Genomic DNA, 72089 nt, shown 5'->3' on the forward strand with positions numbered 1-72089 from the left:
AGCGTATTCCAGACCCACGCCACATTCTTGGTAAAAAGGTTTTTCCTCGCATCCCCCCTAAACCTCTTGCCCCTCACCTTGAACCTATGTCCACTCGTGACTGACCCTTCAACCAACGGGAACAACTGATCATTATCCACTCTGTCCGTGTCCCTCATAATCTTGTACACCTCGATCAGGTCGCCCCTCAGTCTTCTCTGCTCCAACGAAAACAACCCAAGCCTATCCGACCTCTCTTCATAACTTAAATATTCCATCCCAGGCAGCATTCTGGTGAATCTCCTCTGCACCCCCTCCAGTGTGTGCAAGTCCTCCCTATAACGTGGCGACCAGAACTGCACACAGTTCTCCAGCTGTGGCCTCACCAAAGTTCTATGCGACTCCAGCATGACTTCCCTGCTTTTGTAATCTTTGCCTCGACTGATAAAGGCAAGTGTCCCAAGTGTCGCAGATGACACTAAGATGGGTGGCAGAGCAAAGTGTGCAGAGGACGCTGAAAGTCTGCAAAGGGATATAGATAGTCTAAGTGAGTGGGCGAGGGTCTGGCAGATGGAGTACAATGTTGGTAAATATGAGGTCATCCATTTTGGGAGGAATAACAGCAAAATAGACTATTATTTAAATGGTAAAGAATTGCAGCATGCTGCTGTGTAGAGGGACCTGGGTGTCCTTGTGCAGGAATCTCAAGGAGTTGGTTTGCAGGTGCAACTGGTAATAAGAAGGCAAATGGAATTTTGTCCATCATCGCTAGAGGAATGGAGTTTAAAAACAGCGAGGTTATGTTGCAGCTGTATAAGGTGCTGGTGAGGCCACACTTGGAGTACTGTGGACAGTTTTGGTCTCCTTACTTGAGAAAGGATATACTGGCACTGGAGGTGGTGTAGAGGAGATTCACGAGGTTGATTCCAGAGTTGAGAGGGTTGGCTTATGAGGAGAGACTGAGTAGACTGGGGTTATATTCATTGAAATTCAGAAGAATGAGGGGAGATCTTATAGAAACATTTAAGATTATGAAGGGAATAGATAAGATAGAAGCAGGGAAGTTGTTTCCACTGGCGGATGAAACGAGAACTAGGGGGCATGGCCTCAAAATAAGGGGGAGCAGATTTAGGACTGAGTTGAGGAGGAACTTCTTCACACAAAGGGTTGTGAATCTGTGGAATCCCCTGCCCAGTGAAGCAGTTGAGGCTACCTCACTGAGTGTTTTTAAGACAAGGATAGATAAATGTTTGAACAGTAAAGGAATTAAGGGTTATGGTGAGCGGGTGGGTAAGTGGAGCTGAGTCCACAAAAAGATCAGCCATGATCTTATTGAATGGCGGAGCAGGCTCGAGGGGCCAGATGGCCTATTCCTGCTCCTGGTTCTTATGTTCTTATATGCATTTTTCATCACCCGACTAACCTGCCCTTCCACTTTCAGAGATCTGGGGACAAACACGCCAAGGTCCCTTTATTCCGCAGAACTTCCTAGTATCATGCTGCTCATTGAATACTTCCTTGTCAAATTACTCCTTCCAAAGTGTATCACCTCCCTCTTTTCAGGTTTAAATTCCATCTGCCACTTAGCTGCCCATTTGACCATTCCGCCTATATCTTCCTGTAGCCCAAGACACTCCGCCTCACTGTTAACCACCCGGCCAATCTTAGTGTCATCCACAAGCTTACTAATCCTAACCCCCCCTATAGTCATCAATGTCATTTATATAAATGACGAATAATAGGGGGCCCAACACAGATCCCTGTGGTACGTCACTGGACACTGGCTTCCAGTCACTAAAGAAGCCTTCTGAAATCACCCTCTATCTCCTACAACTGAGCCAGTTTTGAATCCACTTCATCAAATTACCCTGTATCCCATTTGCATTTACCTTCTTTATAAGTTTCCCTTGTTGCCTGGTATGGTGGGAAGGTCTTATGAGGAAAGGCTGAGGGACTTGAGGTTGTTTTCGTTAGAGAGAAGAAGGTTAAAAGGTGACTTAATAGAGGCATACAAGATGATCAGAGGATTAGATAGGGTGGACAGTGAGAGCCTTTTTCCTCGGATGGTGATAGCTAGCACGAGGGGACATAGCTTTAAATTGAGGGGTGATAGATATAGGACAGCTGTCAGAGGTAGGTTCTTCACTCAGAGAGTGGTAAGGGTGTGGAATGCCCTACCTGCAGCAGTAGTGGATTCGCCAACATTAAAGGCATTTAAATGGTCATTGGATAAACATATGGATGATATTGGAACAGTGTAGGTTAGATGGGCTTTAGATTGGTTTCACTGGTCGGCGCAACATCGAGGGCCGAAGGGCCTGTACTGCGCTGTAATGTTCTATGTTCTATGTTCTAAAGGCTTTGCTGAAATCCATAGACTACATCGACTGCACTCCCCTCATCTACACTGCTGGTCACCTCCTCAAAAAGCTCAATCAGATTTGTTGGACGTGACCTCCCTCTGACGAAGCCATGCTGACTATCTCCGATCAAACCTTAACTCTCCAAGTGGAGATTAATTCTCTGCTACCGCATCTTGCAAGATGTCAGTGAGATGGGGTGCCTTCTGCACCGGTGATTCGGTCATCCCTCGACACCGCTGTGAATGAGGTACTGGGGTTCGGTGAGATGAAACGCATTTGCTCATTTTTAAATGTGGAAACTGCCTAGTTAGAAATCAGAGCGCGTTCCATCTGATCCATGTCGCCAACTTGGCTGCCTGCAACCTTCAAAGCAAAACACTCATAAACGTGCGCTCTCCTGATGCACCTAATCAATAGAAACAACATCAAAAATCATAGAAATCATAGAAACCCTACAGTGCAGAAGGAGGCCATTCGGCCCATCGAGTCTGCACCGACCACAATCCCACCCAGGTCCTACCCCCACATATTTACCCGCTAATCCCTCTAACCTACGCATCGCAGGACTCCAAGGGGCAATTTTTAACCTGGCCAATCAACCTAACCCACACATCTTTGGACTGTGGGAGGAAACCGGAGCACCCGGAGGAAACCCACGCAAACACGAGGAGAATGTGCAAACTCCACACAGACAGTGACCCGAGCCGGGAATCGAACCCGGGACCCTGGAGCTGTGAAGCAGCAGTGCTAACCACTGTGCTACCGTGGGAGTGAGACTACTCTCCCTTGTTAAAAAGATTAAAGCGCAGACACTTTTAATGGATAGCGCAATCAGTGTTTCACACTGAGAAAGCAATGGATTATCCATACAATAATTGCCAAGGTTCCTGTGTCAAAAGTGGGCGATTCAACAATTCACCGCACAGGTTCCACTGCAGCACTTGTAAAAAAAAAATATAGGATTAGAAGTAGGCCATTCGGCCCATCAAGTCTTCTCTGCTATTTGGGTAGGTGGGAAGAAGTTTCAGTTGGACATCTTTCACCTGGAAACATTTAATCATCAGTGTTATTCAGCAAAAAAAAAGGTTCCTCCTGTAATATCACACACACTGAATGGCGTAAGAACATGAAACATCTCTGTATCCATTTGCATTGGGGTCTGCTCCACTTAGAATCATAGAATTCCTACAATACAGAAGGAGGCCATTCGGCCCATCGAGTCCGTACCGACCACAATCCCACCCAGGCCCTATTTGCATAATCCCACGCATTTACTCTAGCTCATCCCCCTGACACTAAGGGGCAATTTAGCCAATCCACCTAACCCGCACATCTTTGGAGTGTGGGAGGAAACCGGAGCACCCGGAAGAAACCCACGCAGACACGGGGAGAACGTGCAAACTCCACGCAGGCAGTGACCCGAGGCCAGAATTGAACCTGGGACCCTGGCGCTGTGAGGCAGCAGTGCTAACCCACTGTGCCACCGTGCCACCACTTGTGAATTGTATTTTCCTCCAGATTCCCCCCCTCCTCCGTCACGCTCTGTCAGCCCACAATCTATCCGAGACTGTTGATGTAATGCATCGTGCAACCATGACTATTTCCACTTTACTGCATCATACTCTCACGTCCCACTCTCACGTTCATCCTTGTGTTCAACTTTATACCCAGATGAAAGCAATATACTCTCAAAAGTGGTAAGTTTCATTACAAAGTCTACTAACATGCAATTTCTCATGTCAGCCCGGTGTGATTGATGGAAGCTTTATTTTGCATATTTTGCCTTCTGTTTCTCAGTAATGACTCTCTGAGGTAATGATGAAAGATAGCGAGAGTTCAGACAGCCTATTATCCAACATTTTATTGACTTTTTCCAAGTGCAATCTGTGCTATGCATGAACAGATATAATTAGGCATTTTACTGCAGTCTCTCTATCTTTGTAATCTCCTCCAGCCCTACAACTCTCCAAGATCAATCTGCTCCTCCAATTCAAGATTTTTGCACCTCTTCAGTTGCCTTCCCTCCACTATTTGGCGACCGTGTCTCCAGCTACCAAGCCCCGAGCTCAGGAATTCCCTCCCTAAACCTCTCCACCTCCTTTTCCTCCTTTAGAATGCTTCTCAAAACCCACCCCAACGGTCCAAAAGCTCCTCATGTGTCACGCTGAGGTTTGATTTGTGGCATGAACAGCGGCCTTTCATTTATATAGTGCCTTTGATGTCACATTTTAAAATAAAATCTCACCAGGCCATCCAGGAAAGTAGTTTGGAACTGGTTTGGAGTAAACAGGCCAATAATCTATCACAAGGTCTCGAAAATATAAAGATTTATGAAGTAATTTAGAAATCGATTGTGCTTGTGTAGGCAACGTGTCACAACTAAATGGTCAAATAGTGCAGGGAGAGTGAGGGTGTGTGGTGGGATGGAGGTGGGGTGTCAGTGATATATTTTAAATTATAGGTCATAGAATCCTTCACAAATCCAGGCCAACCCTGCCGATATTCTGTTCCGTCGATATAGATCATAGAATCCCTATAATGCAGGAGGAGGCCATTCGGCCCATCGAGTCTGCACCGACCACAATCCCACCCTATCCCCGTAACCCCACACATTTACTCCTCTAATCCCTCTGACACTAGGGTGTGGGGTTACGGGGATAGGGCCTAGGTGGGATTGTTATCAGTGCAATCTTGATGGGCCGAATGTCCTTCTTCTGCACTGTAGGGATTCTATGATAATACGAAAATTCAGAGACCTGGCAGTCCATTCTTGCTGCATTCCCGCAAGGAAAAGGTCACAAACACAAACACTTTGCTTAGCACTAACCTTGGATTGATATCAGCGCCTGGAGGGGACTGAATTTACTCGTCCATCTTTCAGCTCCTGGACAAAAAAAAAAGCTAAATTATTAAATGGTGGGAAAGTGTGCACGTTCTCCCCGTGTCTGCGTGGGTTTCCTCCGGGTGCTCCAGTTTCCTCCCACACTCCAAAGATGTGCAGGTTAGGGGGATTGTCCATGATAAATTGCCCCTTAGTGTCCCGAGATGTGTAGGTTAGGGGGATTAGTGGGGTAAACATGTGGGGTTACGGGGATAGGATGGGGGGAGAGGGCCCGGGTCAGAGAGTCGGTGCAGATTCGATGGGCCGAATGACCTCCTTCGGCATTGTAGGGATTCTACAGTTTTAGATGGGGAATTTACATACTGTGAAACACCAGGCATTTCAATCGTGTGGGACAGACCTGATAGAGGAAAGAATCCATCGTTGTCAGACACTACTTATACGTTTAGATTTTGCCTTGAAGAATCCAATCAATTTCTAAAATGTCGGGCACAGAGACAGGGAGAGTTAACAGAGAAAATGATTGAAATGAATTACTGCTTGTGGCTATTGTATTAAATTAAAATGATTCTAACTCAACGGTAGAGTTTAATCCAGTTCCCCTGCAGCAGTTTTGTTTGAACAGGGATGTGGTAATGAGTCCCATCTTTCCAAAACAGCCTCAAAAATAAATGAGTAAATTCTGATGTGAAATTCTGAAAACATCTGAGATTTCTAATGGAACAACTTTGGAAGAGGGTGTGCAAAATAACAATCAGCGCTGAGGTGAACTGCCGCTGCACAGAGCAATCACCGTCTGGCTGTTCCTTCAGCTGAGGCATTGCCTCATTTATTTTAAGCTGCCCTGCCAATCCAATGTTTTGGAAGCTCCGTCAGCCCTGGCACCGGCCACTTTTGGTGCTGCCAGCATTGCGGGCAGGAGGCAGGGATGGCCGTGGGCTCCCTGAAGCCAGTAAGTCTGGGGTCTTAGCCAGAGAGGGTTTCATCTGGTCAGGGACGAAGTGGCGCGATCAATGTTTTTAAAATTCATTTGTAGGACATGGGTGTCACTGGCTGGCCAGCATTTATTGCCCATCCCTAATTACCCTTGTTCAGAGGGTAGTTGAGAGTCCATAAGACCATAAGACATAGGAGCGGAAGTAAGGCCATTCGGCCCATCGACTCTACTCCACCATTCAATCATGGTTGATTTCAACTCCATTTACCCGCTCTCTCCCCATAGCCCTTAATTCCTCGAGAAATCAAGAATTTATCAATTTCTGTCTTGAAGACGCTCAACGTCTCGGCCTCCACAGCCCTCTGTGGCAATGAATTCCACAGACCTACCACTCTCTGGCTGAAGAAATTTCTCCTCATCTCTGTTCTAAAGTGACTCCCTTTTATTCTAAGGCTGTGCCCCCGCGTCCTAGTCTCCCCTGCTAATGGAAACAACTTCCCTACGTCCATCCTATCTAAGCCGTTCATTATCTTGTAAGTTTCTATCAGATCTCCCCTCAACCTCCTAAACTCCAATGAATATAATCCCACGATCCTCAGACGTTCATCGTATGTCAGGCCTACCATTCCTGGGATCATCCGTGTGAATCTCCGCTGGACCCGCTCCAGTGCCAGTATGTCCTTCCTGAGGTGTGGGGCCCAAAATTGCTCACAGTACTCCAAATGGGGCCTAACCACATTGGCTGTGGAGTTACATGTAGTCATGATGTGGAGATGCCGGTGTTGGACTCTTACTGGAGCTAAATGTGGGCCAGACCGGGTAAGGACGGCAGATTTCCCTCCCTAAGGGACATGAGTGAACTAGGTGGGTTTTCCCAACAATCGACAATGCTTTCATGGTCATGAGTAGATTCTTAATTCCAGGTTTTTTTTATTGAATTCAAATTCCACCATCTGCCGTGGCGGGATTCGAACCCGGGTCCCCAGAACATTAGCTGAGTTTCTGGATTAATAATCCAGCGATAATAGCACTAGGTCATCGCTGCCCCTTGGGGGGGTGGGAACACTCTGCTCTGAGAAAGGACAGCCTCTTCCTTACTGCCCTTTGAAACATCACGCTGCCTCCTCCCACCTGGCTGCCCATGCCACAGCATCACAGAATTGATACAGTGCAGAAGGAGGCCATTTGGCCCATCATGTCTGCACCATCTCTCCAAAGGAGCATCATGACGCAGTGCCATTCCCATCCCGTGCCCTGCACATTGTTTCTATTCAAATACTTATCTCATGCCCTCTTGAACGTGCCTCCACCACAATCCCACCAGGCAGTGCATTCCAGACCCCGGCCACTCACTGTGTGAAAAAGCTTATTCTCACGTTAAATTTGCTTCTTTTGCAAATCACTTTAAATCCGTGCCCTCTCGTTCTTGATCCTTTTACGAGCGGGAACCGTTTCTCCCTGTCTACTTTGATCCTTCATGATTTTGAACACCTCTATCAAATCTTCTCTTAGCCTCCTTCTCTCCAAGGAGAACAGTCCCAACCTCTCCAATCTATCCTCATAGCTGACGTTTCTCATCCCTGGAACCATTTTTGTAAACCTCTTCCGCACTCTCTCCAATGCGTTCACATCCCTCTGATCGTGTGGCACCCACGTCTGTGCACAATATTCCAGCTGAGGTCTAACTAGTGTCTTGTACAAGTTCAGCACAACGTTTTATGATGTGGGCAATGTCTTACAAGGATTAATTACCTTGGAAACAAGTCCAATTGCCTCTTGATTACCTATTTGAATCTGGTGCGTGGGTTGCCAATCTGACAGAGCCAGTCGGTGCCAACCTGTGTCACGTGGCAGTGTGGAGCGGCCCCTCTGGGAATCAGAATTAAAGGGGAGGTTTCCACTATGTGTGTGTGGTGGGAGGGTGTGACAGGAGAACTTGGAGGCCTTTGAAGGGGGGAGCCTGACAGTGAGAGTGGGAGTGGGCAGTGAGGGGGAGTGGGCAGTGAGGGGGAGTGGGCAGTGAGGGGGAGCGGGGCAGTGAGGGGGAGCGGGCAATGAGGGGGAGTGGGCAGTGAGGGGGAGTGGGCAGTGAGGGGGAGCGGGGCAGTGAGGGGGGAGGGGGCAGTGAGGGGGAGTGGGTGGTGAGGGGGGAGGGGGCAGTGAGGGGGAGTGGACGGTGAGGGGGGAGGGGGCAGTGAGGGGTAGTGGGCAGTGAGGGGCAGTGGACAGCGAGGGAGGAGTGGGCAGTGAGGGGGAGCGGGCAGTAAGGGGGAGTGGGCAGTGAGGGCCAGCGGGAGCGAGGGGAAGCGGGCAGTGAAGGGGAAGTGGGCAGTGAGGGGGGGGGCAGGCAGTGATGTGCAGTGGGCAGCGAGGGGGGAGTGGGCAGTGAGGGGGAGTGGGCAATGAGGGGGAGTGGGCAGTGAGGGGTGAAGAATAATGGCAATGCTGCCACATTTGTTGTGTGTGGTGGGGGAAGGAGGGGTGGGGCGCGGAGAGCTCAGGCTGAGGGAGTTTCATGTCAGTTCTGTCCTGGGTTTCCTTTGAAGGTGCCGCCCCATTCTCTGTGGAATCGGCCTTGTCCGCTCAATCAGGCCCCGCCCTCCCTGAGTTACTGCGAAAACCCTGGTGTGCAAGGGAAGCCAGTGGGCTTACACCTGGTAAAAGTGACCAACACATAATCTGGATCATTTACATGAAACGGACATTAATACGTCGCTTCACTGTGCAAGGTAGCTGGTCACTTGCCTTTGGAACCTTGCTGTACGTGAATTGTCTGCCATATTCCCTATCTGATGGACCTATCGGCACGGTGGCACAGTGGTTAGCACTGCTGCCTCACAGTGCCAGGGACCCAGGTTCGATTCCTTGCTTGGGTCACTGCCTGTGCCGAGTTTGCACATTCTGTGCATAAAATCACTGATACTGAGCAGGATGGATAAAGGTCAACCAGGCGATGTAACATACTTCCCTTTCCAAAATATGTTTGAAAAGGTACCGCGGAAAAAGCTACTGACTGTGCGGAGTCTGCACGTTCTCCCCGTGTCTGCGTGGGTTTCCTCCGGGTGCTCCGGTTTCATCCCACAGTCCGAAAAACATGCTGGTTAGGTGCATTGGCCATGCTAATTTCTCCCTCAGTGTACCCGAACAGGTGCCGGAGTGTGGCAACTAGGGGATTTTCACAGTAACTTCATTGCAGGTGTTAATGTAAGCTGACTTGTGTAACTGATAAATAAACTTTAAACTTCAGCACTCATCAGGTCTTGCCCAATACTCTGAGAATCTGGCACTGACTCTTCCTCTCCCTCTGCCGAGGAACCTGACCTCTACTTTGAACTTCCCAACACAGGCTCCCTGCAAATATGAACACGGGAAATGTGGATTGTGGTTTCGAGATAGATAGGTGAAACCTGAGATTACTCTGCGTTCCTCCAATTCTGGCCCCTTGCGTATCTCCCGATTTCCTTTGTCCATTACTCCTGAGCGTGCTTTCAAACTTAAGCCTAGAATTTCCCCCCGAAACATCTTCACCTCCTCACTGTCCAACTCCTCCCTTGAGATGCTCCTCAAGATCTATCTCTTTGATCACTTCTTTGGTATCACTGGGCTAATAATGCAGAGACCTAGGATAAAGCTCTGGGGACCTGCGTTCGAATCCCACCAAGGCAGATGTTGAAATTTGAATTCAATAAAAATCTGGAATTGAAATCTAGTTATGTCCACGAAACCATTGTTGATTGTCTTTATGTGACTCCAGACACATAGCGGTGTAGTTGACTCTTAAATGCCCACAGTTGAAGGGCAATTAAGGATGGGCAGTAAATGCTGGACCACCGAGCGATGTCCACATCCCATAGAATCCTAGAGTCCCTACAGTGCAGAAGGAGGCCATTCGGCCCATCGACTCTGCACCGATTCTCCAACACAGCATCTTACCCAAGCCTTATCCCCTTAACCCCACTTATTTATCCCGCCAATCCCCCGAACCGATACATCTTTGGACACGAAAGGGCAACTAACCATGGACAATCCACCTAATCTACACATCTTCGGACTGTGGGAGGAAACCCACGCAGACACGGGGAGAACATGCAAACTCTGCACAGACAGACACCCAAGTACGGAGTTGAACCCGGGTCCCTGGCGCTGTGAGGCAGCAGTGCTAACCCACCGTGCCACCGTGTCGCCCTTGAAAGAATAAAAAAAAGCTGTTTTGATGCCTCCACCTTCGGTTCAGTGTGAATTTTCCAGCGAAATGTTTCAGGACATTAAATTGGCTGAAGAAGAGTCATCCGGACTCAGATGTTAACTCTATTTTCTCTCTCCACAGATGCTGCCAGACCTGCTGAGTTTTTCCGTTTTTGTTTCAGATTTCCAGCATCCGCAGCGTTTTAGCTTTCATTCTGCAAGTTATTATAATTGTTGTCAGCAGCAGCAGATGACATTTATGTTGGCTTTAGCATAGTAAATATGAATGAAGAGTGCAGGAGCAACACCAGGTTTATCCAAAAATGAGGTGTAAGCTTGCTGAAGCTACAACTATTTGCGTGCCAAACAGCAAAAGCAGCAAGTAATAGACAGGGCTAAGCAATTTCATAACCAACGGATCAGATCTAAGCTCTGCAGTCCTGCCACATCCAGTCGTGAATGGTGGTGGACAATTAAACAACTCACTTGGAGGTGGAGGCTCCACAAACATCACCATCCTCAATGATGGAGGAGCCCAGCACATCAGCGCAAGAGATAAGGCTGAAGCATTCGCAGCAATCTTCAGCCGGAAGTGCCGAGTGGATGGTCCATCTCGGCCTCTTCCAGAGATCTCCAGCATTACAATCTTCAGCCAATTCGATTCGCTCCAGGTGATAACAAGAAATGGCTGAAGGCACTGGATCCTGCAAAGTCTATGGGCCTTGACAGTATTCCAGCAATAGTACTGTATACTTGCGTTCCAGAACTTGCCGAGCCCCTTGAAGAGTCATCCAGACTTGAAACGTTGGCTCTATTCTCTCTCTCCACAGATGCTGTCAGGCCTGCTGAGATTTTGCAGTATTTTCAATTTTTGTTTCAGATTCCAGCATCTGCGGTATTTTATCTTTATCATAATGTTTTAAATTATTTATTTGTGGGATGTGAGTGTCACTGGCAATGTCAGCACTCAGAGCTGATCTCGAATTGTTCTTGAACGGTTGATGGGAGTGGAATGGTTTGCTTGGCCATTTCAGACGGCAGTTAACAATCAGCCACGTTGCTGTGGCTCTGGAATCACATGTAGGCCAGACCGGGTAAGGACAGCAGATTTCCTTCTCTAAAGGACATTAGTGAACCAGATGGGTTTTTATGATAATCCAATAGTTTCTTTGTCAGTGATCTTTGGTTTTTATTCCAGATTTATTAATTAATTGAATTTAATTTCCCCCAAAAGCCACGATGGGATTTGAGCTAGAGTCATAGAGGTTTCCAGCATGGAAACAGGCCCTTCGGCCCAACTTGTCCATGCCGCCCTTTTTTTTAAAACCCCTAAGCTAGTCCCAATTGCCCACATTTGGCCCATATCCCTCCATACACATCGTACCCATGTAACTGTCTAAATGCTTTTTAAAAGACAACATTGTACCCGCCTCTACTACTACCCCTGGCAGCTTGTTCCAGACACTCATCACCTTCTGTGTGAAAAAATTGCCCCTCTGGACCCTTTTGTATCTCTCCCCTCTCACCTTAAACCTATGCCCTCTAGCTTTAGACTCCCCTACCTTTGGGAAAATATATTGACTATCTAGCTGATCTGTGCTTTTCATTATTTTATAGACTTCTATAAGATCACCCCTCAGCCTCATGGGCTCCAGAGAAAAAAGTCCCAGTCTATCCAGCCTCTCCTTATAACTCAAACCATCAAGTGCAGGTAGCATCCTAGTAAATCTTTTCTGCACTCTTTCTAGTTTAATAATATCCTTTCTATAATATGGTGACCAGAACTGTACACAGTATTCCAAGTGTGGCTTTACCAATGTCTTGTACTCTGGAACACTGTCCATGCCTCTGGATTACTAGTCCATTAACATTACCACTGCGCTACCTCCCCGACCTCACCGACTTGCCCCAGCACCTCCCTCTCCTGCTGCATTTGCCGAGGCTTCAGATCTGCCATTCCCCTGACTGGGTAGTGGCATCAGGAGTTTGCCTCCTGTCCTTTTTTGGACTGCGAGGTTGGTGGTGAAAATCATGAGCTGGTCCCACTGCCAACGAGTCCCGGCTTGGCACCCCCAATGGGGTCCTGAGGCCCGTGGGAAAACCCAGCCCTTGGCACCTGCCCCGTCAAAAACATTATCATTTTGAAGCACTCCTCAAACCTCTAAACTCAAACCTTTAAATCTCCTCAAACCTCTGAACTCAAAGGGAATCTAAGTAAAGTTGACGCTGGGGGAGGCGGTGACGTAGTGGTATTGTTGCTGGACTAGTAATCCAGAAACCCAGGGTAACGCTCTGGGGACCCGGGTTCGTATCCTGCCACGGCAGGTAGTGAAATTTGAATTCAATAAAAACCTGGAATTAAAAGTCTGATAGTGATGACCACGAACCCATTGTCGATTGTCGTAAAAACCCATCTGGGTCACTAACGTCCTTTCGGGAAGGAAATCTGCTGCCTTTACCTGGTCTGGCCTACATGTGACTTCGGACCCACAACAATGTGGTTGACTCTTAAAATGTCCACAGGGATGGGCAATAAATGCCGGCCAAACCAGTCACGCTCACATGAATGACTAAAAAAAAACACAACCTGCCCTCAAGCTGTCCAGTAATTAAACTCAACATTATCCCAACGCAACAACCGTGACTACATTTCATAGGTGCTTCATTGGCTGTGAAGTACGGAACATTTTGAGGACATGAAAGGGCGTTGTACAAATTCAAGTCCTTTCCTTCTTTAGAAATGTAGGAACATGAGGAGGCTATTCAGCCCATCTATTCGGCCCACTATTCAATTAGATGATGGCTGATCTGCATTCTAACTCCGCTGACCCACCTTGGGTACTTTAATCCCTTCAGTTTGTCAGTCACCATTTTGAAATTTTCAATGGACCCCATCCTCAATGGCTTTATTGGGAGAGAGAGTTCCAGATTTCCATTCTCCCCCACCCCACCCCCTTACTGTAAAGGAGTGTTTCCTGACATCTGCCCTGTTTTAAAGTTTATAGGCAACAATATTAAACAACTCACTGGAGGAGGGGGCTCCACAAGTATCCCCATCCTCAATGATGGAGGAGCCCAGCACATCAGTGTTAAAGATAAGGCTGAAGCATTCACAGCAATCTTCAGCCAGAAGTGCCGAGTGGAATATCCATCTCGGCCTCCCCCAGTGGTCCCCAGCATCTCAGATGTCAGTCTCCAGCCAATTCGATTCACACCACGTGATATCAAGAAATGGTTGGAGGGACTGGATACTGCAAAGGCAATGGGCCCTGATAACATTCCGGCAATAGTACTGAAGACTTGTGCTGTAGCACAGTGGTTAGCACTGCTGCTTCACAGTGCCAGGGACACGGGTTCGATTCCCAGCTTGGGGCACTGTCTGTGTGGAGTTTGCACATTCTCCCCGTGTCTGCGTGGGTTTCCTCTTATGCTCTGGTTTCCTCCCACATTCTGAAAGACGTGCTGGTTAGGTGCATTGACCTGAACAGGCGCCGGACTGTGACGACTAGGGGAATTTTCCAGTAACTTCATTGCAGTGTTAATGTAAGCCTTACTTGTACTAATATATAAATAAACTTTACTTTTTAGAACTTGCTGCTCCCCTGGCCAAGCTCTTCCAGTACAGTTACAACGCTGGCATCTACCCAGCAATGTGAAAAATTGCCAGGTATGTCCTGTACACAAAAAGCAGGACAAATCCAACCCAGCCAATTACCGCCCAATCGGTCTACCCTCGATCATCAGTAAAGTGATGGAAGGTGTTATCAACAGTGCTATCAAGCAGCACCTGCTCAACAATAACCTGCTCAGTGACGCCCAGTTTGGGTTTCCACCAAGGTCACTCAGATCCTGACCTCATTACAGCTTTGGTTCAAACATGGACAAGAGAGCTGAATTCTCGAGGTGAGGTGAGAGTGACAGCCCTTGACATCAAGGCCACATTTGACCAAGTGTGGCATCAAGGAGCCCTAGCAAAACTGGAATCAATGGGTATCGGAGGCAAACTCTCCACAGGTTGAAGTCATACCTCATACATAGGAAGATGGTTGTGGTTGTGGAGGGTCAGTCATCTCAGCTCCAGGACATCTCTGCAGGAGTCCCTCAGGGTAGTGTCCTGGGCCCAACAATCTTCAACTGCTCCATCAATGATCTTCCCTCCGTCATAAGGTCAGAAGTGGAGATGTTCGCTGATGATTGCACAATGTTCAGCACCATTCGCCACTCCTCAGATACTGAAGCAGTCCATGTTCAAATGCAACAAGATCTGGACAATATCCAGGCTTGGGCTGGCAAGTGGCAAGTAACATTCACGCCACACAAACGCCAGGCAATGACCATCACCAATAAGAGACCAGCTGCCCCATTGAAGTCTTCAATTGTCTGACAGTCTTACATGAGATCACCCTTTACTCTCCTGTACTGGACGAATAGCATGTTCTTTCAGCCCATACTTCCACACTTTATGGGCAGCGCGGTGGCACAGTGGTTAGCACTGTTAACTCACAGCGCCAGGGAACTGGGTTCAATTCCGGCCTCAGGTCACTGTCTGTGCGGAGTCTGCACATTCTCCCCGTGTCTGCATGGGTTTCCTCCGGGTGCTCCGGTTTCCTCCCACAGTCCAAAAATGTGCGGGTTAGGTGGATTGGCCATGCTAAATTGCCCCTTAGTGTCAGGGGACTAGTTAGAGTAAATGCATGGGGTTATGGGGATTGTGTTGGTGCAGACTCGATGGGCCGAATGGCCTCCTTCTGCACTGCAGGGATTCTATGATTCTATGATTCCCAGCAACAGTGGAAGCAAGTCCTTGCTTCATGGACACAGGTCAATAAGTTTGGATTAAGAATCGAGCATATGTCTCTTGTGATTGTTGCAGACTGTTTATACAGGGAGACACCGTCTTTTCACTGGGATTCGATGAAGGGACACGGGTCGGAGATGAAGTGCTTCGGTGCAGAGCTCTGTCACACACCAGCAGCCAGCCCTTGTCGCACCATTAAAACTGCGTCAGCACGTCCTTCAGCAAGCTGTGTGTCCAAGGAGCCGAGATATTTAATGTTAGTGATTTACATTCTGGAAACATGCATTCCTTGAAAACACGCAGATTGAATAAATCTATTTGGAAGCAAATTTAAAAGCAATGGGCTGGCAGGATCGTCAGATGCTGCTCGACAGAAATAGTTATTTTCCTTGGAAATTACTTTCCATTGTTTGCAAAGCAGTGAGTGCTTTGCCAGTTCAATTACGGCGAATATTACCAATTCAAAGCCCCAGCGTCTTCAGGAATTTTGGGCTTGCGAGCCAGAGATTTCAGTTGACAAATATTGCACATAGAAGGTCCCTATTTCTGACCTGAGACCACGCTGCTTAATATAAGCAAAGTACAGTGTGATTCACTTTATTCTCTGAATAACTTAAATATTAAGATGATTCATGTTAATATGAAGATTATTCACACTGATATTTTATTTCCTGCAGATTTGTTGCATCCAAATGCAGAATCTAAAGTTTAAAGTTTATTTATTAGTGTCACATGTAGGTTTACATTAACACTCCAATGAAGTTACTGTGAAAATCTCCCAGTTGCCACACTCCGGCGCCTGTTCGGGTACACTGAGGGAAAATTTTGCATGGCCAATGCATCTAACCTACACGTCTTTTGGACTGTGGGAGGAAACCAGAGCATCCTGAGGAAACCCACGCAGACACGGGGAGAACGTGCAGACTCCACACAGACAGTGACCCAAGCCGGGGACCGAATCCGGGTCCCTGGCGCTGTGAGGCAGCTGTGTTAATCACTGTGCCATCGTGCCGCCCAATCTCTGCTTTAATCTCTGCTTTAGGTGGGCTTCTGAAGTGTGAACTCTGAATCAATGCTGCTCAAAAATAGGAAGATGCCGGTGTTGGACTGGGGTAGGCACAGTAAGAAGTCTCACAACATCAGTTTAAAGTCCAACAGGTTCATTTGGTAGCACAAGCTTTCGGAGCGCTGCCCCAAGGGGAGACTTCTCACTGCACAAATAGGAAAATCTCACTTGCTCGATATAAAACTCCAAGAGCCAGCTGTAAAGGAACAGTGCTTTATTGCACAAAATAAAGTAGAGCAAAACCACATGCCTGTGGTGAACACAAACTGGTCCCAACCAGGACAATGGAATAGTGGACCCACTCAGGGTCCTGCTTTATACAGGGCTCAGGATACGAGCTGGTGAGTTAATTACTAATCCCCAGGGAGCTTGTATTCAATGAGTTCTACAGGGAGGTCAATCAGTGATTCCACATGCAAGTCCTGGGGGTTACCACACGAGGTTAATTGATCGATGATTGTGAACCTTTAACAGGAGATAAAAATCAATAAGTGGAAAACACAAATCGCACCCCCCCCCCCCCGCCCCCCGCCCCCCCAAACCATCCCTCCCGTTTTACACTACATCCAATTTTACAGAGAAACATTAGATTTACTCGATGGAAGTAAGTTCGTAGGAAGGGACGCAAGGAACAATGGACCCACTCAGGGGCCTTCTTTATACAGAGTGGGCTATTCAGCTTCTCAAACTTGTCCTGCCACCCAATTAAATCATGGCTGTTCTCTATCTCAATTCCATCACGGCCGGATGTCTGGGACTGAGATGAGAAGAAATGTCTGCATTCGGAGGGTTGCATATCTTTGGAATTCTCCACCTCAGAGGAATCTGCATGCTTAGTTGTTGAATATATTCAGATCTATGGTCAATAAATTTTGAATAGCAGGGGCATTGAAGGAGATAGGGATAGGATGGGACCATGGAGTAGAAGTAGAAGATTGGCCGTAGTCTTATTGAGTGATAGAGCAGGCTAAAGGGGCTGAATGGCCTACGCTGATTCCTATTTTGCGTTGTGACAATACAGAAATATTTTTGTGACATTACCAGTATGCTACCGGTACTTGATAGTTTGAGTTTTAAGGAGAGCTGGGTAGACTGGGACTTTTTTCTCTGGAGCATAGGAGGCTTAGGGGTGATCTTATGGAGGTCTATAAAATAATGAGGGGCATAGATCAGCTAGATAGTCAATATCCTTTCCCAAAGGTAGGGGAGTCTAAAACTAGAGGGCATAGGTTTAAGGAGAGAGGGGAGAGATACAAAAGGGTCCAGAGGGGCAATTGTTTCACACAGAGAGTGGTGAGTGTCTGGAATAAGCTGCCAGAGGTAGTAGTAGAGGCGGGTAGGATTTTGTCTTTTAAACAGTGTTTAGACAGTTACATGGGTAAGATGGGTAGAGAGGGATATGGGCCAAATGCGGGCAATTGGGATGAGCTTAGTGGTTAAAAAAAATAGGCGGCATGGACAAGTTGGGCCGAAGGGCCTGTTTCCATGCTGTAAACCTCTATGACTCTCTTAGCAATGGTTAGAGTTTCAGCTTCACAGGGTGAAGGTACTCTGACCAGACAAGGCTATAAAGTTCAGTTCTTCCAACATTGACGATGATGAGGTGCAGAGTTCCCAAACCCAGCTGAAAGAGCGACCTTCCACAAACGGCCATCGGCAACGTCCCGACAAGCCATCAGTCTTTTTCATTGCTGTACACAGATTGTACCAATGCACATACCTTGATGCCTCCTGCTGGCATTGATCCCATGGAGGGTCAGGAAGCTGGGTTTTATCTGCTTTAACTAGCTGCTGTTACTAACCTTCAAAGTCAATCATTACTGGCGCTCTTGGAGGAGTTGTGGTTGGGAAACCCAGAGGTCCCAGCTTCCCCAGACACAGGTAGAGTATTGACTCCACAACGTGAGTCTCTGAGCCCTGCAGGTTTTGGCTTGCCTCTCTGAGTCTCTGTTCTCTGATCCCAAACCCTGCTCGCTCTATTTCAAACTGACTGACACTGCGAGCAATAGTGTTTCAGTCTCCTTAGGAACTTTGATTTAGGCAACAGGAGATACAGACCCTTCCTGAGATTGTGGATGGACATCAGCAGTTTCTCTGAGAAGCTCATGGGGAAGAACTGTTATATATTCAGCCACAAGCATTTAGAATTAGAAACACATGAGTTGTCAATCATGGATCCTTCTGTATTTTTATTCTGAGCAGAATGAGAGGGAGACAGTGGTAAAGTGCTGATGTCTCTGGACCAGTATCCCAGAGGACCAGGTTAACACTTGGGGGACATGGAGTTACAGCGTCATAGAGGTTTACAGCAAGGAAACAAGCCCTTTGGCCAAACTTGTCTATGCTGGCCAGTTTTTTTTACCACTAAGCTAGTCCCAATTGCCTGCGTTTGGCCCATATCCCTCTATACCCATTTTACCCATGTAACTGTCTAAATGCATTTTAAAAGAAAAATTGTACTCGCCTCTACTACTACCTCTGGCAGTTTGTTCCAGACACAGCAGCTGGTGGAATTTAAACTCCATTACACTTAGGGCAGCACGGTGGCACAGTGATGAGCACTGCTGCCTCACCGTGCCAGAGACCCAGGTTCAATTCCGGCCTTGGGTCACTGTCTGTGTGGAGTTTGCACATTCCCCTCGTGTCTGCGTGGGTTTCCTCCGGGTGCTCCGGTTTCCTCCCACACTCCAAAGATGTGCAGGTTAGACTCATTGGCCATGTTAAATTAACCCTCGTATCGGGGGATTAGCAGGGTAAATGCGTGGGGTTATGGGAATAGGTGGAATTGTGGTCGGTGCAGACTCGATGGGACGAATGGCCTCCTTCCGCACTGTAGGGATGCTATGATCTATGGTTCTATGATCTATTAATAAATCAGGAATATTAAGCTAGTCTCAGTGGCGGTGACTGTGAAACTATTGTCGATTGTCGTAAAAATCCATCTGGTTCACTAATGTCCTTTAGGGAAGGAAATCTGCTGTCCTTACCTGGTCTGGCCTACATGTGACTCCAGAGCCACAGCAATGTGGTTGACTCTCAACTGCCCTCTGAAATGGCACTAATTCAGGGGCACATAGGGATGGGCAACAAATGCTGACTTTGACAGTGATTACATCCCATGAACAAATAAAGGAGACTCCTTCTGCTGGTATACGGCAGCCTCAAGTGGATAAAAGCACAATGCAATTCTCAGGGTCCAGTGGGGAAAATTGGTTTCACTGGTTAGGACAGGATTGGTTGAATAGTTCAGCTGGATTTGCCCTCAGGGATGAGAATTGTCTTCTGCTCATGCGGCTATATGGTATTTGTTTTCAGTCATTCATTGAAAATCTCCCTCTAAATTATGATGAATGGCACCAGGTTGCTGCATTTTGTTTTACTGACGCGTCACTTCTGTTCCTGGAAACCAGCTGTCAACGGCCTCCTTGCAATGAAGTCGCCCGTTTACATTTCCAGTCGCTGATTGCCTCAAGTCCTGGAGGTCTCTGGGTGGCGTCAGTATTCGGATTGCTTCCTGGGAATGGTCAATATTTTGGCTGGTTCACTGGGCAACACGCTCACCTCTGCGGCAGATGATCTGGGGGTTCAGGCCCCACTTCGGAGTCCTGAGCACCTGATCTACACTAACATCCAATGACACGCTGTGCAAATGCTGCAGCCTGAGATACGCTGGGCCGAATCTTAATTTAGCAAAGTGTCAGTTCTGGAGAAGAAACAGGCGTGGAACTCTCGAGCTCCACTGGCCAGTTTTCGCTCCACATCTTTGCATCGTCACCCTGGCGAGGCGCGGACTCTTAAAGCCGGGAACTGGCTCCCCTTTAAAAAGCCGCCCCGATAACTGAAGCAAAAATTAATCTTTCCCCCTTCCGTGCCCCTCCCTCCACCCCGATCATCCCTGGCATCACCCTCAACCCCCCCGCCCCCAACCATTACCGCCATTTATCCCCCTTCCCTCCCCCTCCCCGCATCCCTATCGCTCTGTGTCTGCTCCCCCCGCCATTCCGAACACGGGTAGATGAGTCCCACATGTGAAGCTCCACCTAGCGTCCGCCCTGGCACTGCCTCCTGGCTAAGGTTGACACTGCCAGGTTGGTAGTTGGTACTGCCAGGGAGCATTGCCAGGGCACTGCACATGTCACTCCACCCCAGGGGCTATAGTGACCTTTGCACCCCTCCCCCCCACCCCGGGGGACCCCATGACAGGTTCACATCTGGGTGAACCTGTTGTAAACCTTGTCAAAATGACATCTCAGTGGCGTGTATTGGAAATTCTATTGGGGGGTGGGGGGGAGGGGGGGGGCGTGTGGTGGGGGGGAGGGTTGATCTGGCGATTCAAATGGATTTAATTGAATGGAAATTGGGTTCTTGCCCATTATGGGCATGAGCCTGGTTACGTTTCTGAAGTTTAGGAACATAGGAATTAGGAGCAGAAGTCGGCGAATTCGGCCCTTCGAGCCTGCTCCGCCATTCAATCAGATCATGGCTGATCTCTCCCTGGTCTCAAATCCACCTCCCCACCTGTTCCCCACGTCCCCTTATCCCTTTTTTTAATTAGAAATATATCGATCTCCCTCTCGAAACCATTCAATGATTCAGACTCCACCGCGCTATGGGGGCAGCGAGTTCCACAAATTCACCACCCTCTGCGAGAAGTAGTTCCTCCTCATCTCAGTTTTAAATCTACCGCCTCTCAACCTATACCTCTGGCCTCCTGTTCCAGATTGCCCCACAAGAGGAAACATTTGGTCTACATTTACTTGATCAATCCCTTTAAAAATTTTATATACCTCGATCAGATTCCCTCTCATCCTCCTAAACTCCAGCAAGTACAAGCCCAAACTGTTTAATCTCTCCTCATACGTCAACCCTTTCATGCCCGGAATCATTCTGGTGAACCTCTTATAGATCTTGTAGAGGTCTATAAAATAATGAGGGGCATAGATCAGCGAGATAGTCAATATCTTTTCCTAAAGGGAGGGGAGTCTAAAACTAGAGGGCATAGGTTTAAGGTGAGGGGGGAGAGATACAAAAGGGTCCAGAGGGGCAATTTTTTCACACAAAGGATGGTGAGTGTTTGGAACAAGCTGCCAGAGGTAGTAGTCGATACGGGTGCAATTTTGTCTTTTGTAAAGCGTTTAGATAGTTACATGGGTACAATGGGTATAGAGGGATATGGGCCAAATGCGGGCAACTGGGACTAGCTTAGTGGTTAAAAAAAAGGGTGGCATGGACAAGTTGGGCCGAAGGGCCTGTTTCCATGCTGTAAACCTCGATGACTCTATGACTCTAACTTCCTCTGAACTGCCTCCAATGCCACCACATCCTCCCTCAAATAAGGAGACCAAAACTGGACACAATACTGGTGTGGTCTCGCCACCACCCTGTACAAATGCAACAACCCTCCTCTAGTCTTATAATCCAACAAGTTCACTCTTTCTAAAAGTTGACTGATGGGCAGAATGGCCCCCTGCTGTGCTGTCGAGTTCTATGTGGTGGCTGCTGTAATGTACGACAAAGTGGAAACTGATCAGAGCAATCTCTACCTATTTCAAAAGGATTGGCTGCCAAAGAATTACCAAGTGGCAGTGACAATGACTGCAATAAACCAGGGAGTGAAGGATAAGATCAAAGCTCTATATCAGAATCTTGCTGTGGCTTTAGCAACATTGATTTATTTGCTGTCACCGTAATCTCCATTACACACTCGCAACAGCTATACGCAGATGTCAACCAACTTGTATTTCCAATTCATTTCAACTGGAAGAAGACAAAGTAGAAATTAACTGCAGGCTTTGGAGTGTTTTTTTGATTGTTTCATTGTTTACTGTTCCATAAATGCCTCAACCGTCAATACCCGGACAATGAACTCTGATGGATGAAAGCAAAAGAATTTTAGATTTTCTTGGCTTCTAAACCATGCCTGGGAGACAATAAGCACACTCGAAATAGGAGCAGGAGTAAACCATTCGGCTCGTCAAGCCTGCCCAACCATTCAAATTGACTTGGAATATTGTATGCAGCTTTGGTGTCCTTATCTGAGGAAGGATGCCCTTGCTATAGAGGGAGTACAGCGAAGGTTTACCAGGCTGATTCCTGGGATGGCAGGTCTGTCATATGAGGAGAGACTAAATCGGTTAGGATTATATTCACTGGAGTTTAGAAGAGTGAGAGGGGATCTCACAGAAACTTATAAAATTCTAACAGGGTTAGACAGGGTAGATTCAGAAAGAATGTTCTCAATGGTGGGGGAGTTCAGAACTAGGGGTCATAGCTTGAGGATAAGGGGGTAAACCTTTTAGAACTGAGGTGAGGAGAAATTTCTTCATCCAGGGGGTGGTGAATGTGTGGAATTCGCTACCACAGAAAGTAGTTGAGGCCAAAACGTCTAATTTCAAGAAGAAATTAGATATAGCTCTTGGGGCTAAAGGGATCAAGGGATATGGGGGGAAGAGGGGAATCAGGATTCGATGATCAGCCATGATCAAGATGAACGGAGGAGCAGGCTCGAAGGGCTGAATGGCCTCCTCCTGCTTCTATTTTTTACGTTTCTATGATCAAGGTTAATCATTGGCTTTAACTCCACTTTCTTGCCCGTTCCCCAAATCCCTTAATTCCCCGAGAGAAAAATCTGTCTATCCCCTGGCCTTAAATTTATTCAACAATGGAGCATCCGAGGTTAAGGATCCCAAAGATTCACAACCCTTTGAGTGAAGAGGTTTCTGCTCATTTTAGCCCGAAACGATTGGTTCCTTAACCTGAAATTCTGCTCCTGTGTCCTAGAATCTCCAGCCATGGATAAACAATCTCAGTCGTCATCCTGTCAAACCCCTTCAGAATCTTGGATGTCTCAGTGAGATAATCGCTCATTCTATTAAACTCTGGACAGTATTGGTCCACTTTACTGAGCCTCTCACCTCGGGACAATCTATGGATATGCAGATGGTAGCGCTTATGTCATTATAGTCCAGAGGCCTCAGCTGATAACCAATTTAGAACAAAATTTCAAATTGTATCTCTCAGATTTAAAAAAAACTTGAAACTAAGGAACTGGCATCTAAACAGACGCTTGGTAGGATAGGACTAATGTCAGTTCTGGGGAAGTTGCTCGAGTTCATTATCAAGGATTTCATAGCTCAGCGTTTGAAAGGCAGTGAGAAAATCAGACAAAGTCAGCATGGATTTACGAAAGGGAAATCATGCTTGACGAATCTATTGGAATTCTTTGAGGATGTAACTAGCAGAGTTGACTGAGGAGGACTGGTGGATGTGGCTTATTTGGACTTTCAGAAGGCTTTCACCAAGGTCTCACATCACAGATTACTATGCAAAGTTAAAGCACATGGGATTGTAGATAATGTCTTGAGATGGATAGAAAGCTGGTTAGCAGATAGGAAGCAAAGAGTTGGCATTAATGGGTCTTTTTCTGATTGGCAGGGCAGTGACAAGTGGGGTAGTGCAGGGATCTGTGCTAGGACCCCAACTGTTCACATTATATATTAATGAATTGGAAGAGGCAACTAAATGTATTATCTCCAAATTTGCCATTGACACAAAGTTGGGTGGGAGGGTGAGCTGTGAGGAGGATTCAGAGATGCTTCAGTGTGATTTGGACAGACTGAGTGTGTGAGCATGTGTGTGGCAGATACAGTATAATATGGATAAATGTGAGGTTATCCACTTTGGCAGCAATAATAGGGAGGCAGATTATTATTTGAATGGGTGCAAATTGAAAGAGGTGGACACTCAATGAGACCTTTTTATCCTGGTGCATCAGTCGCTGAAAGTAAGCGCGCAGGTACAGCAGGCAGTAGAGAAGGCAAATGGTATATTGGCCTTCACTGCAAGAGGATTTGAGTATAGGGATAGAGGTGTTTTGCTGTAATCGTATAGGGCGTTGGTGAGGCCACAGCTGGAGTATTGTGTGCAGTTTTGTTGTCCTTATCTGAGGAAGGATGTCCTTGCTGTAGAGGGAGTACAGCGAAGGTTTACCAGGCTGATTCCTGGGATGGCAGGTCTGCCATATGAGGTGAGACTAAATCGGTTCGGTAAATTGCCCCTTAATGTCAGGGCGATTAGCAGGGTAAATATGTGGGATTACAGAGATAGGGCCTGCGGGGGATTGTTGTCGGGGCAGGCTCGATGGGCTGAATTTCTGCACTGTAGGGATTCTATGATTCTATGATGACTGAGATGACATTATTCTTCAATCTCAATAATCTGATATTCCGCATTACTTTCACTGTTGCCTTATTATACCGAAATGAGGCAAGCTTCACTTCTTTGATTTGATATGTCCATAGCAATATTGTTAAATTGCATCTCTCAGCCAAATGGTTTCTCTAGATTAACATCCGAATCCCCTGTGCAGAATGCTTTTCTATTTATGAATAATAAACCAAATATATACATCAATATAATAATTACAATTCAGCTTAGTCACAGTCTGATCCCTATCTCTCTACCTATTTTCTATTTCTACCCTTTTCTCTCTTTTTCCTTTCTTGTTCCTATCTATATTTCAAAACTAGCTTTCTCTTTTATATCACTATCTCTATCTCTCTTTCGCGTAGAATTATAGAATCCCGATGGTGCAGAAGGAGGCCATTCAGCCCATTGAGTCTGCACCGACTCGCCAACAGAACATCTTGCCCAGGCCCATCTCCAGCCCTAACCCCGTAACCCCACATTGTTATCCCGTAAATCCCGCTAACATACACATTTTGGGATACCATTTGGGGCAATTTAGCATGGCCAATCCACCTAACCTGCACATTTTTGGACTGTGGGAGGAAACCAGAGCACCCAGAGGAAACCCATGCAGACACGGGGAGAATGTGCAAACTCCACACAGATAGTCACTTGAGGCTTGAATCAAACCCGGGCCCCTGGATTATTATACCCACTTAAAGATGCCAATCATGCAAACACAGCAATTAACAACTTATCAAATCAGAATCTCTGTTGATCTCAAGCCTTACTGGTCAGGATTCTCAGCAAAGTATGTATAAGTAAATCCACCTGATGGTTAAAGAGTTCACAGAATACCTTGACTGCATAGGGAAGCTTAGGTAGACAACTTAGATATAAAAGATCCTGTGACACCATGCAAGGAAAAGCAGGTTGGTTTGGGGTGGCACTGTGGCACAGTGGTTAATGCTACTGCCTCACAGCGCCAGGGACCCGGGTTCGATTCCAGCCTTGGGTCACTGTCTGTGTGGAGTTTGCACATTCTCCCTGTGTCTGCGTGGGTTTCCTCCGGGTGCTCTGGTTTCCTTCCACAGTCCAAAGGTGTGAGGGTTAGGTTGATTGGTACTGATAAATTGACCCTAGAGTCAGGGGGATTAGCAGGGTAAAAGTGTGGGGTTATGGGGATAGGGCCTGGGCGGGATTGTGGTTGGTGCAGGCTTGATGGGCTGAATGGTCTCCTTCTGCACTGTAGAGATTCTATGATTTCCTTGGTCTCCTGGTAAATATTCCGCCCTCAACCAATATCACTAAATTCTGTTTATTCATCTTTGTTCCACACCCACTGACACTCAACGTCTCACCCCCACCAAAAATCTCAATGTGGAGATGTCGGTGTTGGACTGGGGTGGGCACAGTAAGAAGTCTCACAACACCAGGTTAAAGTCCAACAGGTTTATTTGGTAGCACGAGCTTTCGGAGCGCTGCCCTTTCATCAGGTGAGTGCAGGATTTGTTTCACAAACAGGGCATATATAGACACAAACTCAATTACAAGATAATGGTTGGAATGCGAGTCTTAACAGGTAATCAAGTCTTTACAGGTACAGACAATACGAGTGGAGAGAGGGTTAAGCACAGGTTAAAGAGATGTGAATTGTCTCCAGCCAGGACAGTTAGTGAGATTTTGCAAGCCCAGGCAAGTCGTGGGGGTTACAGGTAGTGTGACATGAACCCAAGATCCTGGTTGAGGCCGTCCTCATGTGTGTGGAACTTGGCTATCAGTTTCTGCTCGGCGATTCTGTGTTATTGTGTGCCTTGAAGGCCACCTTGGAGAACGCTTACCCAAAGATCAGAGGCTGAATGCCCTTGACTGCTGAAGTGTTCCCCGACAGGAAGGGAACACTCCTGCCTGGTGATTGTCGAGCGGTGTCCATTCATCCGTTGTCGTAGCATCTTCATGGTCTTCCCCAATGTACCATGCCTCGGGACATCCTTTCCTGCAGTGTATCAGGTAGACAATGTTGGCCAAGTTGCAAGTATATGTACCGTGTACCTGGTGTCCTCACGTGAGATGATGGCATCCATGTCGATGATCCGGCATGTCTTGCAGAGGTTGCTGTGGCAGGGTTGTGTGGTGTCGTGGGCACTGTTCTCCTGAAGGCTGGGTAGTTTGCTGCGTACAACGGTCTGTTTGAGGTTGCGTGGTTGTTTGAAGGCAAGTAGTGGGAGTGTGGGGATGGCCTTGGCGAGATGTTCATCTCCATTGATGACATGTTGAAGGCTCTGGAGAAGATGTTGTAGCTTCTCCGCTCCGGGGAAGTACTGGACGACGAAGATACTCTGTCCACTGTGTCTCATGTTTGTCTTCTGAGGAGGTCTGTGCGGTTTTTCGTTGTGGCGCATCAGAACTGTCGATCGATGAGTCGAGCGCCATATCCTCTTCTTATGAGGGCATCTTTCAGCGTCTGTAGGTGTCTATTGCGATCCTCCTCATCTGAGCCAATCCTGTGTATACGGAGGGCTTGTCCGTAGGGGATGGCTTCTTTAATGTGTTTAGGGTGGAAGCTGGAGAAGTGGAGCATTGTGAGGCTATCTGTGGGCTTGCAGTCCAGTGAGGTGCTGAGGTGACCATCCCTGATGGAGATGCGTGTGTCCAAGAATGCAACCGATTCCGGAGAGTAGTCCATGGTGAGTCTGATGGTGGGATGGAACTTGTTGATGTCATCATATAGTTGTTTCAGTGATTGTTCACCATGAGTCCAAAGGAAGAAAATGTCATCAATGTATCTAGTGTAGACCAGTTGGGCCGAATGGCCTGATTCTGTGTTGTAAACATTTTGAGACCTCTCATATCTGAAATGAGAGTGAATTTCATGAGACAACATTGCTGAAATCTGTTTGCACTTTATGGACGGGGTATCGAAGTGATCCGAGAGTTTTCAAATAGAATAGCAGCCAGTACATCACAATCCTTAAAGCCTTACCTCATCATATGGTGCAAAGCTTTATGCACAGGTCAGAATCTTTATCCTTCAAACCAGTATAATCCCCTCTTCTTTCACCTCATCTGCCCCTGTGTGTTTCACTTCTGTTTCTGATCTTTCATTACCACAAAGAGGGAGATACAGTCATTTCAGAATCACAAGCGATCAAAGAGAAATATAAATCACCACAAACAGCACTAACCTGTGTGATTCTGAATCATTTCCTTCAACAAGTCATGATAAACAAGCCTTGGCTACACACGTGTTACACATGTGTCCTACAGTGTTACATTATATATTGCTGGTGGATACCCCATGGCATTGCTCAGCCATGGTCATTGCTCTGGCTGTTTCTAAAAGAAAGACTTGCACTCCAATAGGGCGAAACCAAAGAATCCCTGCAGCACAGAAGGAGGCCATTCAGCCCATCGAGTTTGCGCCAACAACAATCCCACCCAGGCCCTATCCCCATAACCCTTCATATTCACCTTGCTAATCCCTCTAAACTAAGCATCCCAGGACATTAAGGAGCAATTTAACACGGCCAATCCACCTAACCCGCACATCTTTGGGCTGTGGGAGAAAACTGGAGCACCCGGAGGAAACCCATGCAGACACGGGGAGAACGTGCAAACTCCACACAGAGAGTGACTCAAGTCAGGAGTCGAAACCAGGTCCCTGGAGCTACGAGACAGCAATGCTAACCACTGTGCCACCGTGCTCTTCCCACTGTTCGGATCTTTTGTTCCCGCACCCTTGCCGTAGGTTTCCCGGTGACGTGGGGTGGAATCAATGAGAAATCCCATGGATAGTTCTGGGATCAGAAGATCCCACCGAGAACCATGCCACAAGGAGGCCAGAGAGTCGCGCCCATAGGGGCGAATTTTACCGTCTTGCCCGCCACGGGAAACGGAGTGGGCGAGAGGGCGGACCATGGAAAAGTCCGTTGACCTTGGGTGGGATTTTCCAGTTTTGGGGCGTGGGCGGCCGGAAAATCCCACCCATAGTGTTTTTCACAGCATTAGGATATTCCAAAGCACTTTACAACCAATGAGGTACTTTTACAAAGTGCAGTCACTGGTGTAATATCAGCAGTGCAGCAGCATATTTACACACAGCAAGATCCCACAAGCAATAACACATTAAGGAGCAGGCAATCTGGTTTTTTGTGATGTTAGTTGAGGGATGAATTTTGGCTCTGGACTCCTTTGCATTTCGTGCCAAGTGATCTTTGATATCCACCCAACAGGGCAGATAGGTCCAATTAAAACACAACGCCTCCAACACGATAGCACTCCCTCAATACTGCACTGCAGAGTCAGCCTAGATTTTATGCTGAAATCTCATGGAGTGGGATCTGAACTTACAACTCTCTGACAGACAGGCAAGACTGACTGAACCAATTTATTTCAAATGAGCTATTAGCGTGTTTCCATCTCACTCAAGAAGTCTCACAGTCTCTGAGGGAATAAGGTGAATTACATCTCGGGACAACTTTTTGCTTTAGATTTTCAGGAAGCAGGTGAGAAGGATTCAGGATGGATTACTTTGCTATCTTTTGGATTGTGTCAATTCTCTGCTACAAAATGTGACACCTGGAATTTTTGCGCCTGGGGCGGGATTCTCCGATCTCGATCGTGCCGGCCCCAGACGCCGCCAGTGAGATTGGGGAATGTGGTGTTCTAGCCAAAACCCCATTCGCTTCCAGTGGCACTGGAGAATCTCAGCCGCGAACAAGGACGGAGATTTTCGGCACTGGAGCGGTGCCTCTGGCATGTGATAGACCTAGGCTACACACGCGATTCTCATCAAGTTGCATGTGTATTGGGAACACAAATGTGGGCGGCAAGGTGGCGCAGTGGTTAGCACTGTTAGCACAGTGGTCAGCACTGCTGCCTCACAGTGCCAGAGACTTGGGTTCAATTCCTGGCTTAGGTGACTGTCTGTGTGGAGTCTGCACGTTCTCCCTGTGTCTGCGTGGGTTTCCTCCGGGTGCTCTGGTTTCCTCCCACACTCCAAAGATGTGCAGGTTAGGTGGATTGGCCATGCTAAATTGCTCCTTAGTGTCAGGGGGACTAGCAGGGTAAATATATGGGGTTATGGGGATAGGGTTGGGTGGGATTGTTGTCGGTGCAGACTCGATGGGCCAAAAGGCCTCTTTGTACACCATAGGAAGTCTATGAAATGTCATCCAATTGTAATGGCCCTAAGAAGCTGGTGGGTCTCTCTCCCTGATTGGCTGCAGTCTGTGTACTAATTCTGGTGGTGTTAGGTTGGAAATTCTAGAATGCTGACCTGCCAACCAAGGAGAAGCAGAGAAAAATGCTGCATTGTCAAAAGGCAGCTGGTCTATCACCATTCCCGATGGCTGGAGCATTGCGACTGGACACTCCCAGTCTTGCATATCCCACCTCCCCTCACAGTAAATCTGAAAAAATAATAACCTAGTCTGGAATGTGTAGGGAAAGAAAATAAGGAATGAGACGTCGGCTGTGCAGAAGGATATTAATCAGAGATGCCAATGATTCAAATATTAATTCCCTCAAAGCACAAGGAGTGATGAACCTGCTAAACATAATGGATATTTCACTGGGCTCACAATTCTGAGGCCTGGACCAATGATTTGGGTTCAATCCCACAATGACAGCGGGGGCGGGAGAGGGGAATTTAAATTAAATGAATTGGACAAATCTGGAAGGAAAAGATAGTCTCAATAATGATGACCATGAAACTATCATCGATTGTCATAAAAGCCCACCTGGTTCACTAATGTCCATTAGGGAAGGAAATCTACCATCCTTACCTGGTCTGGCCTACATGTAACTCTGGCCCACAGCAATGTGGTTGATTCTTAATTGTCCTCTGAAGTGACACATTTACATAGAAACCATAGAATCCCTTCAGTGCAGAAGGAGGCAATTCGGCCCATCGAGTCTGCATGACAACGATCCCACCCAGCCCCCATCCCTGTAATCCCACATATTTATTCCACTAATCCCTCTAACCTATGCCTCCCAGGACACTAAGGGGCAATTTTAGCGTGGCCAATGCTCCTAACGAGCACGTCTTTGGAGTGTGGAGGAAACCGGGGCAACCAGAGGAAACCCACGCAGACACGGGGAGAATGTGCAAACTCCGTACAGACAGTGGCCCAAGCCAGGAATCGAACCCAGATCCCTGGTGCTGTGAGGCTGCAGTGCTAACCACTGTGCCACCGTGCCATCCCTCAGTAGTGACTAAGCCACTCAGTAGCATTCAAGAACGTGGCTCTCCACCACCTTTTCTAAGGCAATTAGAGATGGGAAATAAACACTGAACTTTCTGCTGAAACCCACATCCTGTTTATGAATGAGTGAAACAAAAACTCGATAAAAACACTTTAAAAATTGTTATTTTGGGTAGGTTTTAAGAAGTGTCTTTAATGAGGAGAGTGAGGTAAAGAAGTGGAGAGGCTTAGGGAGGGAATTCCCTGAGGGTTGAAGTATTTAGGATGGTGGGACTTGCCTTCTGCCATCCTGAGTCGGGGGAAACACATTCCCACCAACCCCGACAGCTCCACTGACATTTTACACTCTAATGAGCTTTGATTGGCAACGGGTGGGAATTAAACCCCTTACTCGAGAGGATATCTCATCTTCGAGAACTGCGGCCAATCCGATTGGCTAGCAGATCTCCAGTCCCTCCAGCACTGAGCTGCATTGCACAAGTCCCGGGAACCAGACACCCAGGTAAGTGTAAGGGGAGGGGGTCCCATTGCGGGGAGGCCTGGGGGTCACAGAGGGTCTTGGGGGATAGGTTGGGGTGGGGGGAAGGAGATCTGGATGTCCATTGGGCCGTAAGGAGCAGTTGCCCACAGTGAGAAGGAGATTGTTGATGGAGGTGTCTCTCCCCACCCCAACTCCCACCCGAGATCCAACTTTATTTTTGGGTTTCCCCCACATAAGGAACCACATTCCGCCTACCAGCCTAACAATTGAGGCTGGATGGGGAACAGCCCCTAATTGGCCATTAATTAATTGGATATTAATGGGAGGAGCATAAAATTCAGGTCTAGGGCTTAGGGCACAGTCGGTGAAAAGTTAAAGTTTATTTATTAGTCACAAGTAGGCTTACATTAACACTGCAATGAAGTTACTGTGAAAATCCCTAGTCACCACACTCCAGTGCCTGTTCGGGTACACTGAGGGAGAATTTAACATGGTCAATGTATCTAACCTCCACATCTTTGGGAGGAAACCGGAGCACCTGGAGGAAACCCATGCAGACATGGGGAGAACATGCATAGACAGTGACCCAAGCCGGGAATCGAACCCGAGTCCCTGGCGCTGTGAGACAGCAGTGCTAACCACTGTGCCACCGTGCCACCCAATGGTGAAGTGATTGAAACTGAGGTTGCGCAAGAGGCCAGAATTGGATGAAAATGTACAAGGCATGATCAGTAAGTTTGCAGATGACACTAAAATAGGTGGTATCGTAGACAGTGTGGAAGCTTATCAAAAATTGCAGCAGGATCTTGATCAGCTGGGGAAGTGGGCTGAGAACTGGCAAATGGAGTTCAATACAGATAAGTGCGAGGTGATGCATTTTAGAAAGTCAAACCATGGTAGGACTTTCATGGTGAATGGTAGGATCTTAGGAAGTATCGTGGAACAGAAGGACTTTGGAGTTCAGGTGCACGGTTCTCAAAAGGTGGAGTCACAGGTAGATAGGGCAGTGAAGAAGGCTTTTGGCATGTTGGCCTTCATCAGTCAGGGCTTTGAGTATAGAAGTTGGGAATTTATGTTCCAGTTGTACAGGACGTTGGTGAGGCCGCACCTGGAGTATTGTGTTCAGTTTTGGTCGCCTTGCTATAGGAAAGATGTTATTAAGAGAGTGCAGAAGAGATTTGCAAGGATGTTGCCAGGACTCGAGGGACTGAGTTATAGGGAGAGATTGGACAGACAAAGATTTTTTTCTTTGCATAGGAGACTGAGGGGTGATCTTATAGAGGTGTATAAGATCATGAGAGGCATGGATAGGGTGAATGCATTCAGTCTTTTTCCCAGGGTTGGGGAATCAAGAATTTGAGGGCATAGGTTTAAGTTAAGAGGGGAAAGAATTAATGGGAACCTGAGGAGCAGCTTTTTTACACAGAAGGTGGTACGTGTGTGGAATGAGCTGCCGGAGGAAGTGGTTGAGGCAGGGACATTGACAACATTTAAAAGGCATTTGGACAGATACATGGATAGGAAAGGTTTAGAGGGATATGGGCCAAATGCAGGCAAATGGGGTTAGCTTAGATGGGCTTTTTGGTTGGTGTGGACCAGTTTGGGCTGAAGGGTCTGTCTCTGTGCTGCAGACTCGATGATTCTGTGTCCACCAGCACTGGGAAGACCTTTCTCCCAGGGTGGATCCAGAAGGTTCACCAACATGACCTTGCCAGCCTGGGGGATGGTCACTGAGAGGTCAGCTCCATAGGCAACACCAGAGATACCCAGTGCAGAAAGAGGATAAATGGTCTTATCCACACTGCCAACATCTTCAGCTCACTCCAAGCTCACACTCCCAGAATGGTATTGTGCGCTCAAAGGGTAACACAGCTCCGGAACCTCACACAATATAGTGGGGGATCTATCAGCATTGAGAGTCTATTCACCAACATCTCAACTCTCATCCTGCACAAACACCACGCTCAAGCCTTACTGGAGAGGGTTCAGCACTCACGGCGGCTACCCAAGCTTCCCAACCTTTGCTCCATCCACCTATCTTCATGCAGGCCAAACTTTCCTGCAACAAGAGGGAGCGTTCCCAGATTGGAGGAGGGATGGCCAACATCCAGGAGCTCTGCAAATTTGAGGAGGATGGCACCGAGTGGGCAGGCACTCCTGTGGAGAAGGTGAGATTGGCTTCTCCCGGCAAGCCATTATGGAACAGCCCTCCGTGAGTTGTTCACACCCTGACATTGATAGTGGGCAGCGTCTGTGCGACTCACCTGTCCCTAATCCAGCATTCCCGCTGAGGTACAGCCTCACAAATCGAGTTGCCCACGATGCCAGCCCAGCGACTCGACATTCTAATCCCAGAGAGGTTGGAAGAGGTTTGAGTGGATCCAGGATGTGTTAGCCATGACCTGATTTACAGCTGCTATGTCTGATCTGATATACTGATAATGCCGAACCTACACTGGATGTCCCTTTGGCCCATTCGCCATTGCCAGTTGGAGAAGGAACCATATCTCGCAGCCACCCAGCAGCTGTCTGGTTGCAGCTTCCATTCTCACCTTCCTCTGTGTTAATTTTTTATTTTATTTTATATTTTTATTAGTGTCACAAGTCGGCTTACATTAACACTGCAATGAAGTTACTGTGAAAATCCCCTAGTCACCACACTCCGGCGCCTGCTCGGGTACACTGAGGGAGAATTTAGCGCGGTCAATGCATTGGCAGCGGCAGCGGGATGGGAATGACTGGAGAATTCTGGCCGTGGGCTTTGTTTTTTGCTTTCCCTCTGTCCCTGCTCCGAAAGACCGTTTCATCTGGAACTTCACCCAGTTCAGATGAAAGGTCATCAAGCTGATTTGTTAAAATGATTTGGTTTGATTTGATTTATTATTGTCACATGTATTAGTATGCAGTGAAAAGTATTGTTTCTTGCGCGCTATACAGACAAAGCATACCGTTCATAGAGAAGGAAAGGAGAGAGTGCAGAATGTAGTGTTACAGTCATAGCTAGGGTGTAGAGAAAGATCAACTTAATGCGAGGTAGGTCCATTCAAAGGTCTGACAGCAGCAGGGAAGAAGCTGTTCTTGAGTCGGTTGGTACGTGACCTCAGACTTTTGTATCTTTTTCCCAGTGGAAGAAGGTGAAAGAGAGAATGTTCGAGGTGCGTGGGGTCCTTAATTATTCTGGCTGCTTTGCCGAGGCAGCGGGAAGTGTAGACAGAGTCAATGGATGGAAGGCTGGTTTGCGAGATGGATTGGGCTACATTCACAACCTTTTGTAGTTCCTTGCGGTCTTGGGCAGAGCAGGAGCCATACCAAGCTGTGATACAATCAGAAAGAATGCTTTCTATGATGCACCTGTAAAAGTTGGTGAGAGTCGTAGTCGTTGTCGTTTTGGAGACTGCAGCGTCCATTGCTTGTTCTGCCCCATGTGCTGTGTGCCGTCTGATCCCACAGTCTGCTCACCCCCGCCCCCCTTCCGCCCTCTCCTCCCCACTCCCACAGAGCAGGATTCTCCGGTCTCATCTGTGGTGGGACCCGTTGCAAGCGGGAATGGAGAATTTGGCATTCCACTCAAAACTCCGTTCACTCTCGGCGGCACTGGAGAATCCCAGCCTCAAATGCGGCTGGAAGATCTCGGCCATAGTGTGAACAGGAGCCCACTCCCACAATCTGGACACCTCCCACCCCTCCAGTCTACATCCTTTTGTCCGAGAATCTGGTGACTTTCCTCAAAACTGCTATTAAAAAGTGCAAAACTCTTCAATGGGTCAGAGTTTCTGGATTAATAGCTGAGTGACAATACCACTAGGCCAGAGTTCCAAAGAAAAGTCATTTTGAACAGGAAATGTTGACTCTGTTACTCTCTCCACAGACGCTACCAGACCTGCCGAGTTTTACCAGTGTTTGCTGTTTTTGTTTCAGATCTCCAGAATCTGCGGTAGTTTGCTTTCATATTAATCTGTTTGCATTTCTATAGTGCCTTTTTTCACAATCTCAGGATATCCCAAAGTGCTTTACAGACAGCAAAATGCTTTTGAAATTTTGTAATGTAATGTCGGAAACACAGCAGCCAATTTTCGCACAGTAAGATCCCACAGGCAGCAGTGAGATAATGACCTGATGATCTGTTTTTGAGATGTTGGTTGAGGGATGAATCTTGGCCAGGACACCGGGAAGAGCTCCCCTGCTCTTCTTCAAAGAGCATCATGGGATCTTTCACATCCACTTGAGAGAGAAAATGCGTCTCAACTTAATATGTCTTCCAGAAAGACAAGGCAGTGCAGCTCGCCTTCAGTATTCGTAGAACTTCATAGAATCCCTACAGTACAGAAGGAGGCCATTCATCCCATCGAGTCTGTACCAACCATAATCCCACCCAGGCCCTATTCCCGTAATCCCACACATTTAGCCTGCTAATCCCCCTGACATTAGGGTCAATTTGGCATGGCCAATCAACCTAACCCGCACATATTTGGAGTGCGGGAGGAAACCGGAGCACCCGGAGGAAACCCACACAGACACGGGGAGAACGTGAAAATGCCACACAGACAGTGACGCAAGGCCAGAATTGAACCCGGGTCCCTGGCAGCAGTGCTAACCATTGTGCCAGAGCTCCAGCCCGTATCAGTATGACCAACTGATTTTCTTTGCTCTTAGCTCTGACAAAGGGTCATCGAGATTTGAAACGTTGGCTCTATTCTCTCTCCACAGATGCTGTCAGACCTGCTGAGATTTTCCAGCATTTTCTGTTTTTGTCTCAGATACCAGCATTCGCAGTATTTTGCTTTTATCAGTATGACCAACCATCCCTTATTTTCGGGACCCCTGTAATTTGACCTCTTGTCCCGGTCCCAGGCGTTCCCGGGACACATTTTCTCCTGGGGTTTTTTTCTGTCTCGTATTTCTTCCGCAAACATTGGGTGGGATTTTCTGGCCGGGCTCACCCCGAAACTGGAAAATCCTGCCCGAGGTCAGCGGACCTTTCCGTGGTCTGCCCCTCACTCGCTACGTTTCCTGTGGCGGGAAAAAAGAGTAAAAGTAAAGTTTATTTATTAGTGTCACAAGTAGGCTTGCATTAACACTGCAATGAAGTTACTGTGAAAATCCCCTAGTCGCCACACTGTTCGGGTACACTGAGGGAGAATTTAGCATGGCCAATGCACTTAACCACCACGTCTTTCAGACTGTGGGAGGAAACTCGAGCACCCGAAGGAAACCCATGCAGACACGGGGAGAATGTGCAAACTCCACACAGACAGTGGCCCTAGGCCGGAATTGAACCTGGATCCCTGGCGCTGTGAGGCCAGAATCGAACCCAGATCCCTGGCAGCGTGAGGCAGCAGTTCTAACCACCGTGCCACCATATTTCCCATTATATTATTGGCAGATAATACGACACACAACAAATTTTCAACGAAAGCAACTTGCATTTAGATACAATTAAACTGAGCTATCATCAACAAATGTGAACCGTAAAGCGTACTCGCATTGAGGGAAGACCATAATGGGTTAATTATCCCTTGCCAGATAAAACTAAGCACTGATTCCATTGATTTGTCAGCTGTTAATTCACTCCAGGTTCAATCCCCTTTCAGAAGCTCCTGTGTTTTTTCTTGCAGTGCAGTTGAAGACTGGAATCAAGAGGAACATGATAAGATTCTGTTTGTCTCACACAAAAGCCTCGTATCGCAATTTGAATATTTTTCAATGTGCAATCCTTGGAGTGGGCAAAACAAAATCACATCACAATATCACATCTCCATCTCGAAAGGATTCCAACATATCATGAATTTTCCAGATAGTCACAACAAATGCCGGTTTGTTATTCAGGTCCAACTGGAGCTCCCTCAGCTCGGAATATGAGGTGAATTAGTGACTTGCTACAAAGGCGAAAAAACAATGAAGAGAATCCCTTTCTCTCCGCGGCCCCTGTGCTATTAAATCAGACAGAGCTGAGGGAGGCTATTCAACCCATTCCACCTGTGTTATCCCTTTGAAAGAAAGAGTTGTCCAATTTGACCCGCTCCCACTGCTCTCTCCTCCTGGCTCGCTAACATTTTCCTTCCCGTCTATTTCTCCAATGCCCTTTTTGAAAGCTATTATTGAATATGCTTCCACCACCCTTTCAGGCAGCACCTTCCAGACCACAACAACTCTCTGCAGAAGAAGAATGTCTCATTTCCCTTCTGCCTCTTTTCTTTGTCATCTTAACTCTGTCTCTTGTCGCTTGGCCGTTTGGCTAAGATCAAGTGTAGTTTTGGCATCCGGCACTTGGTTGAAGTCATGAGGTTACACCAAGGCGTCATTTGAAGCAGTTTTTTAAAGCGGCATCTCAGCCTTTTTGGCTAAGATGCATATGAGGTCAAGACTTGGAGGAGGTGCAATGCCTGCTCCAATCAGCTTGGATCATGTAGATCTAGCCCAAGACAGGAAGCGGCCAGCCTGTCTTGTCAGCTTGGATCGGGAATGTCTCACTTGTTGAGATTTTAATGGGACTTTGATTGGATTGAATAGGATATAAACAAAAAAAACTCTGTCTCTTCTGGCTATCAAGCATGCCACCACCGGGAAGTTTTTCCTCATTTATTGTATCAAATTCCTTCTCAGTTGTGAGCGCATTGATTAAATTTCCCTTTAACCTTTCCTGCTGTAAAATTTGTACTTTGTTTTAAACTGACACAAGCAAAATTCACACATTTCCTGGTTTTTTTCAACCTGGGAAGTGTTCTAGGCTAAAGGTAAGGTTCTAGGCCGAAGATTAAAGGTTAATTTCTAACTCATAGAATCGTGCTCATAAAATCATAGAATCTCCGGCATGGAGACGGACCCTTCGGCCCAAGCTGGTCCATGCCGACCAAAAAGCCCAACTGAGCTAACCCCATTCTTCACTGCCCTATCTACCTGTGACTCCACCTTTAGAGAACCGTGCACCTGAACTCCAAGGTCATGGTCCTACCATTCACTGTAAAAGTCCTACCTTGATTTGACTTTCCAAAATGCAAAACCTCACACTTATCTGTATTGAAATCCATTTTCATTTCTCGGTCCACTTCCCCAGCTTATCACGATCCTGCTGCTATTTTTGATAACCTTCTTCACTGTCTACAATACCACTTATTCTAGCGTCATCTGCAAAGTTACTGATTATCCAAATCATTGATAAAGACCACAGCTAAGCCTCGGTGAATTCTTCTTGTTCCTTGGGGTCATCTCCAGGACTTCCGACCACACAACTGGGCTGCAGAGAGAAACGTCTGTGTTTGGGTAACATTTAAATAATGCGCCTGGAACGTCAGACCCACGAGATGATGAGGGGTGGATGTATCTGTGCCCGAACCCACCCTGTGATTCAGTGAGCCGCTCGCCTACGCATAATTAATGAGGTTTCAAACAGACAATCCTGATCCAACAATCAATTGCGTAGCTAATCCTGCCCGCCACCACTCTGAGTGTCCAGAGAGGAAAATTCCACCCTATATTAACAACTGCGGCCCAGAGTGAGATTATGAATGGGTTAAATCATTGAGTCTGTGCCCAGGACGGTAACCCATAGCAACCTTCAGTGGTCTCCTCCAGTTTGGGGTGAACAATGTTGGGTGCAATGTGAATTTTCTGTTGCTGGTTTGGACACAAACCAGTGCAAACTTGCTGCGTTCGCCCCAAGACCAGAAAATCCCACCCAAGATCAACGGGCCTTTGCAGGCCCTGTCCCGCCCGCTACGATTCCCGTGGGATGGGAAAATTCCCGCTCCAGGGTCTTGTCTGACGTTTTCTTACAGTGTTTGTACTTGCTTAAAATATCTGACAGTATTCATGGGAAAACAGATCCTTAATAACGCTCTGAGAAGCCTCTCTGTTCCTGGCCACTGTCTATTCTGTCACTCGCAATGGCGTCACGGAGTGAAACGGAACAGGTGCACGCGCTCAGCACTGGCCGCAAACCCAGCCAGGAACAAAGGAGCTGTGATGGAGTGGAAAGCAGGGATGATTAAACGACAAAAGGGTTGATTGATGGTTCAAAACCCTGATAATGAGACAAGACAGAAGACTGGCGGAGAGGAGATGTCAGTGATTACAGCAGAATCGCGGAACAGGAGACTCCTGCGGCCTGGGAAGGTAGGGGGGAATGATTGGAGACTGAGCAGGGTGGACCCTGGTGGTCAATAGGGGGTTCCTAAATGCCCAGCACCAACCATGCCACCCCAAACTCCCTATGGTTCAGTTGCAACCATCCATCAACAGACTGTGCCAGAAAGAACACAGTTGGAAAATGTTGGTTGACCGTTCGTGTTGGACTGGACAATGATAGAAGCTTCTCAATACGATAAACATAGTATTGAGCATTGCAGTGACCAATCTATCCTCACATTGATAAGTTAGTTCATTAACCAAGCGGCTGAGATTACTCTGGCTGAAAATATGACATAATTTCCATGTAATCGGAAACATGCTTTACTTAATTACTCTGGTAATAAATCAGTGAAAGTGACACATTCCTGCTAATTAATCATTAAATCCTTAAAGTGCACATACTTGACGATTAACTACTAATTAATCACTTGAAGTAAAATATTCCTGACTTATTGAACAAATGTCATTTATTTCCCTTTTACAAATAACCTTCAGATCTCAATAAGCTCTCTCTTGTAAGATGTATTAGTCCCTGAGTTTCTAATCCCTCGCCCTGATCTACCCTTTGGGACACTCTTTATTTTCCATTGGCTGATCCAGGTGGCACAGGGGATGAATGGAGACAGAGCTGGCAATTTCACTTCCCCGCGGGCTGCCAAGCTGAGTGGATAGATGAGATGAATTTAATGATGCCCCTTGCTAATCAAGCTTATATAGCTATGGGGCCCACCACAACTCTCTCATAGAAGTGAGTTACAACCAAGCTGCCTGATTGGAAATGAGCTCAAGAACCAGCCTTAGACACAGGCCGGGATTCTCTGACCTAGCCCGTGGCTGGGATTCGGGGGAGGCGATGGCCTGGTGATATTATCGCTAGACTATTAACCCAGAAACTCAGCTAATGTTCTGGGGACCCGGGTTCGAATCCCGCCACGGCAGATGGCGGAATTTGAATTCAATTTTAAAAAATCTGGAATTAAGAATCTACTGATGACCATGAAATGATTGTTGATTGTCGGAAATACCCATCTGGTTCACTAATGTCCCGTTAGGGAAGGAAATCTGCCGTCCTTACCCCGGTCTTGCCTACACACTCCAGAGCTACAGCAATGTGGTTGACTCTCAACTACCCTCCAAGGACACCTAGGGATGGGCAATAAGTGCTGGCAAGCTAGCGACGCCCATGTCCAATTAATAAAAACAACCTCCAGTCCCGCTGCAGAGAATGGAGTTTTAGCTGAGGGTCAAATTCCCTGTTCTCGCTGGCAGTGGGATCATGGCGTGAGAGACCGGAGAGTCCTGACCTCAGTGTTTGAAAGTCAATCATCTGGATTTTATCCTTTGTCGGCAGGAGGGACTGTGGGCCGTATAGTGGAGCGAGATGGTTAGGGAGGACAGAAATCCTCCCACTGATTTTTAGGCATGAAACCCGGACTATTTAAACCTCTGATCTTCAGTTAAGCATGTCTTTATGGGCCTGTGTGGGGATGCAGGCAGGAGTAACAGCAGAAGCGGTGGGATTGATGTCAGGGCCAATGGGGGTGAGTTTATGCCATCGGGATACGAGGTGAATGGGCCCCAAACTAAAGTCCCCAAAATCGGGGTGGGACAGTGAGCATGGGGCAGGGTGGGGAGTGGGGGGTGCAGGGGAAGTGTTTGATGATCAGCTGCTGGAAGATGGTGCCATTGGAGTGGGGGGAGGGGGGAAGGGGGGTGAATGTTGACAACGTTTGAGAAGCCCAAAGATCTCTTGCAGATAGAAGAGGAGCATCCTAGCTCCAGCCTCACAAAGTTGTCCTCTTAGATGAGATGTCAAATTCTGTGGGGTTCATTTTGCTTTGGTGTTTGGGTGGGTGGAACCCTGTCAGAGAAGTGATCCTGGATTAGTCGCCCGTTAAACAACTCTCCCCATTTTTAACTCCATTAACCCCAGTGGGAATGAACAAAATCATCCAAAGCCAAAAACTATCTCCCCTGTGCTCATCCTCAGATACAGTGGTCACGGAGGATGGGGGGGAGTGAGGGTGGGGGGGTGGGGGAAGAGTGAGGGTCGGGTGGGTGGGGGAGGTGGGGGGTGATGGGGAGATTGAGGGTGGGGGGGTGGGGTGGAGAGTGAGGGTGGGGGGGAGTGAGGGTGGGTAGGTGGGGGAGAGTGAGGGTGGGGGGTTGGGGGGAGTGTGAGGGTGGGAGGGAGAGTGAGGGTTGGGGGGTGGGGGAGATGAGGGTGGGGGGGTGGGGGAGAGTGAGGGTGGGGAAGAGTGAGGGTGGAGGGGTGGGAGGGAGAATGAGGGTGGGGAGGGTGGGGGAGAGTGAGGGTGGGGGGAGAGTGAGGGTTGGGGGGTGGGGGAGATGAGGGTGGGGGGGGTGGGGGGTGATCGGGGAGGCAGTTGACCAGCTTATGCCAATCCTGCAGTAATTGGCTGCGTGAATTGGAACTCATCCCATTCTGCATCTAACGTTCTTAACCATTCACCGGAGCTGTTACCAACACAGGTCAACTTCACCCCTCCATCTGGTTCACTAATGTCCTTTAGGGAAGGAAATCTGCCATCCTTACCTGGTCTGGCCTACATGAGACTCCAGAGCCACAGCAATGTGGCTGCTTCTTAATCCACCCTGAAATGGCCGAATGGGACACTTAGTTGAATGGTAATGAGGGATGGACAATAATTTATGGCCTTTTTGGTGGTGCCCATGAAAGGATAAAGAAAGCCCCATTTTAGTCCAACTGCAGCTGCTGTCCTCTTTTGGATTTTTTAGTTCTTTATTTACCCCATGGCCACTCCCCCTACACCATCATCCCTTCCATCACTTAATCTCTCGCAACCCAATCACAGAGCGTCCCTTATGTCTTTTCCCACCTCCTGACCTGCCTAAAACCGGCATGGTGGCACAGTGGTTAGCACTGCTGCCTCACAGTGCCAGGGACCCGGATTCGATTCCTGGCTTGGGTCACTGTCTGTGTAGAGTTTGCACATTCTCCCCGTGTCTGCGAGGGTTTCCTCCGGGTGCTCCGTTTTCCTCCCACAGTCCAAAGATGTGCGGGTTAGGTAGATTGGCCATTAGTGTCCCCTGGTGTCCCAAGGTGTGTAGGTTAGGAGGGTTAGCGGGGTAAATATGTGGGCGGGCTTGGGCAAGATGCTCTGTCGGAGAGCTGGTGCAGACTGGATGGGCCGAGTGGCCTCCTTCTGCACTGTAGGGATTCTATAATTCTATGTTGCATAGTTATTTTTGTTTCCGGTGCCGGATAATTGAGCTAAAATACTGGCTGATCCATGACAGGGGTAGGCTGCATGGGCAAGGGGAGACTTTCTGTCTGATCCCAGATGGTGGGAGAGTGGCATGGGGGTGAGGGGGTTGGCTGACTGCGGGTGAGGGGGACCTTGGGGAGTGAGCAGAGGTACTAACCTTTTTCCTGAAGCTGTTCTCACCTCCTTTCACCTGTTGGATCGATGCCTTGGAAACCCATCCGTCCAAGGTCAAACGCACAAAGCAGATTAAAGCTGAGGTTGCCAACCTCATCACAAAATATAATTGGTCAATTTACATCCTGGAAGTGGATTGGCTGCTCCACCACCATTTGCTGCCTCTTCGAAACAAGATCCTGGCCTTTAAAAACAGAAAAGAAAAGAATTTACGATGAAAATTCATAAACTGATACTTCAGCTTCAGTGAGAGTGCTGTGGGCAATTTTGGGCACCGTAATTTAGGAAGAGTGTGAAGGAATTGGAGAAGGTTCACGAGAATGTTCCAGGGCTGAAGGACAGTAGTTACGTGGATAGATTGGATTTGATTTGATTTATTATTGTCACATGTATTAGTATACAGTAAAAAGTATTGTTTCTTGCGCGCTATACAGACAAAGCATACCGTTCATAGAGAAGGAAAGGAGAGGGTGCAGAATGTAATGTTACAGTCATAGCTAGGATGTAGAGAAAGATCAAGTTAGTACAAGGTAGACCCATTTAAAAGCCTGATGGCAGCAGGGAAGAATCTGTTCTTGAGTCGGTTGGTACGTGACCTCAGACTTTTGTATCTTTTTCCCGACGGAAGAAGGTGGAAGAGAGAATGTCCGGATTACATGGGATCCTTGATTATGCTGGCTGCTTTTCCGAGGCAGTGGGAAGTGTAGACAGAATCAATGGATGGGAGGCTGGTTTGCGTGATGGATTGGGCTACATTCACGACCTTTTGTAGTTTCTTGCGGTCTTGGGCAGAGCAGGAGCCATACCAAGCTGCGATACAACCAGAAAGAATGCTTTCTATGGAGCATCTGTAAAAGTTGGTGAGAGTCGTAGCTGACATGCCAAATTTCCTTAGTCTTCTGAGAAGGTAGAGGCATTGGTGGGCTTTCTTAACTATAGTGTTAGCATGGGAGGACCAGGACAGGTTGTTGGTGATCTAGACACCTAAAAACCTAGGATGGATTGGAAAAGCTGGTGTTTGTTCTCCTGAGAGAAGGATAGATTGAGTGGAGAATTGATGGAGGTGTTTGAAATTGCAATGTGTCTGGATGGTATTGATCGGGAGAAAGTATTCCCATTGGTGAAAGAGCTGAGAAGTGGAGGACACCGATTTAAGGCGATTGGCAAATGAAGCAACAGTGAAATGAAGGAAACATTGTTTTACGCACGGTGAATAGAATCTGGGATGCAATGCCTGAGTGAGCGGTGGAGGCAGTTTCAATTGTGTCTTTCAAAAGGGAATTGGATAATTAGCTGAAGAGAAGCAATTTTTCTGGTTATAAGAAAGGGACAAGGTTTGGCACCAGCTGAGTTGCTCTTGGATACATTGGATGAATGGCCTCCTTCGCGTGATTCTATGATTCGATGATACACAGAAGTGGATGTGTTGGGGTTACGTTTGAAAATTTTGAAGTTTTAACATCTCACCTTATCCTAACCCATTTGTGAATTAAGATTCTGCCCATTAGGGTGGCACGGTGGCACAGTGGTTAGTACTGCTGCCTCACAGTGCCAGGGACCTGGGTTCGATTCCAGCCTTGGGTGACTCTCTATGTGGAGTTTGCACACTTTCTTTGCGTCTGCGTGGGTTTCCCCCGGGTGCTCCAGTTTCCTCCCACACTCCAAAGATGTTCAGGTTAGGCAGATTGGCCATGCTAAATTGCCCCTTAGTGTCCAAAGATGTGCAGGTTAGGTGGATTAGTGGAGTAAATATGTGGGGTTATGGGGAATGGGCTTGGGTAAGATGCTCTGTCGGAGAATCGGTGCAGACTCGATGGGCCAAACGGCCTCCCTCTGCACTGCAGGGATTCTATGATTCTATGATTACCTCTACTTCTCTTTCCAGAGCTGTTACTGACTGATTAATTCCAGCATTTCTTTCTTCACAGTTCTATTGGTCTCCCAGTCAACACCACGGGCCGTTCATCTCATGTATGGTTTTGGACACCTTGTGGTCACAGAATTAGCTGCTGTGTTAATCTACATTTCCACACTTTCAAAGGGATTAATTGGTTCTTAAACACTGGCGGAGGCCTCAAGGGCATCAAGTGCTCATAAATGCAAGTTCCCCTTCTTTCCTGGACAGTGAGTTGGAGGGCTTTGCAGGTACATAAATCTTATTAAGGAAATGTGCTTATGCTGCTAAGCACTGGCCCCAACCTTCTCTGGCAACTTTAATGGGTAATCAATGAACAAGTGTCGCAGTCTCTCAACACACAGGGAGGTTGCGGCTGAGGTCTGTCTTCGCAAGGTTAACTGACAGAGCAGCGCTAATTGTCCAGCAATTTACGGCAATTCACAACCTGTACAACGGGTGGGATTTTATAGCCTCATTCATCCTGAAACTATAAAATCCTGCCCGAGGTCAGTGGGCATCAGAAGACTAAGGAAATTTGGCATGTCCACTACGACTCTCACCAACTTTTACAGATGCACCATAGAAAGCATTCTTTCTCGTTGTATTACAGCTTGGTATGGCTCCTGCTCTGACCAAGATCGCTAGAAACTACAAAGGGTCCATCACGCAAACCAATCTCCCATCCATTGACTCTGTCTACACTTCCTGCTGCCTCAGAAAAGCAGCCAGCATAATTAAGGACTCCACGCACCCTGGATATTCTCTCTTCCACCTTCTTCCGTCGGGTAAAAGATACAGAAGTCTGAGGACACGTACCAACCGACTCAAGAACAGATTCTTCCCTGCTGCCATCAGACTTTTGAATGGACCTACCTTGCACTAAGTTGATCTTTTTCTACACCCTGGCTATGACTGTAACACTACAGTCTGCACTCTCTCCTTTCCTTCTCTATGAACGGAATGCTTTGTCTGTATAGTGCACAAGAAACAATACTTTTTACTGTGTACTAATACATGTGACAAGAATAAATCAAATCAAATGAAATTTTCATGGCCCGTCCTTCGCCCGCTCTGATTCTCGTGCTGGGCAGGACGGCAAAATTCCAGCAAACATCTCTCCCTTGTCACAAATTATTGCACAATCGATACACCTAATAGCACTGAGAGCCATTAATCCCTACCCATGGGATCATACTTTGTTAGCTTTGTACTTTATGATGATTTACTGCCCTATAATTTTAATCCTCTGTTTTCTCTTAGCAGTGAGAAAGGAGGGCAAATAAAGTTCAGGTTAACTTGAAGTTTTAACTTGTAAAGTTGCCTCTAGTAGCAGAGTTTGTATCTGTTGATGTCAGCATTGTATTTAGAATGCTATTACGTGAGTTGCATAATATTCTTCCTGGGCAATATTCCGCTGTCACATTCAATATAGTAATGTATCTGTACTTACACTCTCCTTATTGAATTAAACTGTCAGTAATTCAGACACTCATATATCTTCCCCACGGAGAGGACATTGGATCATCTCATTCAGGGACTATTTTGTTAATATTGTTCAGGTAATCAACTTTAACTGCGTTTTGTGGAAAAACCATGGGGCAGGATCTACTGGCAAAGTAACAGCAGGCTTAAAGGCATTTACTGTCACCCGTGTACCAATCATACTGCAACACGTGGTGGGGAAGGGTCACACTGTGAGTTGTGAATCACCACAGGTTTAACAATGCCCCGCTGTTAGCAAAAACATGTGCTCCACATCAACATTCCCAGGACTGTCAACTAATCGCTGCATCTCTTCTTTAACCATCCATTAGACACAGCTGAGAAAGTTAGGACTGGTAATAAAAAGTGTAAGGGCTCTTTTAGTAATGATTATGGATGGGATATTCCCCCAAAAATTCTAAGTGTCAAATACGCGTAAAAAACTGAATTCCAACATATGAATTAGGAGCAGGAGTAGGCCACTTGGCCCCTCGAGCCTGCTCCGCCATTCGGTAAGATCATGGCTGATCTGATTGTAACCTCAACCCCACATGCCTGCCCTCCCCCTGATAACCTTTCACCCACTTGTCAATTGAGAATCTATCTAACCCTGTCTTAAAAATATTCAAAGATTCTGCTCCCACTGCCTTTTGAAGATGAGCGTTCCAGAGACTCACAGCCCTCTGAGAGAACACATTTCTCCTAATCTCCGCTATAAATGAGCTATATTTACATTATTTTTAAACAGTGACCCCCGAGCGTTTCAGATTCTCTTGTAGTGAAAAAAATCCTCTCCAAGTCCACCCTGTCAAAACCCCTCAAGGATCTCAAAGGTTTTGATTACTTACTCTTTTAAGCTCTAATGGATGCAAACCTCAGCTCTCCAGCTTTTCCTCATAAGGCAAACCCCCCTGCCCTATTCCTGGTATTAGTCCAGTAAACCTTCTCTGAACTGCTTCCAATGCATTGACATCTTTACTTAAATAAGGAGGCCAGTAATGATTTGATTTGATTTATTATTGTCACATGTATTAGTATACAGTGAAAAGTATTGTTTCTTGTGCGCTATACAGACAAAACATACCGTTCATTGAGAAGGAAAGGAGAGAGTGCAGAATGTAGTGTTACAATCATAGCTAGGGTGTAGAGAAAGATCAACTTAATATAAGGTAGGTCCATTCAAAAGTCTGATGGCAGCAGGGAAGAAGCTGTTCTTGAGTCCGTTGGTACGTGACCTCAGACTTTTGTATCTTTTTCCTGGTGGAAAAAGTTGGAAGAGAGAATGTCCGGGGTGCGTGGGGTTCTTGCTGCCTGCTTTTCTGAGGCAGTGGGAAGTGTAGACAGTGTCAATGGATGGGAGGCTGGTTTGCCTGATGGACTGGGCTTTGTTCACAACACTTTGCACACAGTAGTCCAGATGTGGTCTCACCAATACCCTGTACAGCTGAGTAAGAAATCTCACAACACCAGGTTAAAGTCTAACAAGTTTATTTGGAATCATGAGCTTTCGGAGCACTGCCCCTTCCTCAGGTGAGTGAAGATTAGCTCATAACTGTACAATTGAAGCGTAACCTCTCTACATTTGCACTCAATTCCCCTCACAATAAAGGATAACATTCTGTTAGTTTTCCTCATTACTTGCTGCACCTGCATACCAGCTTTTTGTGAATCGTGCACTCGGACACCCAGATCCCTCCGCACCTCGGAGCCCTGCAATCTCTCACCATTTAGTTAGCAAGCTTCCTTTTCCAATCTTCCTGGCAAAATGGACAATTTTCCCACGTGACAGTAATTACCTTGGTGCCGGTCTGAAATAATAACGGTGGTGCGATTTCCTCCAATGGCTCAGAGCCCTGGTCAGTCATTTGTATGATTCCTCACCCTTCCTCCTTTGTGTGAGCCGGCTGTCTGAATCAACACTGAGCCTGGGTGAGATTGTTGAAAATATTAACAGCACTTTCTGTCTGGGAGGATTTAACTCTGATCAGCAGCTCATTTCATCAAAGTCCTATTATTTCGCAGGCTATTACTTGGGAGAATTAGTTGCCCTTTCGCAAAGTCCAGGGACATCATTAAAAGGAGCTTTAAAGTGCCCTTTAAAAAGGCGCAGAATGCTTTCGAGTCTGCCTTTGTTCTTAATAATGACATATTTACTTAAGTGTAATTGAATGGGGAGGATAAGACTTGGGAATGTGAGACTCACATTAGCAAGCTCCAACAATGAAGACTTTTGTCGAAGGAAAATTAGTTAATAGGCTACGCTAATTAATATTGCCAAAATAGAAAGCTGGGTAAATGTTGGTTAGATATAGGGTGAAATAGAAATATTTTCAAAATCCGAGTTAATTCTAGGATAATGCCCAGACCCGGATGATGGAGGAGGATGGGTTGATCTATAAATAGATTAGATTTAATGGGAATTTCAATCAATCCAGTGTAAACTGGGAAAATCCGACTAGTTTCGAGCCAGAATTGGCAAGTGTTTGACTGCTTCATAACTCAGTGTCTAAGGCAGCAGTGTTCAGTCTGACCCGATATTCACTAATGAGCCAGACAAAGTTGCCGAAAATGATCCAGGGACTCAGTGACCACGGAACGCGCAGGTTTAACACGGACTGGGAGCCAATTAGACTTCAGGCAGGATAGGCGAGGTGTCACTGCAATAATATCAGAGACACAAGAGGGACTCAGTCACCAGACTGAAAGATGAATGATCGTATTGTGTCAGCTTGAGGGAAGCAGACGCAGGACATCACTGCAGGAGTTCCTGTGGAAATTAAATCGTAATCCCAGCTATGGCCAAATATTTAATTCACTTTGTTCTGCAAGATTAAGGATGCTCACTTCAAATAAAGCACCATGGGGTTGCTGGGACTTGTGAAACTATAGTTAAAAGCAATTAAAAACTGCAGATGCTGGTGTGGAAAATTAGGTTACAACAATTGTGGAAATTAAGTTGTGACAAACAACTCTGTCAAGTAATGGAAAATGCTTATTAGCAAACAAAGCCAGGGCTTACGTACTCAGGATAAGCGACTAATCTAAACCTTGTGTTAGTTTCATAAACACTGCTTCCAGCCTTGGCCATAGGATGAAAATAAGACCCTTTCAATAACAAAATTCCAAAGAGCAAGACATGGTGAACTATAACTGCTACATTTTCTGTATGAATCAACAGAACACCTTGCAATGCTTTGCGCTGTATTGTGTTCTCACTTGTGCACAAGGAATTAAAGCTTGCAAGTCTGAGTACTCTTAGTGCTTTGTGTACCGGGTATTCAACATTGTCAATGGATACAGCAAGATATAGACCGGTTGGAGACTTGGGCGGAGAAATTGCAGATGGAGTTTAATCCAGACAAGTGTGAGATAATGCATTTTGGAAGGCCCAATGCATGTAGGAATTATACAGTAAATGGTAGAACACTTGGGAGTATTGGCAGGTAGGGAGATCTGGGCATATATGTCCACCAATCACTGAAAGTGGCAACGCAGGTGGATAAGGTAGTCAAGAAGGCATACGGCATGCTTGCCTTCATCGGTCGGGGCATTGAATATAAAAATTGGCAGGTCATGCTGCAGCTGTACAGAACCTTAATTAAGCCTCATTTGGAACATTGTGTACAATTCTGGTCGCCACACTACCAGAAGCATGTGGATGGTTTGGAGAGGATACAGAAGACGTTTACCAGGATGTTGCCTGGTCTGGAGGGCATTAGCTATGAGGAGAGGTTGGATAAACTCGGTTTGTTCTCACTGGAACGATGGAGGTTGAGGGGTGACCTAATAGAGGTTTACAAGATTATGAGTGGCGTGGACAGAGTGGATAGTCAGATGCTCTTTCCTAGGGTGGAAAAGTCAAGTACTAGGGGACGTGGGTTTAAGGTGCGTGGGGAAAAGTTTAGAGGAGATGTGCGAGGCAAGTTTTTTACACAGAGGATGGTGAATGTCTGGAACGCGCTGCCCAGGGAGGTGGTGGGAGCAGGTACGATAGCGGCATTTAAGGGGCTACTAGACGAATACATGAATAGGATGGGAATGGAAGGATATGGACTCCATAAGTGCATACGGTTTTAGTTTAGGCAAGCATCATGATCGACGCAGGCTTGGAGGGCCAAAGGACCTCTTCCTGGGCTGTACTGTTCTTTGTTCTTTGTATTCTCATCTTGGGAAGGTGGTGGTGAGCTGCCTTCTTGAATCGCTGCAGTCCGTGTGGTGTGGGCACACCCACAGTGCTGTTAGGAAGAGAGTTCCAGGGTTTTGACCCAACGATAGTGAAGGAACGGCGATGGGAGCCGGAGTAGGCCATTTGGCCCTTCCAGCTTGTTCTACCGTTCAATAAGTTCATGGCTGATGTGCTCCAATTTCATGCCTACCCCTCAATAACCCTTGACCGCTTGCCTAACAGGAACCTGTCTAACGCTGCCTTGAATGGATTCAAAGATCCAGGCTCTATGACTGAGGAATAGAATTCCACACACTCACAACTCTTTGGGAGAAGAAAATGCTGCTCATCTCTGTCTCAAACTGGAGTCCTCTTATTTTAATGCCCCCTAGTTTTAGATTCCTCCTGGTATCCACCTTATCAAGTCTCCTCGGGATCTTATCTGATTCAACGAGATCACCTCTCATTCTTTTAAACTCCAATAGATATAGGCCTAATCTGTTCAACTTTTCTTCATAAGACAACCCCTTCATCCCAGGAACGAATCCAGTGAACTTTCTTCGAACTGTCCAAACTGAGCTTTCTCTGAACCTTTCCTCAAGCAATTAAGGACGCGATCTTACCGGTTGTTCACGCCACACTCACACTGCAGCAGAGCCGGAGAATTTGGCACCCGGCCAAATCTCCGTTCACTGCAGCGAGATGGGAAATGCCAGCCATGGGGCGGGGTCGACAACTCTGGCCCTATATCTTTTGTAAGGAGACCAAAACTGCACACAGTGCTCCAGATGTGGCCTCACCAAGGCCCTGGGCAGCTGCAGTAAACCTTCTCCACTTTTATAGATGTGGGGAAATTCTGCTCCAATCAAGAAACGTTCTTGGAGGTTAAATCAAGAAAAATTATTGCCAGCGCAGAAAGGAATTGAATTTACGTTCAAAAATGACATCATTGAGTTGAGCTTCAATGATTGGAGTTCATCTGTTGTGATGGCATTGAGCCAGTGTGAACTATCAGTAGGTGAATGCAGTAATGAAAGCGAGTTTGTAACCTGTTCCATGTTTGGAAGACCACATTAAGAAAGTGGGACAGTCAAAACCCGATTCAAAAATTCCCTTGCTGAAAGGGTACCTGCAAGTACCTCTATCGGAGGGGGTGAAAGAGGTTTCAGTTTTTGTAATGCTGATTGGGCTTTATCAGTTCAAAGTTCTGCTACTTGGGATGAAAAACGCACCAGTAACTTTCCGGAGACTGATGAATAAGATTAGTAATGGATGAGTCACTGAGCACCTCCGGTCTGAGTGCAATCAGGACTCTGATCTTCCGGTTGCTTGCCATTTTAACACACGATCCTGCTCCCATGCCCACATGTCTGTCCTTGGCTTGCTGCAATGTTCCAGTGAAACTCAACACAAACTGGAGGAACAGCATCTCATCTTCCGGCTGGGCACTTTACAGCCTTCCAGTCTCAACATCGAATTCAACAACTTCAGATGATTAGTTCTACCCCACTTTGACCCCTTTGTTTTCATTTCATTTAATTTTTAACTGTTCTCCACCTTTTGTTTCTTTATTATCCTTCTTTATTTTTCTTCCCCCCCACTCTTTCCCCCTATTTCATTGAGTCATAGAGGTTTACAGCATGGAAACAGGCCCTTCGGCCCAACTTGTCCATGCCGCCCTTTTTTTTAAAACCCCTAAGCTAATCCCAATTGCCCGCATTTGGCCCATATCCCTCTCTACCCATCTTACCCATATAACTATCTAAATGCTTTTTAAAAGATAAAATTGTACCCGTCTCTACTACTACCTTTGGCAGCTTGTTCCAGACACTCACCACCCTCTGTGTGAAAAAACTGCCCCTCTGGACACTTTTGTATCTCTCCCCTCTCACCTTAAACCTATGCGCTCTCGTTTTAGACTCCCCTACCTTTGGGAAAAGATAGTGACTATCTACCTTGTCTATGCCCCTCATTATTTTACAGACCTCTATAAGGTCACCCCTCAGCCTCCTAGGCTCCAGAGGAAAAAGGTCTATCCAGCCTCTCCTTATAACTCAAACCATCAAGTCCCGGTAGCATCCTAATAAATCTTTTCTGCACTCTTTCTAGTTTAATAATATCCTTTCTATAATAGGGTGACCAGAATTGCACACACTATTCCAGGTGTGGCCTTACCAATGTCTTGTACAACTTCAACAAGATGTCCCAACTCCTGTATTCAATGTTCTGACCAATGAAACCAAGCATGCCGAATGCCTTCTTCACCACTCTGTCCACCTGTGACTCCACTTTCAAGGAGCTATGAACATGTACCCCTAGATCTCTTTGTTCTGTAACTCTCCCCAACGCCCTACCATTAACTGACTGAGTCCTGCCCTGATTCAATCGACCAAAATGCATCACCTCACATTTGTCTAAATTAAACTCCATCTGCCATTTGTCAGCCCACTGGCCCAATTGATCAAGATCCTGTTGCAACTGGAGATAACTTTCTTCACTGTCCACTATGCCACCAATCTTGGTGTCATCTGCAAACTTACTAACCATGCCCCCTATATTCTCATCCAAATCATTAATATAAATGACAAATAACAGTGGGCCCAGCACTGATCCCTGAGGCACACCGCTGGTCACAGGCCTCCAGTTTGAAAAACAATTTTCGACAACCACCCTCTGGCTTCTGTCAAGAAGCCAATTTTGTATCCATTTAGATACCTCACCCTGGATTCCCTGAGATTTAACCTTATGCAACAACCTACCATGCGGTACCTTGTCAAAGGCCTTGCTAAAGTCCATGTAGACCACATCAACTGCACTGCCCTCATCTACATTCTTGGTTACTCCTTTTTATCCCCCCTTTTCTTACCTTTTCTCCCCCTTTGCTTCTGTTTTTCCCTCTTTTTCTCAATTTTACCTTTCTCCCACCCATCTCCCCTCTCCCCCCACATCTTCACCTGTCACAGTTTCCCCTTTCTTTCAGCTTCTCTGCCGTTTGGCCATTCACACCTTCTATTCTCTCTAAGGGCTGACATTAGCAGCCTTTTCCCTTGTTTTTGTGGCTATGACTCATCTTTCATTCCCTCCCTCTGCAGTATAAATATCTCCCACTTTCTGTGTCTTTTAGCTTTGACAAAGGGTCATCTGGACTCGAAACATCAGCTCTTTTCTCTCCTTGCAGATGCTGCCAGACCTGCTGAGATTTTCCAGCATTTTCTCTATTGGTTTATGATGAGTCACAGTGCTGTATACATTGATAACTTGGTGGTGTTTCAGTCAGAGTTGGAAGGTGCAATTACAACATCTGAAAGAACAGTTTAATCATCTACAAACAGCTAATCAGGTGGTGAACCTGGCTAAAAGTGATTTAGCAAAAGCACAAGTCACATATTTAGGCCATACTGTTGGATATGGTCAGAAGGCCCCACAAGATGCAAAAATAAAGGCAGTTACTGAATTCCCGCTGCCTTCAAAGAAAAGCAAAGTTTCACGATTTCATAAGAACATAAGAACATCAGAATTAGCAGCAGGAGTAGGCCATCTGGCCCCTCGAGCCTGCTCCGCCATTCAATAAGATCATGGCTGATCTTTTCATGGACTCAGTTCCACTTACCCGCCCGCTCACCATAACCCTTAATTCCTTTACTGTTCAAAAATGTATCTATCTTTGCCTTAAAAAACATTCAATGAGGTAGCCTCAACTGCTTCACTGGGCTGGGAATTCCACAGATTCACAACCCTTTGTGTGAAGAAGTTCCTCCTCAACTCAGTCCTAAATCAGCTCCTCCTTATTTTGAGGCCTTGCCCCCTAGTTCTAGTTTCACCCGCCAGTGGAAACAACTTCCCTGCTTCTATCTTATCTATTCCCTTCATAATCCTATGCGTTTCTATAAGGTCTCCCCTCATTCTTCTGAATTCCAATGAGTATAGCCCCAGTCTACACAGTCTCTCCTCTGGGAATGAGAGGATTCCTTCCACCCAAGTGAAGTGGGAAGTTTCAAATTAGTTAATAAGGTACATAACAGAACACATTTAGACACTGACAAGATTACCAGTAAAGAGTTAAATGATTCTTGGAATAAGTTAATAAGCTAATGAGACAAACAATTTGCACATATGTGAATGCAGTCAGAGAATTAAACAAGTAATTATGATTTTAAAACATATATATTAATATTTTAATGTATTTTAAGTATTGTATGAAAGCAGGTTACTGTAAGGGATGATGGTAAAGGTGAAGAGTTCAGAGCCAAAGGCCTAGGAAGCCCGTGGTTAGCGAAATTCATATCAGAAAGTTTCTGGTGCGGGAAGAGATCTTGCAACATTATGAATAAGTCCATTCATTGTCTAGACTCAGATAAGGACGTGTCTCGACACAGGACCATGAGTTCATCCAGGTTAGCAAAGATCCAGTGGGAATGTCCACTTTGACCCGTGTAGCAAGCTTCTAGGGTAACCAGGCAGCGAGGAAGTGACTTTAGCCAAGATGGGAGTTAGCGCCTGGATTAAGTGGATGAATGAAATATCATTATACTGGATGCAATTGGCTGAGGTAAATGTCAGAGACTATTACTGATGTATGTAATTGATTTTAAACTAATGTAAGGCAGGAATAGTTGATAAGAAAAACTATAATTGATCTGTTTTTGATTGCATACGTTAGATTCATCGGAGAGGTTCTACCACTCTAACTCAGAGCTGCTTAACCCTTTTGGTGATCTCCGAGCAGCTCCTTGTGTTTTTGTTAAATAAATGTTACATTTTTATACAGAGATATCTGCCTCATGAGTGTTGTGTTGTCTGTAGTTAAAGACAGTGCTAGCTATCTCAATTCACCTCACCCCACAGCACCAAGGTCTGTACTGAATTTTTGAAGTGTGGTTGCTCCATTGATTGAACTCTTTAAAAAAAGAACAACAAGTTCAACTAGACATTAGAGTGCCAAAATGCATTCCAAAATCTGAAAACTGTGTCGACAACAGTGCCAGTTTTAGTGACACCGAATTATGCCAAACAGTTTAAATTGGTTGTGGATGCAAGTGATATTGGGATTGGTGCTGTGTTCTTGCAAGAAGACGATGCAAGTATTGGAAAGGGGATATTTTTTCAAGAAAGCTAAATATTCATCAGCATAAATACTCTACCTTTGAGAAGGAAACATTAAGTTTGTTATTTGGCACGGCAACATTGTCAAGTTCACGTCGCCAGCAATTCATCAGAAACCACCATTTACACCTTGCGATATTTGCAAACATTTTGAGACGAGAATGCCAGATGGAGTCGATTACTAAAACCTTTTAACATAAAACATGTGACTTGGCATGGAAACATAATTGTGGATGCATTATCAAGGGTTTAAGGTGTAAAGAGGATTGGACATTTGAAACCTATGGGAAAAGAGTTGACATGGACTCTATTCTTACTGATAGTTTGGCGACATCATCATGTTAACGCATGCATTTTGTAATGTAACAGCATAAAGGATAGAGATAAGCAGAGAATAACCTGAAAAGGCGGAAAAATGAAACAGCCTTCTTGAATTATAAGGAACAAAGAACAAAGAAAATTGCAGCACAGGAACAGGCCCTTCGGCCCTCCAACCCTACGCCAACCATGCTATCCTAAAACCCCCTACCCTTCCAGGGACCATATCCCTCCCTTCCCGTCCTATTCACGTATTTGTTCATTTTCAAAAGAAGGGAGCGGTGTCAGCTAAAACCCAAGAAATTGTAATATTTTTCTGTTGTAATATTCTTATCAGATTTTTAAAAAAACTGGGGCATGTGTGTGGTAATGACAGAAAGGGACAGAGTTACTGCGTGATTCTAAATTGTGGGTTTGATATCGTAATGAGCCGATAAATACTTCACACAGATATTTACATGCGGTTATTTAGTAAGGATGTTTGTAGAACACAGGTGGATTTGAATGGGTTGCTGTGGTTCAAAGGAGAAGATATGCAGGGAGTTAAAAAAATGTCTTAGGTGAAGTATGAATACAGTGAGTTTACTTTTCTTTTAAATTCTAAAAGCTAAAGAAATAAAGTCAATCAATTCTGGGAGAGATCATTTCTAAAAAAACTGCATAAGACAAAGGAGAGATCAAAAGGAAAGAACGTATTTAAGGAGATACTGAAACGTATGAAGACAACTCCTTTAGATCTAAGCAGACAGCAGAAATCACTGGGAAACTCCCAGCACAGTAAGAAGTCTCACAACACCAGGTTAAAGTCCAACAGGTTTATTTGTAGCAAACGCCACTAGCAGTTCCAAAAGCTAGTTTGCTACAAATAAACCTGTTGGACTTTAACCTGGTGTTGTTAAAACTCTTACTGTATTTACCCCAGTCCAACGCCGGCATCTCCACATCAAAACTCCCAGCAAGCAGTGTGAATGAAGCCAGATTTGTAAAGCTAGTTGCTGTTAACCTCGGAGAGCACTGCCAGAGAAATTAAAGGCAATGTGCAATGAGAATCACTGGACTTTTCTAGATTTTCAAATCTATAAGCAGTTGCTGAACAGATATGGGGAAGGTTAGCTTTGAAAGTGGTTAAATTAAAGTTGTGCGGAACTGACTTAAGGTATTGGTACTGTGTGAAGCTATTGTCGTGTTTATGTGTAATTTGATTTTACTTTGATTTTTACCTGTTTCTTAATAAACTCTCTTCCACCTTCTTCCGTTGGGAAAAGGATGCAAAGGTCTGAGGTCACGTACCAACCGACTCAAGAACAGCTTCTTCCCTGCTGCTGTCAGACTTTTGAATGGACCTACATCGCATTAAGTTGATCTTTCTCTACACCCTAGCTAACACTACATTTTGCACTCTCTCCTTTCCTTCTCTATGAACGGTATGCTTTGTCTGTATAGCACTCAGGAAACAATACTTTTCACTGTATGTTAATACACGTGACAATAATAAATCAAATCAAATCAAATCAAGTTTCCCTTTTGGGATTTGAACCACTTGGCATTTACCATCATCCATGCCCTTAACAATCTTGTGTTTGGTGAACACGGCTGCCACTGTGTATCGACGGTAGAAGAAGCAAATGTGTAAGGTAATGGTGCTGTTCAAGTGAACTGCTGTGCCCTGGATGGTGTCGAGCTTCTTGTGTGTTGCTGGAGCTGCACCCGTCCAGGCAAGTGGGGAGTATTCCATCACACTCCGGACTTGATTTGATTTTGATTTGATTTATTATTGCCACATATATTAGTGTACAGTGAAAAGTATTGTTTCTTGCGTGCTATACAGACAAAGCATACTGTACATAGAGAAGGAAAGGAGAGAGTGCAGAATGTAGTATTACAGTCATAGCTAGGGTGTAGAGAAAGATTAACTTAATGCGAGGTAGGTCCATTCAAAAGTCTGACAGCAGCAGGGAAGAACCTGTTCTTGAGTCGGTTGGTACGTGTCCTCAGGCTTTTGTATCTTTTTCTTGACGGAAGAAGGTGGAAGAGAGAATGTCCGGGGTGCGTGGGGTCCTTGATTATGCTGGCTGCTTTTCAGAGGCAGCAGGAAGTGTAGACAGAGTCAATGGATGGGAGGCTGGTTTGAGTGATGGACTGGGCTACACTCACAACCCTTTGTAGTTCCTTGTGGTCTTGGACAGAGCAGGAGCCATACCAAGCTGTGATACAACCAGAAAGAATGCTTTCTATGGTGCATCTGTAGATGGTGGACAGGCTTTAGGGAGTCAGCAGTTGGATTTCTTGCTGCAGAATTCCCAGCCTCTGCCCTGCTCCGGTAGCTACAGTGTTTACATGGCTAGTCCAGTTCAGTTTCTGGCCAAGACAACCCCCAGGATGTGGGGGATTCAGCAATGGTAATGCCATTGCATGTCAAGGGGAGATAGTTGGATTCTCTCTTGTTGGAGATGGTCATTACCTGGCACTTGTGTGGCACAATTTTAGCCTGCCACTTACTAGCCCAAGCCTGGATATTGTCCAGGTAATACTGCATATGGACATGGATTGCTTCAGCGTCTGAGGAGTTGCAAATGGTACTGACCCAGTGTGTGATCATCAACGAATATCCCCACTTCTGACCTAATGATGGAGGGAAGTTGTAATAAATCGAGGACGACTCGAAGAGGATTCAGAAAACAAATGTTTTATTTATAACGATCTGTACAAATAGGGCCTGAGAGGATAACTATGCAGCTGTATGCTACACCTCCCTAGCTCCAACTGCCAATCCTTCCCAACCCGGATAAGCGTTCTTGCATTTGATTGGCTTAGCTTCCCACCTCGACACTCCATTGGGTCCGGCCCGACCATATGATCCTCTGGGACCGCCCCCTTAAAGGGGCCACGCTACCATAGAAGGTCATTGATGAAGCAGCTAAAATGATTGGGCCTTCGGACCTCCACTGGAATGTCTTGGCGTTAACGGAGAACAGATGCAAGTTTAAGTTAAATACATCATTTAATTAAAATAAATAATTTAACAAGTGGAAACTTGTTAGGGTGGAACTTGTTACAGGTGGAAACAGCACCATGCTTCCACCTCTGCTTCATTCACTGTGATGTGGGGTATTCATTGCTCACAATGTGGTCTCCTCTACACAAGGGGGAGACCTATCGTGCAGTGGGGGGCCACTTTGCAGAACATGTCTATTCACTCGCTAAGCATAACCCTGAGCTCTGGCCACAAGTCATGTTCATGCTCTATCCCCTTCCTGCTCTGTCCTCTCTGACCTCCAACCTCCAAATTCTAGCGATGAAGCTCGGTGTAAAATGGAGGAACCGTACCTCATCTTTCGAGTGGGCACTTTACAAGTTCCCGGGTTCAACAGCAATTACACATCAGGACCACTGGCCCTATTGTTTTGGACAGGGGCTACTGGGATTGATTCCATTTTCCCCTCTGAACATCCTCTGCATGCATTCTTTGTTTCTTTACTTGTTCCATTGCCATCTCCTTTTGCATCATCCTTTTTGGCATCTTTCAGGTGGACAACAGTCAGGAAAACCCCCAGCTCTGCCCACCTGCCAGCTCTACCCGCCTGCCGATCCTGCCCGCCTTCCTCGGGAGAAAGTGTCCACAGAGATGGGCCCTTCATTGCCAGGGGACGGTTGCACGTTGCAGTCAGGCCAGCCAACCCACGAATAAGGTGCGAGGTAGCCACAGGGGCTGCCCGATGTGAAGGCGGCTATTTAAAAAGCCCACCTCGGCGCTGTGGGACTTAACTCAAGTTAATAAAAATAGAAAGGCCCACCAAACCCGCACCCCTCACACTCCCTCACCTCCCATATACTGTTCATGCCGCACATCCACATCGGTGCTCATGCCTCCTATGCCAAGTAAGCCCCCCCCCCCCCCCACCCCACACCCACTCACCAATCCCCATTAAATCCCTAAAGCCTGGCTTGACTCGGTGAAAATTGGAGAAGAGAAGAACATGTCTAACCCCACAATGGGGTTGCTGAGGTCAGAGTGCCGGGTCTTCAGAGTCCATTCTGCACCCTTTAAAGACCCTTGTGAAAACCAGACATCATGGGAAAGGGGTAAGGAATCCTGGAATCGCACCTGCTATTTTTAAAGATCTCCCTGATCATATTGACTTTAATCTCTCCTCTTTTCCCTCCTATCCCACACCTTCCCACTCTGTTCTTTCTCCCTGCTCCCACCTTTCCCACTCTGCATTTTCCTCCAAACCTATCATACCTCAAACATTTTCTAGCTCAAAGTCCTTGACCTGAACATTTCTCGCTCCCCCACCTCCCCCCGTGCTGATGTATTTCAGGCATTTTCTGGGCCTGTTAAAGAAATAATTCCTGATCTATGCAGGAAGTTTTGAGAATCAGTCAATAATTGACAGTCTATTGTCAGCAGATATGAGATTCTGCCCTGGCTCATTGACTGTGCCGCTGAGACTTTTCAATCTCTGTTTGAGGGTTCCTCTGGCATTCACAGACTGTCGTGTGTAGGTGTAGTAATTACTGGCTGACCTCCTGCTCTTATAACCTCCCTTTGTGCGCCAGAGCCACCAGGAACAAATTGCATTCACTTTGAGAGAATCCAATCACGTTTCTTTATGGGAAAAGGCACTGCTTGAGAAATCCTTTAAATGTGTTTTCAATAATAGGCTAAGACTGTCACCATGAGACCGCAGTCAGCTTTCCTCAGAGAATAGTCCGTTTGTGCAAGGAGCTTGCTGAAGGAGTTGGAAGCTCGGGGGAGAATGAAGAATAGTGACCACAGCCGTTTGAAATGAAGCCCGGGTCTGTTGACACAGGAGGAGGCCATTCAGCCCCTCAAGCTGCTCACTTTGATCATGGACTGATTTGTGTGGGGTTTTTAAAATTCATTCGTGGGACAGGGACGTCGCTGGCTGGGTCAGCATTTATTGCCCGTCCCCAGTTGCCTGAGGGTAGTTGAGAGTCAACCGCATTGCTGTGTCTCTGGAGTCACATGGAGGCCAGACCAGGTAAGGATGCAGAGCGCCAGGGACCCAGGTTCAATTCCAGCCTCGGGTCACTGTCTGTGTGGAGTTTGTAGATTCTCCCCGTGTCTGCGTGAATTTCCTCCCACAGCCCAAAGATGTGCGGGTTCGATTGATTGGCCATGATAAATTATGTGGAGATGCCGGCGTTGGACTGGGGTAAACACAGTAAGAAGTTTAACAACACCAGGTTAAAGTCCAACAGGTTTAGGGCTACCAAATAAACCTGTTGGACTTTAACCTGGTGTTGTTAAACTTCTTACCATGATAAATTATGTCAGGGGATTAACAGGGCAAATATGCGGGGCTACGGGAATAGGACCTAGGCGGGATCGTGGTTGTACAGACAAAATGGACTGAGTGGCCTCCTTCTGCACTGGAGGGATTGACTCATTTCCTTCTCTAAAGGACATCTGTTGCATCTATTTACCCATGTAGCGCATTGCATGTTGTTATCTGGCCCTCTCTGCTGCCCCCCTCTGTTGGGGAGGGCTAAATAAAATTAGTGCCAGCTGGGACTCCACATTCCCAGTGCAATACATGTTCGGAGGATGCTGGGGTAGAATTATTTTTATACTTTGTTATGCATGTTGGGGCATAGTCCCTTTAAGGGAACAAGTCATGTGCCCGGGGTATGTGGGGTGAGCTTTTGGGAATGGCCCTGAGTGGGCAGTCTGGGGTGTGGAGCGAGTAGACTGAATAAAGATCGGTGTTCCCTGGTGCCCAGCTGTGGAGTAGTTATTGAGGAGAAACTTCAGTACAATGGATTTAACACAGCTTATTTGAGAAATGAAGGACTGATGAAGATTGTGACACACCTTTTGAACCTCCTAAAGTCGACCTTGGGAGTTTTGATCTATGGAGGTCAACCTTTGGAGGGTGGCACGGTAGCACAGTGGTTAGCACTGCTGCTCCACAGCGCCAGGGACCCGGGTTCAACTCCTGACTTGGATCACTGTCTGCACGTTCTCCCCGTGTCTGCATGGGTTTCCTCCGGGTGCTCTGGTTTCCTCCCACATTCTGAAAGATGTATGGGTTAGGTGCATTGACGACCAGAACAGGCGCCGGACTGTGGCAATGAGGGGAATTTCACAGTAACTTCATTGCAGTGTTAATATGAGCCTTACTTGTGACTAATAAATAAACTGTAAAAGGTTTGAAAGATTGCTCTGTGCGTGTTCAGGTGCACAGTGGCTGGAATTTTCCAGACCCTCCCATTGGCTGGATCTTCCTGTCCCGAAGGAGTGGCCGGAAGTTTGAATGGCCCACCACATCCAGCAGGACCCAACGCACTGGGGCTGGAAAATCCCAGCCAGTGAGCCAGCATGGTACAAAAATGGAGCTGAAGGCATATTTGGGGCGACTGGGGGGAATTGAACCATGACAAAGCACACCGGTGTCTTTAGGTCAATGAAATAAGAGATGAGTGTAAGGTAAACATAGGAACATTCAGCCTCAAGCCAGCTCTGCCATTCAATCAGACCTTGACTGATCTGAGGCCTAACTCCATGGAAAGGTTTTCCACATCTTGGTGGGGTCAGATTCCTTTGAGCTGGTGTCTACACAATATTGCCTGTCAGACCCAGAACTATGGACTACTCTGAGATTAATGAGATTCTGGACTCATGTTCTGGATTCTGGACTCTGGGCGGCACGGTAGCACAGTGGTTAGCACTGCCGCTTCACAGCTCCAGGGTCCCGGGTTCGATTCCTGGCTCGGGTCACTGTCTGTGTGGAGTTTGCACATTCTCCTCGTGTCTGCGTGGGTTTCCTCCGGTTTCCTCCCACAGTCCAAAGATGTGCGGGTTAGGTTGATTGGCCAGGTTAAAAAATTGCCCCTTAGAGTCCTGGGATGTGTAGGTTAGAGGGATTAGCGGGTAAAATATGTGGGGGTAGGGCCTGGGTGGGATTGTGGTCGGTGCAGACTCGATGGGCCGAATAGCCTCCTTCTGCACTGTAGGGTTTCTATGATTTCTATGTTATGGTAGGACGAAGAATGAAATTAGTGATGGCATGTCATAGAGGTTTACAGCATGGAAACAGGCCCTTCGGCCCAACTTGTCCATACCGCCTCTTTTTTTAACCCCTCTAAGCTAGTCCCAGTTGCCCGTGCTTGGCCCATATCCCTCTATACCCATCTTACCCATGTAACTGTCTAAACGCTTTTTAAAACACAAAATGGTACCCGCCTCTACTACTGCCTCTGGCAGCTTGTTCCAGACACTCACCACCCTCTGTGTGAAAAAATTTGCCCCTCTGGACACTTTTGTATCTCTCCCCTCTCACCTTAAACCTATGCCCTCTAGTTTTGGACTCCCCTACACTTGGGAAAAAATATTAACTATCCAGCTGATTTATGTCCCTCATTATTTTATAGACCTCTATAAGATCACCCCTCAGCCTCCTACGCTCCAGAGAAAAAAGTCCCAGTCTATCCAGCCTCTCCTTATAACTCAAAGCATCAAGTCCTGGTAGCATCATAGTCAATCTTTTCTGCACTCTTTCTAGTTTAATAATATCCTTTCTGTAATAGGGTGATCAGAATTGCACACAGTATTCCAAGTGTGGCCTTACCAATGTCTTGTACAACTTCAACAAGACATCCCAACTCCTTTAGTCAATGTTCTGACCAATGAAACCAAGCATGCTGAATGCCTTCTTCACCACTTTGTCCACCTGTGACTCCACTTTCAAGGAGCTATGAGCCTATACCCCTAGATCTCTTTGTTCTATAACTCTCCCCAACGCCCTACCATTAACTGAGTAAGTCCTGCCGTGGTTCGATCTACCAAAATGCATCACCTCGCATTTATATGTCTGCTACGACTCTCATCAACTTCTACAGATGCACCATAAAAAGCATTCTTTCTGGTTGTATCACAGCTTGGTATGGCTCCTGCTCTGTCCAAGACCGCAAGAAACTACAATGGGTCGTGAACGAAGCCCAGTCCATCACTCAAACTAGCCTCCCATCCATTGACACTGTCTACACTTCCTGCTGCCTGGAAAAGCAGCCAGCATAATCAAGGACCCCACGCACCCCGGACATTCTCTCTTCCACCTTCTTCCGTTGGGAAAAAGATACAAAAGTCTGAGGTCACGTACCAACCGACTCAAGATCAGCTTCTTCCCTGCTGCCATCAGACTTTTGAATGGACCTACCTCGCATTAAGTTGATCTTTCTCTACACCCTAGCTATGACTGTAACACTACATTCTGCACTCTCTCCTTTCCTTCTCTATGAACGGTATGCTTTGTCTGTATAGTGCGAACAAAACAATACTTTTCACTGTATACTAATACATGTGACAATAATAAATCAAATCAAATCAAACTAAATTGGACTGAAAAGCAGCAGTTGTGAAGTGAAGCTATTGCTGATTGCATTCTCGAATTTAAGAAACTCTCTCGATGCTGTGGACATGGCCTGGACTTAGGAATCAACCTTTAGGACATGTTTATCGGAGAATGAGAATATAATAAAACACAGTTCGTGAGTAAAAAAGGTAACTGATGTGGAGGGAGTCCTCACCACTGTGAACTTGGCAGAAAGAGACGCCAAAATCTTGTTGCTGTTTGCGTCGGTGGGATCTTACGGTCCCACCCATGGCAATGCTCATACCACAGCTTCCCCAATGGCGAGGGCTGCATTTAGTGGGAACCACCACTGACAATGCTGGGATCATAAAAGTTCATCACCAGCGAGCGGCACACTGCCTCCTGATGCCGTGAAACGCGCCACGGAGTGGGAGGAAAATCCCACCCAGACAGCTGCAAATTGCAAGGGAAATCTTTACCTTTCATGGAGAGTGTTGTGGATGTGGTGTCTGTCTCTTTAAGACAGTACAGCAGAAGTGAGTCATCTGACTTGAGGGACCAATGGAAACTGAGAGTGAGTGGTCACACCAGAGGATGGAGTCCTCACTCAGGCAGAATCATCTAGAAGCCATGCTGTAGGCATGTACAGAGCTCTATTCCAGGGCAGTCAAGAGCTGCAACCCTCCTGTATCAAGTTTCTCTTATCAATTAAATATCTTTCTTTCCAAACAAAGTCGGAAATCTCTTGATGACGCTACAGTGCTTTACTGAAAGTCAACTGGAGGTCAGCGAGATCCAGGGCCATGTTGACAGTCTCAGAGCAGCTCAGGGGCGGCACAGTGGTTAGCGCTGCTGCTTTCCAGTGCCGGCGACCCGGGTTCAATTCCCGGCTTGGGTCGCTGTCTGTGCGGAGTCTGCATGTTCTCCCCATGTCTGCGTGGGTTTCCTCCGGGTGCTCCGGGTTCCTCCCACAGTCTGAAAGATGTGCTGGTTAGGCGCATTAGCCATGTTAAATTCTCCCTCAGTTTACCCAAACAGGCGCCAGAGAGTGGCGACTGGGAGGTTTTCACAGTAACTTCATTGCAGTGTTAACGTAAGCCTACTTGTGACACTAATAAATAAATTTTATTTTACTTGGATTTAAATGTTACAATTTCCTTGGTATCCACCATTCATTGAAATGCCTCTGCTTTCAGCCAACATGCTCCGATGGCAGGTAAGAGCAGAGGAAAAAGTAATTCTCCAAATCCTGATAAAGCACCAGGTCACAGCTGTACACCAGCTGAGATTGTGATAGATATAAAGTTAGACTGGGTGGGGGAGATTCCCGTCCCGCCCGCTACGGGAATCGTAGCAGGTGGGACAGGAAATTTGGCGGACCATGCAAAGATCCATTGACCTCAGGTGGGAATTTCCAGCCTTGGGGTGAGCGTGGCTGGAAAAGCTCGCCCCAGGAGTCTGGAAATCCTTGAATGCGAGAATGGTGGTCATAGACAGTCAGGTGCAGAAAAGATTTACTAGGATGCTACCGGGACTTGATGGTTTGAGTTATAAGGAGAGCTGGATAGACTGGGACTTTTTTCTCTGGAGCGTAGAAGGCTGAGGGGTGATCTTATAGAGGTCTATAAAATAATGAGGGGCACAGATCAGCTAGATAGTCAATATCTTTTCCCAAAGGTAGGGGAGTCTAAAACCAGAGGGCATAGGTTTAAGGTGAGAGGGAAGAGAGGGACAATTTTTTCACACAGAGGGTGGTGAGTGTCTGGAACAAGCTGCCAGAGGTAGTAGTAGAGGCGGGTACAATTTTGTCTTTTAGAAAGCGTTTAGACAGTTACATGGGTAAGATGGGTATAGAGGGATATGGGCCAAATGTGGGCAATTGGGATTAGCTTAATGGTAAAAGTTGGGCCAAAGGACTTGTTTCCATGCTTTAAATGAAGGGCCTGTTTCCATGCCCTTGATTAATAAAGGGATCAGGGGTTATGGGGAAAAGGCAGGAGAATGGTGATGAAAAAAATATCAGCAATGATTGAATGGCGGAACAGACTCGATGGGCCGAGTGGCCTAATTCTGCTCCTATGACTTATGGTCTTGTGGTCTTGAACCTCTCTGATCCTATGGAAACAGAAGTTGATACTATTGTCATGCCCAATACCAGCATGGATATATTATACATTTTAAAGCTATATTTTGTTTCAAAAATGGACACCAGCAGCTGTTTAAGATAGTTGTAGAACACCATGTAAATCTGGAATTATTACTTCCAGACAGACTTCAAAATCAGGTAAATATCTCAATGCGTGCGGACGGACAATCACAGTCACAAGTGAAATCCCCTCATCCCTTTGTCAAGACTGAATCAACACCAAAAGACACAATGATATTCCAACCCATTGGTCTTTCTGTTTCATCATGGACAATAAAGAGGTTAAAACTCAATGGATGTGAACCAAATATGAGATTGATCTTACTGAGATGGGCTCCTCATCCCAATCACAAAAACATTGGCTGTCTGAAACTCTCAGAGAATCACAGAATTCCTACAATGCAGAAGGAGGATATTCAGCTCATCGAGTCTGCACTGACTCTCCAAAAGAGCATCCCACCTAGGGATGACTCCTTCCCATAATCCCACGCATTTAGCCCGCTAATCCACCTCACCTACATAGCTTTGGACACTAAGGGGCAATTTAGCATGGCCAATCCACGTAACCTGCATATCTTTGGACTGTGGGAGGAAACCGGAGCACCCAGAGGAATCCTACACAGACATGGGGAGAATGTACAAACTCCACGGAGGCACAGGGAGAACGTGCAAACTCCATGCAGACACGGGGAGAATATGCAAACTCCACACAGACAGTCACCCGAGGCCGGAATTGAACCGGGGTCCCTGGCGCTGTGAGGCAGCAGTGCTAACCACTGTGCCACTGTGCCACCCTAAGGGGCTAAAAAGCCACAACACAGGGTGTTTACTGGACTAACACAGCAAGGAAAAGGACTTTGGAGTTGCATTAGGTGACTTGGGTAAGGCAGTCCTGTTGTTAATGATTTTTTAAAATAATAACAGAAGTTATTCCAATCAGAAACACCATAACTGATACCATTGGATACACAATTAAAGCTATCAAACCAGCTGCAGGATAACTGTGCTGCCAAGATAAAAGGAGCGTACCTGAAACGTAGGAGAAGGAGTCTCCCTCAACCTGTTCCAACCTGAGAACTCCTGAGAACCAACCTCCTGGCATTTCAACTACAAGAAGCCATACAGCTTACTGGGAATCATTTGCTTTTACAAGAGTCCACTCCAGCTAAAGCATAAATTCATTGAAGAAGCAACAGACCTGCTTTGAAAGAGACTGAAATAATTCCAGATTGGAATTGTATTTTTTTATTTCTTCATTTGTATCCACTCCTTGGGGCGGGATTTTCTGGCCGCACTCTCCCCGAAACCGAAAAGTCCTGCTTGAGGTCAACAGACCTCTCCATGGTCCTTTCCCCCGCCCGCTATGATTCTCATGGCAGGAGGAACAAGAAAATTCACCCTCTTGTGTGTGTGTGTGTGTGTTTGTGCGTGTGTGGGTGTGTGTGTGTGGGTGTGTGTGTGTGCGTGTGTGTGTGTGTGTGCGTGTGTGGGTGGGTGTGTGTGTGCGTGTGTGGGTGTGCGTGCGTGTGTGGGTGTGTGTGCGTGTGTGGGTGTGTGTGCGTGTGTGGGTGTGTGTGCGTGTGTGCGTGTGTGGGTGTGTGTGGGTGGGTGCGAGTGTGTGCGTGTGTGTGTGTGTGTGTGTGTGCGTGTATGGGTGTGTGTGCGTGTGTGTGCGTGTGTGGGTGTGTGTGTGTGTGTGTGTGTGTGTGCGTGTATGGGTGTGTGTGTGTGTGTGTGTATGGGTGTGTGTGCGTGTGATAGACTTCAAGACATTACACTTAAAACTCCAGGACACGCATGCGTGTAAATAATATTCTTTATTTCAGATTCATAGAAAATAGGAACAGAGGGAGGCCATTCAGCCCTTTGAATCTGTGCCACCATTCATTATGATCATGGCTGATCATCCAACTCAATAGCCTGATCCCGTCTTCCCCCCACATCCTTTGATCCCCTTCACCCCAAGGGCTATATCTAATTTCTTCTTGAAATCAGACAATGTTTTGGCCTCAACTACTTTCTGTGGTAGTGAATTCCACACATTCACCACCCTCTGGTGAAGAAATTTCTCCTCATCTCAGTTCTAAAGATTTTACCACATATCTTGAAACAAAAGCAAATTACTGTGACTGTTGAAATTTGAAATAAAAACAGAAAACGCTGGAAAATCTCAGGAGAACTGGTAGCATCCATGAAGAGAGAATAGAGCCAACGTTTCAAGTCTTGGTGACCCTTTGCCAAAGCTTAGACTGTGACCCCTGGTTCTGGACACCCCCACCATTGGAAACATCTTTCATGCATTGACCCTGTCCAGTCCCTGTTAGAATTTTATAGGCTTCTATGAGATTCCCCCCTCACTCTACTGAACTCCAACAAATACAATCCTAACCAACTCAAATCACTCTTCATACGTCACTCCCGCCATCCCAGGAATCAGTTTTTGCTGCACTCCCTCTGGAACAAGGACATTTGCAGGAAACTTGCTGCTGGAATCACTTATCATAGAATCATAGAATCCCCACAGTGCAGAAGGAGGCCATTCGGCCCATCGAGTCTGCACCAACAACAATCCCACCCAGGCCCTATCCTTGTAAACCCATGTATTTACCCTACTAATCCCCCGACACTAAGGGGCAATTTAGCATGGCCAATCAACCTAACCCGCACATCTTTGGACTGTGGGAGGAAATCGGAGCACCCGGAGGAAACCCACACAGACACAGGAGGAACATGCAGACTCCAGCCAGACAGTCACCCGAGGCTGGAATTGAACCCGGGTCCCTGGCGCTGTGAGGCAGCAGTGCTAATCACTGTGCCACCATGCCACCACTTACACTGGGACAAACCATTCTGAGGATAAGAAAACTGATCTCACACTTTAAATGCTTTGATCAAGAACAACAATAAAACACATAAACCCAGATTTTCATCCTCAAGGTGGGTAAAGGGAGTTGGGAAAATCCCTGGCTCAATCCACCATCTCAGGAGAAAGTGTCCACCAATTAGGCTCTTCACTTCTGGGAGCTGGGTATGAGTTGGAGTTGGTCCTTTTGATCCAGGAATTGTGGAGGCAGCCAATGGGAATGCCAGGAGCTGAGATAGGCTCTTTAAAAGGTCTGTTCAGTGCTGTGGGACTTTGTTCTCCCCTTTCACACCCTCTCCACCCTTCACATACTCCCCATGCTCTATCCATGCCACCCCATGACCTCCACGCTCTCTTATATCCCATCACATCCCATATGCCAGTCTCTGCCCTTCCACCCACCCCTTAGGTCTCCCATGCCCCCTATGCCAAGCTCTGGCACCTCCATGACCATTTGTCCATGTATGCTTTCTAAAACTAGTGAAGCTACGAAGTTGCAGTCACTGGCCTCTTTAAGGGGCAGTCACTGGGAGGATCATGTGACCCAATCGCCCAGGGTAGAACGAGCTCAGGGATCTTGGCGCAAAGCACCAGGCTCTTGTAGCCAGAGTACATCAGAGGGCTGGAAGTGTTAACATCATGAAAGTACTCTGTATATTTTATCTGTTTGTAAATAAAACATTATAGTTCATCATACCAACTGATGGTTGCCAATCCTTGTAATTATTACAACAGTGTAAAGTGGAATAGTTTAAAAAAAGCTTTGAAAAAATGTAATCCTTTGATCACATTCCTCTGTACTTGAAAAAATAATGTGGACAAGCTAATAAAATTATCAATCATCCAGACCCTTTGAAGTTTCAAAAACCACAAACCATAAATATTTGAAACAACTTGAATTATGTAAACAAACATTGTGAAATTGGCCACAGAGATCAGGGAGCTTGTGCTGCCAATCAAACAGTCTTTCTTCTGAGGACCAGGTGTTCTGTTATTTTAATAGATGTCTGGGCTTTCAGCCAAGCCTCAGTGGGTCAATGGGCATGGAAGTGTCGGAGTTTGGAAAGAGGAGATATATTGCGTGTGTGGAAGGACAGAGACTGATGTCGAACCATAGAATCATAGAAGGTTTATAGCAGAGAAGGAGGCTATTTGGCCCATCTTGTCCTTGCCAACCCGATGACCCCCAGTTGTTCTTTCTAAGAAGACCATAAGATACAGGAGCAGAACCTGGCCATTCAGCCCATTGAGTCTGCTCCGCCATTCGATCATGGCTGATAGGATTCTCAACATCATTCTCCCGCTTTTACCCCGTAACCCTTTACCAATCAAGAACCTACCTATCTCTGTCTTAAATGTACTTAATGGCCTGGCCTCCACAATCTTCTGTGGCAATGAATTCCATAGATTCACCACCCTCTGGCTGAAGAAATTCCTCCTCATCTCGGTTCTAAAGGGTCGTCCCTTTACTCTGAGGCCCTCGGATCCCAGTCTCTCCGACTAATGGAAACATCTTCCCCATGTCCACTCTATCCAGGCCTTTCAGCATTCTGTAAGTTTCAATGTGATTCCCCCTCATCCTTCTAAACTCCATAGAGTACAGACCCAGAGTCCTCATGTGTTCCTTGTACGTCCTTGTACGTCAAGCTTTTCATAGAGTCATAGAATCCCTACAGTGCAGAAAGAGGCCATTTGGCCCATCGAGTCTGCACCGACAACAATCCGACCCAGGCTCTACCCCCATAACCCCACGTATTTACCTTCCTAATCCCCCTGACACTAAGGGGCAATTTAGCATGATCAATCAACCTAACTCGCACATCTTTGGACTGTGGGAGGAAACCCACGCAGACACAGGGAGAACATGCAAACTCCGCACAGACAGTGACCCAAGGCCAGAATTGAACCTGGATCCCTGGCACTGTGAAGCAGCAGTGCTAGCCACTGTGCCACCGTGCCGCCCCAAATCGTGTTATATTCTGGGAACTTCCGTACATACATTTTACATTTTAATGGGTAAATTGTTTTGTTAAAGTGGGAAGGGAGTGTATTATATTGTAACAGTTGATCATTTTGTGGTATTGCCCTCAGTGCTGTCCTCTCTGTTGTGCAGATGTAAATAAAGTTAGTTCAATAATAGCTGACTGCTGTGAGTCCACGGGCCCGATTTTACCTTTCCATCACGCCCCTTTTTGGGCGCGTAAACGTGGTAAAGTCGGGTGTGAGGCCATTAACACGATCTGCACCCGCGTCTGCGCAGATAGCCACTTTACTGAAACCTGGGAATGGCGGTGATCCGCTTCGCGCCCAAAACGGGCGCAACGGTGATTTAAATGCATTTGCATGCATTTCAATTGAATTAATGAACTGCCCACCCAACTTTATCAGCATTTCCCCCTTTACCGCCGCGTTCGCCAATCCGGAATCGCGCCAAAATGAACCTGCTGAATAAAAGTCTGAATCGGACGCTCCAGCTGCTGAAGAGCGCGTTCAGTACTTCTAACGGCTCTCTGATTCAGATCAGTGGTAGTGGGGGGTGAGTGAGGCCAGACCATTCTCTGGGGAGGTGGGGGGGGGGGGGGAGTGAGGCCAGATCGTTGTCTGGTTGGGGGGGGAGGAGGAGGGAGGTGAGTAAGATGTATCTCTGGTGGGGGGGGGGTCAGATGGATCTCTGGTGGAGGCACGGGGGCAGGGGGGTCTGCTGTCACTCTGCGGGTGATCGGTGGGAGGGGGAGGGGGCAGGGGTGGCGATCGGTCTGGGTAGCGGGGGGGGGGTGGATAAGGGGGATAGCGATGTGTGTGTGGGACCATCGCTCCCGCTTTTCACTCCCGGGCTGCTTTCTCCGCTTTCTGTGGCCCGCGAGCGATCTGACACGGGCGCGCTTTTTCAAGTTTTTTTCTAACTGCGCATGCGCAGTTCAGAGCTCCGATCGTTTCGGGCGTGCTAAGCCCCGCCCACAGCACGAATGGGACTGGCGATTTTTTTTTCAGGCTGAGTGTGTATGGGGGGGCGCCTGAAAGCAGGTTTCCAAGTCAGATCTGAATTACGCCCAGATTCAGCACTTAGAATGAAAATGGTAAAATCGGGCCCCACATGTTAGAATTCTCCCATTCACAGAAACATGCAACAACCCACCTTGATTCTGCAATGCTTACTAACATCTACCAACCTTAGTT

This window comes from Mustelus asterias, chromosome 13 (assembly GCF_964213995.1).
Source record: "Mustelus asterias chromosome 13, sMusAst1.hap1.1, whole genome shotgun sequence".
NCBI lineage: Eukaryota > Metazoa > Chordata > Chondrichthyes > Carcharhiniformes > Triakidae > Mustelus > Mustelus asterias.